At 45.1% G+C, this 72,089-nt stretch overlaps 2 protein-coding genes across 3 annotated transcripts in view; both read left to right on the top strand.

The window, feature by feature from the left end:
* The window catches only part of LOC132393577 (stomatin-like), a 53,867-nt gene extending 44,498 nt beyond the window's left edge, over positions 1–9,369 (top strand). For both annotated transcript variants that reach the window (XM_059969014.1, XM_059969013.1), the window contains exons 7-8: positions 1,173–1,307; positions 7,897–9,369. In XM_059969014.1, the coding sequence (XP_059824997.1) occupies positions 1,173–1,307; positions 7,897–8,085 (324 nt within the window). In that variant the 3' untranslated portion in view covers positions 8,086–9,369. The remainder of the gene's footprint in view (positions 1–1,172; positions 1,308–7,896) is intronic.
* An 8,447-nt stretch (positions 9,370–17,816) lies between these two features.
* LOC132393572 (lipase member H-like) lies at positions 17,817–51,393 on the top strand. Its single transcript, XM_059969006.1, has 10 exons — positions 17,817–17,975; positions 30,444–30,808; positions 33,230–33,338; positions 36,943–37,044; positions 38,367–38,456; positions 41,833–41,988; positions 43,800–43,892; positions 45,168–45,279; positions 46,077–46,250; positions 49,767–51,393. Exons 1-10 carry the CDS (start codon positions 17,927–17,929, stop codon positions 49,852–49,854), a joined length of 1,338 nt encoding a protein of 445 aa, XP_059824989.1. The 5' UTR covers positions 17,817–17,926; the 3' UTR covers positions 49,855–51,393.
* Positions 51,394–72,089: the final 20,696 nt, after the last annotated feature.

Here is a 72,089-nt window from a genome sequence, read left to right as displayed (position 1 = left end):
CTGACATAGTTAGTTGTTTGCCTGTTCTCCATCTCCCTCTGATGCTTCCCCCCCATTTTCTTTCTCCTGAGGCCTCCTGTCCCATGGTCCTTTCCCTTCTCCAGCTCTGTATCACTTTTGCCAATCACCTTTCCAGCTCTTAGCTTCATCCCACCCCCTCCGGTCTTCTCCTATCATTTTGCATTTCCCACTCCCCCCACTACTTTCAAATCTCTTACTATCTTTCCTTTTGGTTAGTCCTGATGAAGGGTCTCGGCCCAAAACATCGACCGTGCTTCTCCCTATAGATGCTGCCTGGCCTGCTGCGTTCCACCAGCATTTTGTGTGAGTTGTTGTAACCTGACTTTGTGTGTCTTTTTTTATAGGGCAGGACATCTCTGCAGCCCACACCTCCAATCTCAAAACCTGGCTCTAAATAGCTTTTGTAGAAGATATTACCCCAAAGGCTCACATACTTTTTTGAATCTGGACTGTGATTATTTAAGTGTACTCAGTAATGATGAGGAGAGGTAGAATTGTTTGAGTGTTATTAGTTCAGGCAGACTGTGTTTGTCTATTATTGTGAGTTAGATGACAATCAGACCACATTTTATGAGTAATTAATGCAGAAAACCAAGTCATTGCAAAGGGTTCACAAACATTTTTCTTGCAACAGTACCTCTATCAAATCTCCCCCCAGTCACCTATGATTCAGGGAATAAAGTCGTACTCTATTTCAATCTTTCCCAATAATGCAGGTCCAGAACTGCCACTCAATGGATGTATGTTTTGTTTCTCACACCATTCTCTGTAAACTCTAGAGACTGTTGTGTGTGAAAATCCCAGGAGATCAGCAGTTTCTGAGATACCCAAACCACGCCTTCTGGCACCAACAACCATTCCACGGTCAAAGTCACTTCGTTCACATTTCTTCTCCATTTTAATGTTTGGTCAGAACAATATCTGAACCTTTTGACCAGCTCTGCATGTTTTTGTACATTGAGTTGCCGCCACGTGATTGGCTGATTAGATATTTGCATAAATGAGCAGGTGTACAGGTGTACCTAATAAAGTGGCCATTGAGTGTAGTTCTCAATGTAACATCTCACCGTTGCTGTTGTCACTTGGGCCAATGGCTGGGGAGAACACATGGCTCCCCCGTCCCCGAAATGAATGCTTTGCCCTTACCTCAGGATCTCTTATTCGAAGCATCGAAGGAGTGGGGCATCAAGGTGGAGCGTGTGGAATTCAAGGACGTGAAGCTGCCGGTGGGACTGCAGAGAATGATGGCTGCAGAGGCTGAAGCTGTGAGGGATGCCAGGGCAAAGGTGAGTGTGCTCAGGCATTAGACCATAAGACTATAGGACATTGGAGCAGGATTAGTGTGAGTGTACTGGCAACAGGATGATTGGTCTCCGATGGGAGACTGTGTGTGTTGGAGTGAGTGACTCTCTTCCTGAAACCCCAATGCCTTTGAACCATAAATCAGCCAGAAGTCGAGTGTTATAGAGATCATAAGACCATAAGGTACAGGAATATAATTAGGCATTCAGCCCAATGAGTCGTGGCTGAATTACTATCCCTCCCAATCCCATTCTCCTGCTTTCTCCCAATGGCCCCTGATGCCCTTACTAATCAAGAACCTATCAACCTCCACTGTAAATCTACACAATGACTCAGCCTCCACAGACGTCTGTGGCAACAAATTCCACAGATTCACTACCCTCTGGCTAAAGAAATTACTCCTCATCTCTGTTCTAAAGGGATGTCCTTCGTCTCTGAGCTGTGCTCCCCACAGTAGGAAACATTCTCTCCATGTTCACTCAATGTAGGCCTTCCACTGTTCGATAGGTTTCAATGAGATCCCCCCTCATTCTTCTAAACTCCAGTGATGACAGCCCAGAGCCATCAAACGCTCCTCATATGTTAATCCTGGGCACATTATCCAATCCCTTCACTGGGCATGTCTGCCTGGGGTCTCATCACCAGACACTGTGCTGGCTTAATTGAAAGGGTTAGATAAGAAAGAGGAAGGAAAGTTGTTTGCACTAATAAGTGAGACTAGAACTCAGAACATAGAGCACAGAACATAGAACATTACAGCACAGTACAGGCCTTTTGGTCCACAATGTTATGCTGACCCTTTAACCTACTCATAGAATAATCTAGTCCTGCCCTCTCACACGTGTTTCTCCCGGCTGCTCCTGTTTCCTCCCTGTCCTAAGTATGAGTTGATAGATCGTCTGTGTGTAGATGGCAGGAGAACGAGTGCAGGGTTGTTGGGTGCATGAAGGAGAGTGAGTCACAGGGAGATTAGTCGGGCAAATGAGACTATCGGGAATCCACTGAGAACCAGCATTTACTCAATGGGCCGAATTGCCTCTTACATTGTGAAACAACGAGGCTTATGCAGATGTATGGAGATGGTTGCACAAGATCTTGATCAAATGCAATGTACTGTTGCTCCTGGTTCTGTTTCTTTATCTGCTTCTGATAAAGAAACATTTCATCACTGCACGGTAGTGTACATAATATTTCAATATTATAGAGCTGCAACATTACCTTAAGGCTCTTGAACTCAATCCCCTGACTAAAAGGCCAAGACACCACATGCCTTCTTAACCACTTTATCAACTTATTGATATGGTTCTAAAGTGGTCAAATGGAATTAGCATATATGAGCAAAAAGGTTGACATAGATGTGATGGGCAGAAGGGCCTGTTTCTCTGCTATACAGCTCCATTGCTCTATTCAAGCTGTGTGGGAGGGCAATGTTATGATAGTCATGGGAGATTTTATTCCCACTCACTGCCTCCTACCCATCAGTCAATGCTCTAACCAACTTAGTCACTTTCCTGTAATTCCATGGGCTCTTAACTTGGTAAGCAGCCTCATGTGTGGCACCTTGTCAAAGGCCTTCTGAAAGTCCAAGTACGAATACAACATCCACTGCAGCTCCTTTATCTATCCTACTTGTAATCTCCTCAAAGAATTCCAACAGGTGTGTCAGGCAGCATTTTTCCTGAAGGAAACCATGCTGACTTTATACTATCTTGTTCTGTGTCACCAAGTACTCCATCACCTCATTCTTATTAATTGACTTTGACATCTTCCCAACCACTGAGGGAACTGGTTAGGCTAACTGGTCTATAATTTCCTTTCTGCTGCCTTCCTCCTTTCTTAAAGAGTGGAGTGACATTTGTAATTTTTCAGTCCTCTGGCACCATGCCAGAGTCCAATGATTTTTGAAAGATCATTTCTAATGCCACCACAATCTCTAATGCTATCTCTTTCAGTCCATCTGGTCCAGGTGACTTATGTACTTTTAGGTCTTTCAGCTTTTTGAGCACCTTCTCTCTTGTAATAGTAACTGCACTCACTTCTCTTCGTTTACACACTACAACATCAGGCATCCTGCTAGGGTCTTCCACAGTGAAGACTGATGCAAAATACTTATTTAGTTCATCAGCCATCTCCTTGTGCCCCATTATTATTTCTCCAACCTCATTTTCTAGCAGTCCTATATCAACTCTCATTTTTCTTTTATTTTTAACTTACTTGAAAAAACTTTTACTATCTTCTTTGATATTATTTGCTAGCTTGCTTTCATTATTCATCTTTTCCCTTCTAATGATTTTTTAGTTGCTCTCTGTAGATTTTTAAAAACTTCCCAATCTCTATCTAATTTTAGCTTTGATATATGCCCTCTCTTTTGCTTTTACCATAGATGTGACTTCCCTTCTCAGCCATGGTTGTACTATTTTACCTTTGAGTATTTCTTCATTTTTGGAATACACATATCCTGCACCTTCCTCATTTTTCCCAGAAATGCACACCATTGCTGCTCTGCTGACTTCCCTGCCTGCAGCTCTTTAAGAAGTGAAGGTAGAAACAGGATGATTTGACAGATAAATGCGTGGCTGAGAAGCTGGTGCAGGGAGCAGGGCTTCAGGTTCTTGGATCATTGGGATCTCTTCTGGGGGAGGTATGACCTGTTCAAAAGGACTGGGTTGCATATTCTCACGGGCAGGTTTATTAGAGCTGCTGGGGAGGGTTTAAACTAATTTGGCAGGGACATGGGAACTGGAGTGAAGGGACTCAGGATAGGATGGATGGTAAAAAAGCAAAGATAGTGTGTAGTCAGCCTGTTAAGAATAGGTGGATGATAGGACAAAATTGCAGCCAGCGGGTTGAATATCAGTGCTTTAAAGATGCAGAATCAAAAAGCTTAACAAATAGAGTACTCACAGTGTTATATCTCAATGCATGGACTGTAAGAAATAAGGTGGATGATCTTGTTGTACTTTTACAGATTGTTGGGTATGATGTTGTGGCCATCACTGAATCATTGTGAAGGATGGTTGTAGCTGGGAGCTGAATGTCCAAGGTTACATGTTGAATTGTTGGGATAGGAAGGTAGACAGAGGGGGTGGTGTGGCTCTGCTGGTAAAGAATGGCATCAAATCAATAGAAAGATGTGACATAGGATCCGAAGATGCTGAATCCTTGTGGGTTGAGTGAAGAAATTGTAGGGGTAAAATAAACCCTCATGGCAGTCATATGCTGGCCTCCATACAATAGCTGGGATGTGGGTCCACAGATTACAACAGGGATTAGAAAAGGGTGTATCAAAAGGGCAATGTTATGATAGTCATGGGAAATTTTAAATTGCAGGTAGATTGGGAAATTCAGGTTGGTAACGGATCTTAAGAGAGTGAATTTGTTCGCCTACAAGATGGCTTTTTCAAGCAGTTTGTCATTGAGTCCACTTGGAGATCAGCTATTCTGGATTGAGTGTTATGTTATGAACTTGAGATGATGAGGGACCTTAAGGTAAAGGAACCTTCAGCAGAAAGTGATCATAATATGTTTGAGTTCAATTTGAAATTGGATAGTGCGAGAGTAAAGTCTGGTGTAGCAGTATTTCAGTGGAGTAAGGGTATGAGAGAGGAGTTGGCCAAAGTAAATTGGAAGGAGATGCTGGCCGGGATGACAGCAGACCAGCAATGGCTTGAGTTTCTGGGGAAAATGTGGAAGTGCAGGATAGATGTATTCCAAAAACACTCAAATGGCTGACAAGGGGAGTCAAATCTATTGTAAAAGCAAATGAGAGGGCATGGAACAAAGCAGAAATTAGTGGGATGATAGAGGATGAGGAAGCTTTTAAAAACCTACAGAGAGCAACCAAAAAATCATTCGGAGGGAAAAGATGAAATATGAAAGTAAGCTAGCAAATAATATCAAGGTGGATTTAAAAAAAAAAGCTTTTTAATGTATATCTTGTAGCCTGGGGAAAATACACACACAGGGCAACAATTACTTTTTGGGGTTTTTAATTTCTTTATCTATTTTAGATGTTTTAATGCAACAAGTAGGTATCAAAAGAAAAACAGCAAAATGAATTAAAAAACACAGTTCCTACTGTTACAATCTCAGATTAATTTTGGTCCACACCCTTGCTATGTATGCTAGATGAAAATAAATAAAACGAAATGTACAAGACCAATACAGTAGTGGCAATTCTGTAAAAAAACAATACGAACAACATTAGAATCCCACCAACGCGGTACCTCATACACCAAGCTATCCGGAGCGCCGATACTTGACTCACAAAAATCTTTCTTCACCAATCCTGGGAAAAGTACTTGAACATCATTCTCTTTAGAACATAGTCACTCTTCTTTGTACTCCACTCATGCAAAGTGACATCACCTTTTTCTTTTAATGGCATAGGCAGTCATTTTAGTATTATCTAATCATGCACTTTAACAGTAACAAATGATATTCAACAGCGGTCACCTGATTACATATACAAAAAAATAAAAGAGAAATGAGAGTGGATATAGGACCACTAGAAATTACTTCGTGGGACAAGGAGATGGCAGATGGTAGATGAACTAAATTAATATTTTGCATCAATCTTCAGTGTGGAAGACACTAGCATTGTGTTGGATATTGAAGGGTGTGAGGGAAGAGAAGTGGGTGCAGTTACTATTACAAGGGAGAAGGTGCTCAAAAAGCTGAAAGATCTAAGGGTACATAAGTCACCTGGACCAGGTAAACAGTAATGTAGACTTCTGAAAGAGGTAGCAGTAGAGATTGTGGAGGCATTAGTAATGATCTTGCAAAAATCATTGGATTCTGGCATGATTCTGGAGGACTGGAAAATTGCAAATGTCACTCCACTCTTTAAGAAAGGATGGAGGCAACAGAAAGGAAATTATCGACTTGTTAGCCTGACCTCAGTGGTAGGGAAGATGTTGGAGTTGATTGTTAAGGATGATGTTATGGAGTACTTGGTGACACAGGACAAGATAGGACAAAGTCAGCATGGTTTCCTTAAGGGAAAACCTTGCCTGACGAATCTGTTGGAATTCTTTGAGGAGATTACAAATAGGTAAGATAAAAGGGATGCAGTGGATGTTGTATATTTAGATTTTCAAAAAGCCTTTGACAAGCTGCCACACATGATGCTGCTTACTATGTTAAGAGCCCATGGTATTACAGGAAAATTACTAGCATCGTTGGTGCATTATTTGATTGATAGGAAGCAGCGAGTGGGAATAAAAGGATCCTTTTGTGATTGGCTGCCAGTGAGTAGTGGTGTTCCACAGAGGTTGTTGTTGGGACCGCTTCTTTTATGCTGTAAATAAATGATTTAGATGATGGAATAAGCGGCTTGTTTGCCAAGTTTGCAGATGATATGAAGATTGGTGGAGGGACAGGTAGTGTTGAGGAAACAGGTAGGATGCAGAAGGACTTTGACAGATTAGGAGAATGGGCAAGAAAGTGGCAAATGAAATATAATGTTGGAAAATGCATGGTCATGCACCTTGGTAGAGGAAATAAATGTACAGACTATTTTCTAAGTAGGGAGAAAATCCAAAAATCTGAGATGCAAAGGGACTTGGGAGTCTTTATGCAGAGCACTCTAAAGGTTAACTTGCAGTTTGAGTTGGTGGTGAGGAAGGCAAATGCAATGTTAGCGTTCATTTCAAGAGGTCTAGAATACAGGAGCAGGGATGTGATGCTGAGGCTTTATAAGGCATTGGTGAGGCCTCACCTTGAGTACTGAGAGTAGTTTTGGGCTCCTCGTCTCAGAAGAGATGTGCTGGCATCGGAGAGGATCCAGGGGAGGTTCACAAGGATGATTCCAGGAATGAAAGGGTTATCATACAAGGAACTTTTTGATGGTTCTGGGTCTGTACTCGCTGGAATTTAGAAGGATGAGGAGGGGATCTCATCGAAACCTTTCGAATGTTGAAAAGCCTAGACAGAGTAGATGTGGAAAGGATGTTTCCCATGCTGGGGGTCTAGGGCAAGAGGGCACAGCCTCAGGATAAAGGAGTGTCCATTTGAAACAGAGATGCGGAGAAATTTCTTTAGCAGGGGGGGATGAATTTGAGAAATATAATACCACAGGCAACTGTGGAGTCCAGGTCATTGGGTGTATTTAAGGAAGAGTTTGATAGGTTCTTGATTGGACATGACATCCAGGGTTATAGGGAGAAAGCTGTGGAGTGGGGCTGAGGAGGGGAGAAAGGGATCAGCCATGATGGAAAGGCGGAGTAGACTCAATGGACCAAATGGTCTAATTCTGCTCCCAAGTCTTATTGTCTGTTAAGCCCATCACCCCTACTGGGCGTATGCCACTGACATCTGCTGTCCTGGGCCAATAGAAGGTTGATCGGCTCCGTGGCTTTCACTTTCCCCACACAAATTCATTCATCTTCCAGGCTAAGATCCTTCTTCTCCCAGGAATGAGCTCTTTGAAGCTTCTGTTGGCATTTTTCTACCTCTGGGTTTTTACGGGATGGGGTTGCTAGTCCCGTGTCCAACCATTCTCCTTTCACAGCCGGACTTGGGGCCAGCCATGGCAGACTGTCTTGTTGTTAATGTGTCCATGTATTCCCTCAGGTAATTGCAGCTGAGGGAGAGGTGAAGGCCTCCCACTCCCTCAAGGATGCTGCCACCGTAATGTCAATGAACCCTGTAGCCTTGCAGCTCCGCTACTTCCAGACCCTGGCTGAGGTGGCATCAGAAAACAACTCCACCATCTTCTTCCCGGTGCCCATCGACCTCATGGCTGGCTTGCTGAAGAAATGAGTGGGGTGGCAGCTGGTGCTGAGGGAAGGCCGGGCAGATTTGTCAGGAGTTTTGTATGTGGTGTTGGCGGACTTTGCTTTGGAAGAGCATCAGCCATTTGGTTTGAAGAGTCTAACCACCCTTCAGCAAAAGCTGGATATGGAATTTTGCCAACTTGCATCCATCAATTGTCCCCACTGTTCTGCCGTTCATTAGCTGACTTCTGCTGCACATCCTGGGCACCTCCGCTTTTGAAAATAGCTGTGCTCTCTGTGCCCACTCTATACACATTGGTGTTTTCAAACCTTTTAGTTCAGTCTCCCAACCCTGGGTAACAGTCCTTCAGCCCATACAAGGAAGAAAGTGAGAGAAACCTGGTAACAGAGCACTGGTGAATAAGTGAGAGAGAGAAGGGGGGGGGGTGAAATCTCTCTCTCTCTTCTCACTCTTTCTCTCCCCTCTCTCCCTCCCTCCCTCTGTCCCCCCCTCTGTTTCCCCCTCTCTCCCACCCTCCTCCCCCCGCCGGCCATCATATCATGGCTCCACCCACAGGTCTCCGTTCAGCTGGGAATCTTAGTGATTCTCTCTGCTTCAGCAACACACACAAAATGCTGGAGGGACCCAGCACCTATGGAAGTGAAAAAGCAGTCCTCGGGTTCTCAGCCTGAACCATCGGCTGTTTACTCCCCTCCGTAAATGCTGCCTGACCTGCGGAGTTCCTCCAACATTTGGCATGTTGCTAGAATCTAGAATCTGCAGAATCTCTGATTCTCACTGCTTGAATTTTTCCAAGGATGCTCACTTTCCCCTGCAGTGAATGAGGGATGTGTACTGAGTGAGGTTTCAGTGTCCTGAAGGCTGACTCCTCTCTTCACCAGGCCTCCAGCTCCCAACCGGCAGCAGTGTGTCCAATGCTTCTCCATACCATAACTGTGTTGTGCACTGATCCAGCCCTTAGGACTGTCAACAAACAGTATTTGGTGTATGAAGAGAGCAATTGAATATCCCAGCCTCTCCCACACCAGCACAGTTTATATGCCTCGAACCCAGTCATCTACCTAAAGCTGAGTGCTGAAATTGTCGGTTGTCTATGGAGAACTGAGTGACTATGACAATTGTTAAGGAGGAAGAACACATGTGGCTTGTAAAATCGTTCTCAGTTTTTGCCATGTCTCTGTAACCACCGCAGCCTCTACTTAAGCCCTGACAATCTGTTTTGTGGAATTTACTGTTCCGAGGTGTGTCTTGTGCTGTGTTCTTATACATTAAATTTTCTGCTTTCTTTAAAGGTTGTTTAATACTGTGTTTTTTTAAAACGACAATTAAAAAGTTCCAAACATTTTTTTGAAAAGCTCTTTATTCTTCCACCTGCAGCTCCATCAATCTTTCATTCCCCTTTCCAAAAGTTTGGAAGACATACAAGTAGAATTGGGCCATTCAGCCCATTGATTCTACTCTGCCATTCCATCATGCCTGATTCTTTTTCAACCCTGTTTTCCCACCTTCTGCCCATAATCCTGAACCTCCTTACCAATCAAGAATCTATCAACCTCTGCTTTAAATATACCCAACAACTTGGCTGGTACAGATGTTCATGGCAATGAATCCCACAGATTTACCACCTTCCGGCTGACCTACCTCCCTCACCTTTGTTCTAAAGGGATGTACTTTATACTGAGGCTATGTCTTCTGGTCCTAGACTCCCCAGCTAATTGAAACATCTCTCCACTCTATAAAGGCCTCCCGGAATCCAAGGTCAAAGTTCCAGATACGTTTATTATCTAAGTATGTATACAACTTTGAGATTCATCTCCTTACAGGCAGTCACAAAACAAGAAACCCAAAACAACCCATAAAAAAAACAACAAACACCCAATGTACAGAGTGAAAAGATATCACAAATCCTGCGAAAAATAAAAGCAAGCAACAGTACTCAGAACAAAAATGAGTCCATAGACACGAAGCCCTGAGCAGTTGAAGCAGGCCAACAGCCTTGGCTCAGTTCATCACACAGCGGAGCAATGTTGTGGAGCCCGTGGATACATATTGCAGGCTCATAGACTCAGCCTTAGTGAAATGAAGGGTGGAGAAAATGTGGAACAGTGAGGAGAGCCGGACCAACCCTTGCCTCTGGTCCCGACACTCTGCCTTTTTCAATCCATTCAGCCTGGCATTTAAATCATCCAAACATTGGGTTGTTTTTCACTCAACGACCCAGGTTCCAAATTGGCTCAGTGCTTAGATCAATCAAACCTTGCTCTTGGTTTAGATGTATAGGCTCTAAAACTTTTCTCCACTTCACACGCCCTGACTCGATCTCGAACATGCCTTGATCTCACTCTGACCACTTCTCCTCAAATATGCCTCGCTCTTGCTCACACACTCAACTCCGACTCCCCCTTGCTCGCCTCTTCATTGTTTGTGGTGATCCTTTGAAAATTGTCAGTAAAATGTTGCTCATCCTTAGTAACCCGAAGTTTAAGATTTCAATAAGATCCAATGAGCTTTTCCCCTCATCCTTCTAAACTCCAGTGAACATAGGGCTAAAGACATCAAACTCTCCTCGTCCTGGTACCTTGTGTATCTCCTCTGGACCCTCTCCAATCTCAGCACATCCTTTCTTACATACAGGGCCCAAAATTGTTCACAACATTCAAAATGTGGTCCAATCAATAACTAATATAGCCACAACAGGAGGAGCAAACTGGAGGTCCGTAAGCAAATCAGGGTGGTAAATCTCCAGGGCCTGACAAGATGTTCCCTTGGACCCTGTGGGAGGCAAGTTCTGGGGCCCAAGCAGAGAAACTTATATCATCCTTAGTGACAGGGGAGGCACCAGAGGATTGGAGAATAGCCAATGTTGTTCTGCTGTTTAAAAAAGATTCTAATTTTAAACCAGGAAATTATAGGCCGGTGAATCTGAATTCAGGTGTGGGAAAGTTATTGGAAAGTACTCTATGGGACTGGTTATTTAAGTATTTTGATAGACATGGACATTAAGGATAGTCAGCATGGCTTCGTGCATGGTAGGTCATGTCTAATCAATCTTATAGGGTTTTTTTGAGGAAGTTACCAGGAAAGTGGATGCAGGTAAAGCAGTAGATGCTGTCTAGGTGGACTTTAGTAAGGCAGTTGACAAGGTCCCCCATGGGAGTCTGGTCATGGAGATTCAGTTTGACATTCAGGATGAGGTAGTAAACGAGATTAGGCAGTGGCTTTGTGGGAGTGGTAGTAGAGGGTTATGTCTCGGACTGGAGGCCTGTGACTCTTGGAGTGCCACAGGGATTGTTGTTGGGTCCTTTGTTGTTTGTCATCTGTATCAAAGAGCTGGATGATAATGCGGTTAACTGGATCGGCAAATTTGCAGATGACACCAAGATTGGGGGTATAGTGGACAGTGAGGAAGGCCATCATGGCTTGCAGAGGGATCTGAACCATCTGGAAAAATGGGCTGAAAAATGGCAGATGGAGTTTAATGTAGACAAGTGTGAGGTATTGCACTTTAGTAGGACCAGCCAGAGAGGTCTTAAAAAGTGAATGAGCAGGCACTGAGGAGAGTGCGGTAGAACAGAGGGATCTGGGAATACAGGTCCATAAATAATCGAAAGTGGCTTCACAGGTAGATAGGGTCATAAAGAAACTTCCATAAATGTAAGTATTAAGTCCAGGAGATGAGATGTTATGTTGAAGTTGTATAAGATGTTTGTGAGGCCTAATTTGGAATATTGTGTGCAGTTTTGGTCATCTATCTGCAGGAAAGATGTAAACAAGGTTGAAAGAGTGCAGAGAAAATGAACAAGGATATTGCTGGCTCTGGAGGATCTGAGGTCTCCATCTGTATTTACTGAGGAGATGGACACAGTATCTAGAGGAGTAAGGCAAAGGTGCATCAACTTCACGTACCCTGTACAGATTACAGGGGAGGTGTTTGCTGCACTGAAGCATATTGGGTGGATAAATCTCCAGGGCCTGACTAGGTATTCCCTTGGATCCTGTGGGAGGCAAGTGCAGAAATTGCCGGGACTCGAGCCCCCCCCCCCCCACCCCAGTGGACTCATAAGGAAACCTGGCTCGTTGCCTGCCACACTAACAGCCATGGGACTCAACGGTGAGAAGGCCACCTTTCATAAACAAGACACATCTAGGGCTGGTATGATTTGGGGTTCAACCAAACAGGAACATCGTGACGTTCTGATTAAAGAAACCTCGATTTGAGTGAATGCTGTGTAAATACTGCCCAGACACATATTTCAGTCAGCAAGAAATAACAGATCGTATCCTGCATTAAATTATAAAGAAAGTAAATTTACTAATTTCAGATTTATAGAACAGTTTGTAGGAAAAGAAAAGTAAAAAAAAAATAAAAGAGCCCATTACAGCTAACATGGTCCAAATGTGCAGATAAAGTTGGAGCTCATGTTGAAGTTGTCTTTTCCCACACGTGCTGGGCCCACAGTCTGCATGGAAACACACGCCATGTTCCCAACTGGCACTCAGCTCTCAGCACGAGCATTGGCCTTTTCTCCTTGTGCCATTCATCTGTTTTGTAGCCTGAGGAAAGCTACACACACATGACAACAAATACACATTCAGGGCTTTAATTCCTTTATCTGTTTTAGATGTTTTAATGCAGAAAGAGGGTATTGAAATAATTATAAAAACACATATGCAGTATGAAAATAAATAAACCAAAATATAAATATAAATATAAATACGGCAGTGGCAATTCTAAATAAAATACGAACAACATTAGAATCCCACCAACCCTCCTCATACACAACATCAAAAATATGAATAAATACATCTAATCTTAACTAAGGGATATACTCACTTTGACACTCACATACTTAACTTCCAAACACATACAGGCTGGACCCTGAAACGAATTCACCTGGCTCACGCTACGTGAACAGAGATGAACACATTCTCATTACTGTACTCTGTTATATTAACATTCGGTCATGAAACAATAAAGGAAGATAAATAAACTTTTACAATATATCGCCTAGGAGTTTAAATTACAAAAGACTAACCTACCAGGATGATAAGAAACTTTGCATAACCACACTATCCAGCGCTGATAACTTTACTCACGAAAATTTAAAGCACCAACGTGTAAAACATGTCAAGTTACTGATATTCAAGATTTACAAACAAGTAAACTATAGAAGGGGTGCAGAGGAGATTTACAAAGATGTTGCCCAGGATTGGGGAGTATGCCTCATTAGAATAGGTTGAGTGAATTTGGCCTTGTCTCCTTGGAGTGCCGGAGGATGAGAGGTGACCTGACAGAAGTATATAAGATGATGAGAGGCATTGATGGTGTGGATAGTCAGAGGCTTTTTCCCAGGGCTAAAATGGCTAGCATGCGAGGGCACAGTTTTAAGGTGCTTGGAAGTAAGTACCGAGGAGATGTCAGGGGTAAGTATTTTACGCAGAGAGTGGTGAGTGCATGGAATGGACTTCGGGCAATGGTGGTGGAGGCAGATACAATAGGGTCTTTTAAGAGACTCCTGGATAGGTACATGGAGCTTAGAAAAATAGAGGGCTGTGGGTAACTCTAGGTAATTTCCAAAGTAAGTACATGTTCAGTACAACATTGATGGCCGAAGGGCTTGTATTGTGCTGTAGGTTTTCTATGTTTCTAAGTATAAACAAATTTACATGGATATTATCAAATATTATTCACCTTATAATGAGGTGATCTTATTATATGGAGATCGTAAAGAAACATAAAATTATGAAAGTGATAGATGATTGAGGCAGGAAAATTGTTTCCACTGGTAGGTGAGACCAGACCTAGGGACATAGCCTCAAGATTCAGGGGAATAGATTTAGGACGGAGAAGAGGAGAAACTGCTTTTCCTAGAGAGTGGTTAATCTGTGGAATTCTCTGCCCAAAGAGGCGGTGGAGGCTACCTCAGTAGATATATTTAAGTCAAGGTTGGATAGATTTTGCATAGTAGGGCAATTAAGGGTTATGGGGAAAAGGCAGGCAGGTGGAGTTGAGTCCATGGACAAATCAGCCATGATCTTATTGAATGCTGGAGCAGGCTTGACAAGCTGGATGGCCAACTCCTGCTCCTATTTCTTATGTTCATATTTTCTTTCATCACCATAAAACTAGCATTTGACTTCCTTTCGAGAACCTTGCAACTCTTCTTTCTACTCCACACGTGCATAATAACATCACCATTTTCTCTTAAAGGCACAGGCAGCTATTTTAGCATTGCCAGGGTAAATACATAAGTACACTCCAACAATAAGCAATTATATTCAACAGTCACCTGGTCACGTCTGCACAATGCACTATGTGCAAAATGGACGCTCCTTCCCACAGCTTACTCAACCATCTACCACCCTCTCCTCTCTGCAGCTCCTGCCAAAAAACCCGCAAACCACAACGTCCATCACAAATCTCTCTCCACCCCACTCTCTCAGACTTACTCCCGATTGGCTGATACAACATTCCTAAGTTGAACATCATAGCTCCTTATTTCTAGACGAAACCAAACATTCTAAAAGTAGAACACACTGCTTTTACAGAACTGCTAAAATGAAATAAGTAGAACATAGCAGTAAAAATTCTCCACCAGGGGATTACAGAAGGGAAGATTGAATAAGTTAGAACTATATTCTTTGGAACATAGAAGACTGACAAGAGATTTGAAGGAGGTATACAAAATTATGAGGGGCATAGATAGGGTAAATGCAAGCAGACTTTTTCCTCTGAGTTGACTACAACTAGAGGTCATGGGTTAAAGGTGAAAGGTGAGACATTTAAAGGGAACATGTGGGGAAACCTCTTCCCTCAGAGGGTCATGAGAGTGTAGAATGAGCTGCCAGCACAAATGGTACATGCAAGCTCTATTTTAACATTTAAGGGAAGCTTGGATAGCTACATGGACGATAGGGGTATGGAAGGCTATGGTACTGGTGCAGGTCTTTGGGAGTAAGAAGTTTAAGTGGTTTTGGCATGAACTAGATGGGCCAAAGGTCCTGTTTCTGTGGCATACTTCTCTATGACTCTATATCATTTACTCCTATCTCTTTCCAAGGCTATGGTAAAGGTTAGTGAGTTACGGCCACTGTCCCCAAAATGCTTATCCACTGAGAGATCTGACCTCTAACCAGGTTTATTGCTCAGCACCAGATCCAGTCTGGAAGAAGAAGAAGAGTAGCCCTTAACTCAGCAGTATTATCGGGGCACCACATGATGGTGTTTCTGTAGCAAGCTATTCATGTTTTTACAAGGCTGAGTTGCTAGCTTGACGCTCAACCCAACTTGGATTCGAACTCGGGAACCTTTGCTCTGGAGTCCGGTGCTGACATTATTGCGCCACCAAGCGGGACAGATCAAATCTGGTCTCTCCTCTATTTGCCTCTCTGAAGACTGTGTCTGGAATCCTTCCTGAAGACACCTAACAAAGTGCCCCATCTAAACCCTTTACACTATGGGGTACCAATCAATGTTAGGAAAGTAACTGATGCACCATCCATAACTCTCAGAGACGTGAGGCGAGATATAGGCTTTTATTGGCTGGAAGAAAGAACAAGCAGCACTTGACCGCCACACTGCATCCTGGAGACTGAGGCCGGGTGGTGTCCCCAATCGCCTTTATACCGGGGTCCGTGGGAGGAGCCACGGTCCGTGGGAGGAGCCACAGGAGCAGTCAGCAGGGGGGGGGGGGGGGGGGCGTGTCCAGACAGGTATATGTAGTTCATCACAGTAACCCAGTTATTTTTGCAGCATTCCAAAATCTGCCTCTGAATCTGTTCCTCAGTGTCTCTGTTGCTACTTGAGGGGTGGGGGCAAGGTGTCTATTGAATACTCCAAACAGAGTGATTATTCCCTTTCTGTTTCTGACTTTTTTGGGGAGGTTACCAGGAAAGGCAAACATAGTTAAAAAGTAGAATAAGTGGAATTACAAAACTAAACAAAGTCAGAGATTCCTAGAGTAATACAACACAGAAACAGGCCCTTTGGCCCAACTTGTCCATGCTGACCACAGCATCCTCTTTGCTAGTCCCAGATGCCTACAATCAGACCATAGCCCTCCAAACCTTTGCCTTCAATGTACTCTATCTACAAATGCCTCTTAAATGTTGTAATTGGACCCACTTTCCAGATACTTACTGCCCCCATGTGAAAAGAAGTTACTTTTCAGGTTTCTTTGAAGTATCTCCCCTTCTGTATCTGTATTACTAAAAATACTGTGTGTTCACGGACTGCTCAGAATGGCTTAGGCTTTAAGTTGTTCCTGAATCGTTGTGTGTGTGCCTCCACCCTGATGGTAGCAACGAGAAGAGGGCTTGTTTCAGATGCTGCCTTCCTGTTGCACCAGTTCTAGTGATCTGATAGCTTTGTGGGTTTGAAGGTATGTCTCCACTCTATCACACCAAACATTTTCAAGTTCAAGTTCAGTTTATCATCATTGAACACGACACATGTATACCACTAAATGAAACTATGTTCCTTTGGACCAAAGTACACAACTCACTACATATAACGAACAAGAGAAAATCTTCAGATGCTGGAAATCCCAGCAACACACACAGATTGCTGGAGGAACTCAGCAGGCCAGACAGCATCTATGGAAAAAAGCACAGTTGACATTTTCAGCCAAAACCCTTCTGAAACGTCAACTGGGATTTTTTCCACTTGCTTGCTGAGTTCCTCCAGCATTTTGTGTGTGTTGCACAGTACATATAACTCATACCCACAACACATAAGGAAATATTACCATAAAAAATGAGCTAATAGTCAGGTGCGTTTACACTACAGGTTAAAAAGTGAACAGTGTAACACTACCGGTGTTTCATACGTGATGAGACCTGGGTAATGGCAGGCAGTTCAGTCATCTCACAGCCTGGGGGAAGAAGCTGTTTCTCACCATAACAGTCCTTGTCCTAATGCTATGGTACCTCCTGCCGGATGATAGGCAGTCAAAGAGACTGCTGGATGGATGGGAGGCATCATTGACAATGGTGAGAGCCCTTCATACGCAGCACTCCTGTAAATATCTGTGATGGGTGCAGGAGAGACCCCAATGATGATGATCGGTAGTACTGTCACACCACCAAGTTACACACTGCATCTGAAATCAGCGTTACGGCAGGCAGTGGAGTGTTTTTTGTGAACATAGACCATAAAACAGTACAGCACATTACAGATCCTTCAGCCCATAATGTGCCGACCCTTCATCCACTCTAAGATCAGTCTAGCCTCTCCCTCCTACATGGGGCCACACGGTAACACAGCGGTCAGCGTAACAATATTACACCCCCAGTGACCACCATTCTTTGTAAGGAGATAGTACATTTTCTCTGTGACTGCTTTGGTTTCCTCCCACAGTCCAAAGATGTACGGGTTCACAGCTGAATTGGTCACAGGGTTGTAATAAGGTGGTGTAGGTTCACTGGACTGGATGACCCTGTTACTGTGTGGTATCTTTAAGATAAAAAATCAGTAACAAAACATAACCCTCTAATATTCTATCATCCATGTTTCTTAAATGGCCCTAATGGACCTGTATTTACCACCCCTCCTGGCAGAGCACCCCGTGCATAAAAAACCTACCCCTGACCTCCTCTTCTATACTTTCCTCCAATCACCTTTAAATTACAGCCCCTGGTGTTAGCCATTTCTACCCTGGGAAAAAGTGTGATTGGCCAGGAATATGAGCTGAATGCCCTGTCTTTTCTTAATCCTGTCTCTATGGTAACCCTGGTTGATATTTGACTGTCTATTGATCCTGTTTGAAGTTAATCAGCAAGGGGACATTGCCCTGAACACATGGCTGAATGTTTCCTCCCCAAGCCTGACTGACTTGTTTTTTAACTTCTCGACGATCCAAGGGCTATGCTTCAATGGTTAACCCTGTTCTTGTGTGCCGTCGTTACCGTATCAGGTAATTGTTTTTTCAGGTGACTGATTGTGGTTTGTTTCATGGGTTTGCATGAAACTGAAGTTGTTGCGTAGGTGATGGGAATGCAGGCAGGAAAATTCCTGGTTTTGTCCCACACAGGTGCCTCTGACTCTTCTGAGCTGGATGGTTATCAACGTTCCAGGCACCTGGTGCTACAGGCATGATGAAAGGGGAGAAGCAGATGGTGGGATGTGTGTGTGTGTGTGTGTGTGTGTGTGTGTGTGTGTGAGTGTGTGAGTGTGTGTGTGTGTGTGTGTGTGTGTGTGTGTGTGTGAGTGTGTGTGTGTGTGTGTGTGTGTGTGTGTGAGTGTGTGTGTGTGTGTGAGTGTGTGTGTGTGTGAGTGTGTGTGTGTGAGTGTGTGTGTGTGTGTGTGTGTGTGTGTGTGTGTGTGTGTGTGTGTGAGTGTGTGTGTGTGTGTGTGTGTGTGTGTCCCTTTCCCCAGTGAGAGTCAGTTTGTGTGTGTGTGTGTGTGTGTGTGTGTGTGTGTGTGTGTGTGTGTGTGTGTGTGTGTGTGTGTGTGTGTGTGTGTATGAGAGAGTGAGAGGCTATGGCACCATAAGACATAGGTAAAGAATTAGGCCACTCAGCCCATCAAGTATGCTCCATCATTCCATCATGACTGATTTATTATCCCTCTCAACGCCATTCTCATGCCGTCTCCCTGTAACCTTTGACTCCCTGATTAATCAAGAACCTATCAACCCTGGTTTAAATATACCCAATGACTTGGCCTGCACAGCCGTCTGTGGCAATGAATTCCACAGATTCATCGCCATCTAGCTAAAGGAATTCCTCCTCAACACAAGGAAATCCGCAGATGCTGGAAATTCAAACAACGACACACACAAAATGCTGGTGGAACACAGCAGGCGAGGCAGCATCTATAGGGAGAAGTACTGTTGACGTTTCAGGCTGAGACCCTTCGTCAGGACTAACTGAAAGGAGAGATACTAAGAGATTTGAAAATAGTGGGGCGAGGGGGAAATGTGAAATGATAGGAGAAGACCGGAGGGGGTGGGGTGAAGCTAAGAGCTGGAAAGGTGATTGGCGAATGTGATACAGAGCTAGAGAAGGAAAAGGATCATGGGACGGGAGGCCTCTGGAGAAAGAAAGGGGGGAGGGGAGCACCAGAAGGAGATGGAGAACAGGCAGAGTGATGGGCAGAGAGAGAGAAAAAAAACAAACAACTAAATATGTTAGGGATTGGGTAAGAAGGGGAGGAGGGGCATTAACGGAAGTTAGAGAAGTCGGTGTTCATGCCATCAGGTTGGAGGCTACCCAGCCAGTATATAAGGTGTTGTTCCTCCAACCTGAGTGTGGATTCATCTTGACAGTAGAGGAGGCCATGGATAGACATATCAGAATGGGAATGGGACGTGGAATTAAAATGTGTGGCAACTGGGAGATCCTGCTTTTTCTGGCAGACTGAGCGTAGGTGTTCAGCGAAACGATCTCCCAGTCTGCGTCGGGTCTCACCAATATATAAAAGGCCACACCAGGAGCACCGGACGCAGTATACCACACCAGCCGACTCACAGGTGAAGTGTCGCCTCACCTGGAAGGACTGTCTGGGGGCCCTGAATGGTGGTGAGGGAGGAAGTGTAAGGGCAGGTGTAGCACTTGTTCCGCTTACAGGGTTAAGTGCCAGGAGGGAGATCGGTAGGAAGGGATGGGGGGGAAGAGTGGACAAGGGAGTCGCGTAGGGAGTGATCCCTGCGAAAAGCAGAAAGAGGGGTGGAGGGAAAGATGTGCTTGGTAGTGGGATTCAGTTGGAGGTGGTGGAAGTTACAGAGAATTATATGTTGGACCTGGAGGCTGGTGGGGTGGTAGGTGAGGACAAGGGGAACCCTATCCCGAGTGGGGTGGCGGGTGGATGGGGTGAGGGCAGATGTGTGGGAAATGGGAGAGATGCGTTTGAGAGCAGAGTTGATGGTGGACGAAGGGAAGCCCCTTTGTTTAAAAAAGGAAGACATCTCCTTCGTCCTGGAATGCAAAGCCTCATCCTGAGAGCAGATGCGGTGGAGACGGAGGAATTGTGAGAAGGGGATAGCCTTTTTGCAAGAGACAGGGTGGGAAGAGGAATAGTCCGGGTAGCTGTGAGAGTCTGTATCTTATAGTAGATATCAGTAGATAAGCCGTCTCCACAGATGCAGACAGAAAGATTAAGAAAGGGGAGGGAGGTGTCGGAAATGGACCAGCTAAATTTGAGGTCAGGGTGAAAGTTGGAGGCAAAGTTAATGAAGACAACGAGCTCAGCATGCGTGCAGGAGGCAGCGCCAATGCAGTCGTCGATGCAGCGAAGGAAAAGAGGGGGACGTATACCCATATAGAGTTGGAACATGGACCGTTCCACAAAGCCAACAAAAAGGCAGGCATAACTGGGATCCATACGGGTGCCCATGGCTCCACCCTTGGTTTGGAGGAAGTGGGAGGAGCCAAAGGAGAAATTATTGAGAGTAAGAACTAATTCTGCTAGACGGAGGAGAGTGGTGGTAGAGGGCAATTGGTTAGGTCTGGAATCCAAAAAGAAGCGAAGAGCTTTGAGACTGTCCGGGTGGGGGATGGAGGTATATAGGGACTGGAAGTCCATGGTGAAACTAAGGCGGTGGGGGCCAGGGAACTTAAAATCATTGAAAAAATTCAAAGCGTGAGAAGTGTCACAAACATAGGTGGGAAGGGATTGAACAAGGGGAGATAAAACAGTATCAAGTTATGCAGAAATGAGTTTGGTGGGGCAGGAGCAAGCTGAGACAATAGGTCTATGTGGACAGGCAGGTTTGTGGATCTTGGGTAGGAGGTAGAAACGGGAAGTGCGGGGTGTGGGAACTATGAGGTTGGTGGCAGTGGATGGGAGATCCCCAGAGCTGATAAGGTTGGTGATGGTATAGGAGACAATGGCCTGGTGCTCCTTAGTGGGGTCATGATCAAGGGGTAAATAAGAGGAGGTATCAGAGAGTTGTCGCTGTGCCTCGGCCAGGTAGAGGTCAGTACGCCAGACAACAACAGCTCCCCCCTTATCAGCAGGGTTTATAGGAGGTTGGGATTGATGCGGAGGGAGTGGAGAGCACAGCGTTCGGAAGGAGTGAGGTTGGAATTGGAACAGGGTGTGGTGAAGTCAAGACGGTTGATGTCCCGTCGGCAATTAGCAATAAAGAGATCCAGAGCAGACAGAAGACCAGAGTGGGGTGTCCATGAAGAGGAGGAGGGTTGAAGACGGGAGAAGGGGTCATCGGTGGGGGTAGGAGCGTCCTTGTCAAAGAAGTAGGCTCGGAGACGGAGCCGGCGGATGAAGAGTTCAGCGTCATGGCGTATGCGGGACTCACTGAGGTGTGGGCGAAGGGGGACAAAGCTGAGGCCCTTACTGAGGACAGAGCGCTCTGCCTCAGAGAGTTGAAGGTCGGAGGGAATGGTAAAGACCCGGCACGGATGAGAGATGGGATCAGAGGGGGGAGGGAGGCTGGTAGTGTCAGTGGAGAGGGAAGGGTCGGGGTGAGAGGAAGATGGAGCCTCAGAGGGCCCAGGAGCTGACGTAGGGATCTGAGGGAGAGGAGATTGCAGAGTGGTGGTGTGGGAAGGGTAGACGGGAGACACAATCGCAGCATGTGAAGACCCGGCCTGGAGTTCAAGGCTGGAGTCACAGACGGTGGTTGCACAATCGCTTTGAATCTGTCCATGGTCGTTGGCACGCGTGTTGATGGTGCTGGAGTCCAGTTATTGAATATGCCCTGGGTTGCTGGGGCAGACGAGATCAACAGCTAAGGCCAATCCATAGTCCATGGAGTCTGTATCTGACCCGATGGGGAGTCTGTATCTGACCAGATGGGGTGTCTGTATCTGACCCAATGGGGTGTCTGTATCTGACCCGATGGGGTGTCTGTATCTGACCCGATGGGGTGTCTGTATCTGACCCGATGGAGAGTCTGTATCTGACCCGATGGAGAGTCTGTATCTGACCCACTGGAGAGTCTGTACCTGACCCGATGGGGTGTCTGTATCTGACCAGATGGGGTGTCTGTATCTGACCCGATGGGGAGTCTGTATCTGACCAGATGGGGTGTCTGTATCTGACCCAATGGGGTGTCTGTATCTGACCCGATGGGGTGTCTGTATCTGACCAGATGGGGTGTCTGTATCTGACCCGATGGGGAGTCTGTATCTGACCAGATGGGGTGTCTTTATCCGACCAGATGGGGTGTCTGTATCTGACCAGATGGGGTGTCTGTATTTGACCCGATGGGGTGACTGTATCTGACCTGAAGGAGAGACTGTATCTGACCTGATGTAGAGTCTGTATCTGACCCGATGGAGAGTCTGTTTCTAACCTAATGGGGATTCTGTATCTGACCCGATGGGGTGTCTGTATCTGACCAGATGGGGTGTCTGTATCTGAACCGATGGGGAGTCTGTATTTGACCAGAGGGGGTGTCTGTATCTGACCCGATGGGTGTTTGTATCTGACCCAAAGGGGAGCCTGTATCAGACCCAATGGGGAGTTTGTATCCGACCCGATGGAGAGTCTGTATCTGACCCGATGGAGAGTCTGTATCTGACCCGATGGAGAGTCATTATCTGACCTGATGGAGAGTCTGTATCTGACCCGATGGTGTGTCTGTATCGGACCCTATGGGGAGTCTGTATCTGACCCAATGGAGAGTCTGTATCTGACCCGATGGGGATTCTGTATCCGACCCGATGGGGATTCTGTATCTGACCCGATGGGGAGTCTGTATCTGACCCGATGGGGTGTCTGTATCTGACCCAATGGGGAGCCTGTATCGGACCTGATGGAGAATCTGTATCTGACCTGATGGAGAGTCTGTATCTGACCCGATGGAGAGTCTGTATCTGACCCAATGAAGAGTCTGTATCTGACCCAATGGAGAGTCTGTATCTGACCCGATGGGGTGTCTGTATCTGACCCGATGGGGTGTCTGTATCTGACCAGATGGGGTGTCTGTATCTGACCAGATGGGGTGTCTGTATCTGACCCGATGGAGAGTCTGTATCTGACCCAATGGAGAGTCTGTATCTGACCTGATGGAGAATCTGTATCTGACCCGATGGAGAGTCTCTATCTGACCCGATGGGGTGTCTGTATCTGACCAGATGGGGTGTCTGTATCTGAACCGATGGGGAGTCTGTATTTGACCAGAGGGGGTGTCTGTATCTGACCCGATGGGTGTCTGTATCTGACCCGATGGGGAGTCTGTATTGACCCGATGGGGTGTCTGTATCTGACCAGTTGGGGTGTCTGTATCTGACCCGATGGGGAGTCTGTATCCGACCCGATGGAGAGTCTGTATCTGACCTGATGGAGAGTCTGTATCTGACCTGATGGAGAGTCTGTATCTGACACGATGGAGAGTCTGTATCTGACCTGATGGAGAGTCTGTATCCGACCCGATGGAGAGTCTGTATCTGACCTGATGGAGAGTCTGTATCTGACCTGATGGAGAGTCTGTATCTGACCCGATGGAGAGTCTGTATCTGACCTGATGGAGAGTCTGTATCTGACCAGATGGGGTGTCTGTATCTGACCCAATGGGGAGTTTGTATCTGACCCGATGGAGAGTCTGTATCTGACCCAATGGGGAGTCTGTATCTGACCCAATGGGGAGTTTGTATCTGACCCGATGGGGTGTCTGTATCTGACCCGATGGGGAGTCTGTATCTGACCCGATGGGGTGACTGTATCTGACCCGATGGAGTGTCTGTATCTGACCCAATGGAGAGTCTGTATCTGACCTGATGGGGTGTCTGTATCTGACCCGATGGAGAGTCTGTATCTGACCCGATGGAGAGTCTGTATCTGACCCGATGGAGAGTCTGTATCTGACCCGATGGAGTGTCTGTATCTGACCCGATGGAGAGTCTGTATCTGACCCGATTGAGAGTTGTATCCGACCCGATGGAGAGTCTGTATCTGACCCAATGGAGAGTCTGTAGCTGACCCGATGGGGAGTCTGTATCTGACCCGATGGGGTGTCTGTATCTGACCCAATGGGGAGCCTGTATCGGACCTGATGGAGAATCTGTATCTGACCTGATGGAGAGTCTGTATCTGACCCGATGGAGAGTCTGTATCTGACCCAATGAAGAGTTTGTATCTGACCCAATGGAGAGTCTGTATCTGACCCGATGGGGTGTCTGTATCTGACCAGATGGGGTGTCTGTATCTGACCAGATGTGGTGTCTGTATCTGACCCGATGGAGAGTCTGTATCTGACCCAATGGAGAGTCTGTATCTGACCTGATGGAGAATCTGTATCTGACCCGATGGAGAGTCTCTATCTGACCAGATGGGGTGTCTGTATCTGACCAGATGGGGTGTCTGTATCTGAACCGATGGGGAGTCTGTATTTGACCAGAGGGGGTGTCTGTATCTGACCCGATGGGTGTCTGTATCTGACCCGATGGGGAGTCTGTATTGACCCAATGGGGTGTCTGTATCTGACCAGTTGGGGTGTCTGTATCTGACCCGATGGGGAGTCTGTATCCGACCCGATGGAGAGTCTGTATCTGACCTGATGGAGAGTCTGTATCTGACCTGATGGAGAGTCTGTATCTGACACGATGGAGAGTCTGTATCTGACCCGATGGGTGTCTGTATCTGACCCGATGGGGAGTCTGTATTGACCCAATGGGGTGTCTGTATCTGACCAGTTGGGGTGTCTGTATCTGACCCGATGGAGAGTCTGTATCCGACCCGATGGAGAGTCTGTATCTGACCTGATGGAGAGTCTGTATCCGACCCGATGGAGAGTCTGTATCTGACCCAATGGGGAGTCTGTATCTGACCCAATGGGGAGTTTGTATCTGACCCGATGGGGTGTCTGTATCTGACCCGATGGGGAGTCTGTATCTGACCCGATGGGGTGACTGTATCTGACCCGATGGAGTGTCTGTATCTGACCCAATGGAGAGTCTGTATCTGACCTGATGGGGTGTCTGTATCTGACCCGATGGAGAGTCTGTATCTGACCTGATGGAGAGTCTGTATCTGACCAGATGGAGAGTCTGTATCTGACCCGATGGAGAGTCTGTATCTGACCCGATGGAGTGTCTGTATCTGACCCGATGGAGAGTCTGTATCTGACCCGATTGAGAGTTGTATCCGACCCGATGGAGAGTCTGTATCTGACCCGATGGAGAGTCTGTAGCTGACCCGATGGGGTGTCTGTATTTGACCCGATGGAGAGTCTGTATCTGACCCAATGGGGTGTCTGTATTTGACCCGATGGAGAGTCTGTATCTGACCTGATGGAGAGTCTGTATCCGACCCGATGGGGTGTCTGTATCTGACTCAATGGAGAGTCTGTATCCGACCCGATGGGGTGTCTGTATTGACCCGATGGGGAGTCTCTATCTGACCGAATGGAGAGTCTGTATCTGACCTGATGGAGATTCTGTATCTGACCCAATGGAGAGTCTGTATCGACCCGATGGGGTGTCTGTATCTGACCCGATGGGGTGTCTGTATCTGACCAGATGGGGTGTCTGTATCTGACCCGATGGGGAGTCTGTATCCGACCCGATGGAGAGTCTGTATCTGACCTAATGGAGAGTCTGTATCTTACCCGATGGGGAGTCTGTATCTGACCTGATGGGGAGTCTGTATCCGACCCGATGGAGAGTCTGTATCTTACCCGATGGGGTGACTGTATCTGACTCGATGGAGTGTCTGTATCTGACCCGATGGAGAGTCTGTATCTGACCAGATGGGGTGTCTGTATCTGACCCGATGGAGAGTCTGTATCTGACCCGATGGAGAGTCTGTATCTGACCCGATTGAGAGTCTGTATCCGACCCGATGGAGAGTCTGTATCTGACCTGATGGAGAGTCTGTAGCTGACCCGATGGAGAGTCTGTATCTGACCTGATGGAGAGTCTGTATCTGACCCGATGGAGAGTCTGTATCTGACCTGATGGAGAGTCTGTATCTGACCCGATGGGGAGTTTGTATCTGACCTGATGGAGAGTCTGTATCTGACCCGATGGAGAGTCTGTATCTGACCCGATGGGGTGTCTTTATCTGACCAGATGGAGAGTCTGTATCTGACCCGATGGGGTGTCTGTATCGGACCCTATGGGGAGTCTGTATCTGACCTGATGGAGAGTCTGTATCTGACCCGATGGGGTGTCTGTATCGGACCCTATGGGGAGTCTGTATCTGACCTGATGGAGAGTCTGTATCTTACCCGATGGGGAGTCTGTATCTGACCTGATGGGGAGTCTGTATCCGACCCGATGGAGAGTCTGTATCTTACCCGATGGAGAGTCTGTATCTGACCTGATGGGGAGTCTGTATCCGACCCTATGGGGAATCTGTATCTGACCCAATGGAGAGTCTGTATCGACCCGATGGGGTGTCTGTATCTGACCCGATGGGGTGTCTGTATCTGACCAGATGGGGTGTCTGTATCTGACCCGATGGGGAGTCTGTATCCGACCCGATGGAGAGTCTGTATCTGACCTAATGGAGAGTCTGTATCTTACCCGATGGGGAGTCTGTATCTGACCTGATGGGGAGTCTGTATCCGACCCTATGGGGAATCTGTATCTGACCCAATGGAGAGTCTGTATCGACCCGATGGGGTGTCTGTATCTGACCCGATGGGGTGTCTGTATCTGACCAGATGGGGTGTCTGTATCTGACCCGATGGGGAGTCTGTATCCGACCCGATGGAGAGTCTGTATCTGACCTAATGGAGAGTCTGTATCTTACCCGATGGGGAGTCTGTATCTGACCTGATGGGGAGTCTGTATCCGACCCGATGGAGAGTCTGTATCTTACCCGATGGGGAGTCTGTATCTGACCTGATGGGGAGTCTGTATCCGACCCGATGGGGAATCTGTATCTGACCAGATGGGGTGTCTGTATCTGACCCGATGGGGAGTCTGTATCTGACCTGATGGAGAGTCTGTATCTGACCCGATGGGGTGTCTGTATCGGACCCTATGGGGAGTCTGTATCTGACCTGATGGAGAGTCTGTATCTGACCCGATGGGGTGTCTGTATCGGACCCTATGGAGAGTCTGTATCTGACCCGATGGAGAGTCTGTATCCTACCCGATGGAGAGTCTGTATCTGACCCAATGGAGAGTCTGTATCCGACCCGATGGGGTGTCTGTATTTGACCCGATGGAGAGTCTGTATCTGACCTGATGGAGAGTCTGTATCCGACCCGATGGGGTGTCTGTATCCTACCCAATGGGGAGTCTGTATCTGACCCAATGGAGAGTCTGTATCCGACCCGATGGGGTGTCTGTATTGACCCGATGGGGAGTCTCTATCTGACCGAATGGAGAGTCTGTATCTGACCTGATGGAGAATCTGTATCTGACCCAATGGAGATTCTGTATCTGACCCAATGGAGAGTCTGTATGTGACCTGATGGGGTGTCTGTATCCGACCCAATGGGGAGTCTGTATCTGACCCAATGGAGAGTCTGTATCTGACCCGATGGAGAGTCTGTATCTGACCCGATGGAGAGTCTGTATCTGACCTGATGGGGTGTCTGTATCTGACCTGATGGGGAGTCTGTATCTGACCCGATGGGGAGTCTGTATGTGACTCAATGGAGAGTCTGTATCGTCCCGATGGGGTGTCTGTATATGACCCGATGGGGTGTCTGTATCTGACCAGATGGGGTGTCTGTATCTGACCCGATGGGGAGTCTGTATCTGACCCGATGGGGAGTCTTTATCTGACTCAATGGAGAGTCTGTATCGACCCGATGGGGTGTCTGTATCTGACCCGATGGGGAGTCTGTATTGACCCGATGGGGTGTCTTTAACCGACCAGATGGGGTGTCTGTATCTGACCAGATGGGGTGTCTGTAATTGACCCGATGGGTTGTCTGTATCCGACCCGATGGAGAGTCTGTATCTGACCTGATGGAGAGTCTGTATCTGACACGATGGAGAGTCTGTATCTGCCCCGATGGGGAGTCTGTATCTGACCCGATGGGGAGTCTGTATCTGACCTGATGGGGAGTCTGTATCCGACCCGATGGGGAATCTGTATCTGACCAGATGGGGTGTCTGTATCTGACCCGATGGGGAGTTTGTATCTGACCCGATGGGGAGTCTGTATTGACCCGATGGGGAGTCTGTATCTGACCCAATGGGGAGTCTGTAACTGACCCGATGGGGTGTCTGTATCTGACCCGATGGGGAGTCTGTATCTGACCCGATGGGGTGTCTGTATCTGACCCGATGGAGAGTCTGTATCTGACCCGATGGAGAGTCTGTATCTGACCTGATGGGGTGTCTGTATCTGACCCGATGGGGAGTCTGTATCTGACCCGATGGGGTGTCTGTATCTGACCCGATGTAGAGTCTGTATCTGACCCGATGTGGAGTCTGTATCTGACTCAATGGAGAGTCTGTATTGTCCCGATGGGGTGTCTGTATATGACCCGATGTGGTGTCTGTATCTGACCAGATGGGGTGTCTGTATCTGACCCGATGGGGAGTCTGTATTGACCCGATGGGGAGTCTGTATCTGACCCGATGGGGAGTCTTTATCTGACTCAATGGAGAGTCTGTATCGACCCGATGGGGTGTCTGTATCTGACCCGATGGGGAGTCTGTATTGACCCGATGGGGAGTCTGTATTTACCCGATGGGGAGTCTGTATCTGAGCCGATGGGGAGTCTGTATCTGACCCAATGGGGAGTCTGTATTGTCCCGATGGGGAGTCTGTATCTGACCCGATGGGGAGTGTGTATCTGACCCGATGGGGAGTGTGTATCTGACCCGATGGGGAGTCTGTATCTGAAATTGGAGAGGGTTCAAAGGAGGTTCAGAAAAATGATTCCAGGGTTGAATGTCTTGTCATACGAAGAGTGTTTGATGGCTTTGTGCCTGTATTCACTGGAATTTAGAAGAATGAGGGGTGACCTCATTGAAACCTATTGAACAGTGAAAGGTCTTGATAGAAAGGACCTGGAGAGGACGTTTCTTATCGTGGAAGTGTCTCACACCAGATGACACACCCTCAAAATAGAGGGGTGTCCTTTTAGAATGGAGGTGAGGAGTTAGTTCTTTAGCCAGAGAGTGGTAAATCTGTAGAATTCTTTGCCATAAGCAGCTGTGGAGGCCAAGTCTTTATGTATGTTTAATGCAGAGGTTGACAGATTCTTTTGTTTTTACAATATTTTTATTCAGAAGGGAAAAAAACAAGATTTACAGAGTGCAACACATAGATACATCTCAACATAACTTGTGTACATTCATATATTGTAATAAAATTGATCAAAATGTTATAGCATAACACATAAAGGTATACCACTCTGTAATCAAAAATTTAAAGATAAGTCATACATCATATAACAAATTTTTTTTATATAAAAAAAGTCAACCCCCTACCAACTACCAAAGAAAAAAGCTGATGGATGACAATGGATAATTAGAAACAAAAATATTCACTTAAGAAGAGAAGATAAAAATATACATAAAAGTCTGTGCACCGTTAAACTTTATAAATTGGAAAAGTAATTTAGGAGAGGTCCCCAAATATCATAAAAAGATTGTTTTGAATTTAAGACTGAGCAGCGGATCTTTTCTAAATTTAAATGAGACATAATATCACGTAGCCATTGAAGATGTGTAGGAGGGGTAGACTCCTTCCATTTAAGCAAGATTGCTCTTCTTGCTAAAAGAGAGGTAAAAACTAAAACCTGTAGGTTAGGAGTATTTAAAGTTATATCTTCATTTGCAATAATACCAAACAAGGCAGTAAGGGGATTTGGGTCAAATTGGACCCTAAGAAGTTGAGAGAAGTTATGAAATACTTCCCGCCAAATCTTTTCAATTGTTGGGCAAAACCAAAACATATGAATTAAAGAGGCATCAGCAGAGTTGCATTTATTACAAAGTGGAGAAACTTTCGGGTAAAAACTGGAGAGCTTCTGTTTAGAAATGTAAGCTCTATGAAATTGCAGAAGAGAATGACGAGCACAGAAAGATGATTTATTAACCCGTTTAAAAATTTTATTCCATCTGTCATCAGAAATCTGACAATTTAGGTCATCCTCCCAAGCTTTTATTATTTTATGTAAAAAGTCTTGTCTAGAATCAATCAACAAGTTATAGATACCAGTAATAGAAACATTAACAAAAGGTTTTAAATTTTAAAGATTGTCCAGTAAATTTTTATCAGGACCTATAGGAAAAGTAGCTAATTGGAAACGTAGAAAATCTCTAATTTGAAGGTTTCTGTAAAAATGTGTTTTAGGGAGAGCAAATTTATTTGACAATTGGTCAAATGAAGCAAGCGATCATGAGATAAACAGGTCCCAAAAACACTTAATACCTAGTTCATCACAATCTGGTAACCAGGAATGGATTATGGAAGATATCGGCTGGGTGAGGGAAAATATTTTTCCCACTATGAGAGCTTTCTTTTCTTTTATCTTCTCACATTCTCCTGTTTTTCCATTTAGAGGCCCCAGAATGCCACTATTTCACTAAACTTCCAATTACTGACACCTTCATTGGAACCGATGTGGATGTGAGGTTACTCCTGTATACGAACAGGAATTCAGAATGTGCCAGCCTGATCAATGCCACACATATCAGCCCGCTGGATGTCAAGAAGAAGACAACCTTCTTAATCCATGGCTACCGGCCATTTGGATCCCCCCCAAACTGGTTGAAGAATTTGACAAAGACCCTGCTGAACGTGGATGACATCAACCTCATCATCGTTGATTGGAACAGAGGAGCAACAACCATCAATTATTCAACTGCTGTCACCAACACCAAGACGGTTGCTGAAATTTTGAAACCTGTGATTGACAGCATACTAGTAAGGATTCCTTTTTCATTTCCTTTCTATTCTGTTTCCTTTGTACAGGGGCGTCATCTGTGTTCTCATTAAGCTGATGTTTGTGTGACCATAGGAGTAGAATCACGCCATTTGGCTGTTTATGTCTGCTCCACCATTCCATCCATGGGTGATTTATTATCCCTCTCAATCCTATTTCTCCTGCCTTCTCCCTTAACCTTTGACACTCTGACTAATCATGAATCTATCAACCTCCACTTTAAGTGTACCCAATGACTTGCGCTCCACAGCTGTCTGTGGTAATAAATTCAGTACTCTCTGGATAACGAAATTCCTCCTCATCTCTGTTCTAAAAGGACACCTCTATTCTGAGGCTGTGGAAACATCCACACTACCTCAGCCTTTCAGTATTTGACAGCTTTCAATGAGATCCCCCTCATTCTTCTAAACTCCAGTGAATACAGGCCCCGGGACACCAAATGTTCCTCATATGTTAACCCTTTCATTCTTGGGATCTTTCTCATGAATCTTGTCTCGTCCCTCTCCTGTGCCAGTATATCTTTTCTTAGATAAGGAGCCCAAAATTGCTCACAATACTCCAAGTGTGGTCTGACTAATGAATTGTGGGCACTATACTTGATCGGCGATGGATGTTAGTCTTGGACACAATTTGCACAGTAATTCTACAGCAATAATCTTCTAATTAAAATGTTACCTTTAAAGAAGAAAGAAAAATATCATTCACAGAACAGTTTTTACATCTTTGTGTGTGTGTGGGAGAGGGGGGTGGTGGGAGGTTGGGAAAGGGGTTTGTTTTGCTGTTGTTGCCTGGTCCTGTATCATATACAAAATGCTGGAGGAACTCAGCAGGTCAGGCAGCATCGATAGAGGGGAATTAGTTGATGTTTTGGGCCAAGACCCTTCATAAGGACTGGAAAAGAGGGAGGCAGAAACCAGGATAAGAAGGTGGGGTGGGGGGGAAGATGTATACGCTGGCAGGTGAAAGGTGAGACCAGGTGAGGGGGAAGGTGTGTGGAGATGAAGTAAGAAGCTGGGAGGTGATAGGTGGGAAAGATAAAGAGCTGAAGAATAAGAGGAGAGTGGACCATAGGAGGAAGGGAAGGAAGAGGGGAACCAGAGGGTGGTGATGGGCAGGTGAGGAGATGAGAAAGAGTGAGAGAGTAACCAATTGGGGATTGGACAAAGAAAGAAAGGGGAGGTGGGAGAAATTACCAGGTTTGAGAAATCAATGTTCATGCCATCAGGGTGAGAACGCAGGGTGACTTGGACAGGTTGGGCGAGTGGGCAGATGCATGGCAGATGCAGATTAATGTGGATAAATGTGAGGTTACCCACTTTGGTGGCAAGAAAAGAAAGGCAGATTACTATCTGAATGATGTCAAGTTAGGAAAAGGGGAAGCACAATGAGATCCAGGTGTTCTTGTACATCAGTCACTGAAAGTAAGCGTACTGGTACAGCTAGTAGTGAAGAAAGCTAATGGCATTTTGGCCTTCATAACAAGGGGAGTTGAGTATGGGAGCAAAGAGGTCCTTCTGCAGTTGTACAGGGCCCTGGTGAGACCACACCTGGAGTATTGTGTGCAGTTTTGATCTCTAAGTTTGAGGAAGGACACTCTTGCTCTTGAGGGAGTGCAGTGTAGGTTCACAAGGTTAATTCCTGGGATGGCGGGACTGTCATATGTTGAAAGATTGGAGTGACTGGGCTTGAATACATGGAATTTAGAAGGATGAGAGGGTATCTGATTGAAACATAAGATTATTAAGGGATTGGACACACTAGAGGCAGGAAACATGTTCCCAATGTTGGGGAAGTCCAGAACCAGAGGCCACAGTTTAAGAATAAGGGGTAGGCCACTTAGAACGGAGTTGAGGAAAATCTTTTTCACCTAGAGAGTTGTGGATCTGTGGAATGTTCTGCCTCAGAAGGCATTGAAGGCCATCTCTCTGGATGCTTTCAAGAAAGAGTTAGATAGAGCTCTTAAAGATAGCAGTGTCAAGGGTTATGGGGAGAAGACAGGAACGGGGTACTGATTGTGGAAGATCAGCCATGATCACAGTAAATGGTGGTGCTGGCTCGAAGGCCCAAATGGCCTTCTCCTGCACCTATTGTCTATTGTCATTTGTCTAACCTGAGGGAGGCCTTAACGTGTCAGTGGAGGAGGCCATGGACTGATGTGTTGGATGGGAATGGATAAATTGAATTGAAATTGTGGCCACTGGGAAATTCCATTATTTGTTGCAGACGGAGTGAAAGTGGTGGTCTCTGTCCAAAACGTTGACTGTTTATTCCTCTCCATAGATGTTACCTGGATTGTCATTGGATGCAAAACACTTTCACAGTCTCAAATACAACGCAATCTTTTCTTTATCTCTGGTTTATGACGTTGGTTCATTGTTCATTTGCAAGTTTTATTTTTCTAGAATAACGGAGGCTCCTTCGATTCGATTCATCTGATTGGCGTGAGTCTGGGTGCTCACATATCAGGCTTCGTTGGAAACATGTTTGACGGAAAGATTGGTCGGATTACTGGTGAGGAATAGTAACGCCATCCTTTGTGAAAATACCGGGCCCTTAGATATACAACGCAAAGAGAATCACTAGAAACACTCAGCAGGTCAGGTCAGAGAGAATCGGGAAAGTGATATTTCATCAAAAGCTGGAAGACTTTGAGATCAAACAGGTTTTTAACAAACACTTCCTCCTTTCCCATTCCAGTGACAAATCAGTTTTATGTATTTTGTTTTCTTTATTAACTAGAGAAACAACTCGGAACAGGCTCTACTGGCCCAATGAGCCTGCACCACCCAGTTACTCCCAAGTGACTAATTAACCAATTAACCGTATGTCTTCAGAATGTGGGAACACCAAGAGGAAATACAGTCACAGGGAGATGTAGACAGCAATACAGACAGCAATAGAACTGAAGAGATGAGGAATCTCTTTAGTTAGAGGGTGGGGAATCTGTGGAATTCATTGCCACAGACGGCTGTGGAGGCCGAGTCATTGGGCGTATTTAAAGTAGACATTCACAGGTTTTGATTAGTCAGGGTGTCAAAGGTTACTGGGAGAAGGCAGGGGAATGGGGTTGAGAGGGATAATAAATCAGCCGTGATGGAATGGTGGAACAGACTCAATGGGCTGAATGGCCTAATTCTGCTCCTATAACTTATGGTCCTATTATATGCAGATCCACTGAAATGATAACACCGAGGAATTGTTAACTCTTTCCACCTCTGATTCCCTGATGAGGATTGGCAGATGAACCTTTGATTTCCTCTTCCTTAAGTCAATAATCAGCTCTTTGGTTTGCTAACATTGAGTGAGAGGTTGTTGTAGCACCACTCAGCCAGATTTTCAATCTCCCTACTAAATGTTGATTCTTCAGTTGATATGTGCAGTTTTTGATTGATTCTATTGTATTTATTTGTTTAGCTGAGAATGCCTGCAAGAAAATGCATCTCAGAGTAGTACGTTCATATTTTGACAATAATTTATTTGAACTTTCAACTTTGTTCAGTTGTTTGAACTTTCAGTCATTTGTTCAGTTTTTTAGGGAGGATATGGTGGCTTTGGAGAGGGTGCAGAGGAGGTTTAGAAGGAGAATGTCCTCTTTCAAGTTCAAGTTCAATTGTTATATGACCATATATGAATATCCATGAATACAGCCAAACAGGGCCAAGGTGTAAAACACAGTACTGTAGCAACAGTCACACACAGCACAAAGCACATATAGTACCTACGAAACAGCAAGCACATATAATATATCAGTAAAATACAGTTCCACAAAATAAATATTGTCCAAGTCCCTGAGCCTGTGAACGCTGCTGCGGTCTACGGTCACACAATATGACTTGTTTTCTGCCACGTGAACAGAGGGGGCAGCACCGTCTGCAGCACGGACACCGTACCACAGCGCCTCTGATGGAGCGCACTGACTCTGATGCCTCTCTCCTGGGCTGTAACCAGGTGGCACCACGGCTTGAGGCCTCGTCCTCACTACCACTGAGGCTACTCAGCTCCCCCGCGTCCACCCCCGTCATCTGCCAATAACTCATTGAATCGTATTCCACATTAACTGTGTCCAAACGGGGTCTTGCAATCACAAGAAGATCGACAAAGACCATCACTCACTGTAAGACTGCACATGTCCTTTGCACACTGACACCTTTGAGGCAGGCAGCAGCACGATTTGCACCTTCCAGCTCTATTTCAGTTTCTCCACCAATGAGCAACTCGCTGATGGTGTAGGCAGGCAGTACATTAAGTTCTTAATGTCCATCAGGGTCTTGTAATCATAAAAATGTATTTGTAAAGGACAGTAACACCTTTGGTTGGCTCCGTAGAAACCGCTGCAACCAAGCACACTGTCATCTTATGGGAAGACATGCTATGAGGGAATAAAAATAGCAAAAGTGAGTGGGAAGTTGAATGATTGGGAAGCTTTTAAAATCCAACAAAAGGCAACTAAAAAAGCTATAAGAAAGGAAAAGATAAAATATGAGAGCAAACTAGTCAATAATATAAAGCAGGATACTAAAGTTTTCCAGTTATATAAGGAATAAAAGGGAGTGACAGTTGATATTGGACTACTGGAAAATGATGCTGGTGAGGTAGTAATGGGGATAAAGAAATGGCAGATGAACTTAATGGGTACTTTGCATCTGTCTTCATTGTGGAGGACACTAATAGTGTGCCAGAGGGAGCAGGAGTGAGTGCCATTGCTATTATGAAGGAACAAGTGCTAGGTAACCTCAAAGGTCTTAAGGTGGATAAGTCAGCTGGACTGGATGGACTGCATGCCAGGGTCCTGAGAGTGGTTGCTGAAGAAATAATGGATGCATCGGTCATGATCTTTCAAGAATCACTTGATCCTGGCAGGATCCCAGAGGACTGGAAGACCACACATGAGGCTGCTTAACAAGATAAAATCCTATGGCATTACAGGAAAGATACTAACATGGAGATAGGAATGCCTGACAGGCAGGAGGTAACGACTGAGAATAAAAGGGGCCTTTTCTGGTTGACTGCCATTGACTAGTGGTGTTCCTCAGGAGTCAGTATTGGGACCGTTACTTTTCACATTGTTTGTCAACGATTTAGATACTGGAATTGATGGCTTTGTGGCAAAGTTTGTGGATGATATGAAGATAGGTGGAGGGGTAGGTAGTGCTGAGGAAGCAATGCGACTGCAGCAGGACTTGAACAAATTGGAAGAATGGGCAAAAAAGTGTCAGATGGAAGACAGTGTTGGGAAATGTACAATAATGCATTTTGGTAAAAGGAACAATAGTGCAGACTATTATCTAAATGGGGAGAAGGTTCAAACATCAGAGGTGCAGAGGGACTTAGGAGTCCTCATGCAAGACTCCCATAAGGTTAATTTACAGGCTGAGTCTCTGGTAAAGAAGGCAAATGGAACGTTGGCCTCATATCTCAGAAAGAATGTGTTGACACTGGACAGAGTCCAGAGAAGGTTCATGAGGATGATTCTGGGAATGAAGGGGTTAACATATGAGGAGCGTTTGGCAGCTTTGGGCCTGTACTCACTGGAATTTAGAAGAATGCAGGAGTGATCTCAAAGAAATCTACCAAATGTAAATACTAGATAAGGTGGATGTGGAGAGGATGTTTCCTGTGGTGAGGGCATCCAGAATTAGGGTGCACAGCCTCAAAATTGAGATGTGACTTTCTAGGATAGAGGTAAGGAGGGATATTTTTAGCCTGAAGTAGTAAATCTGTGGAATGCTCTGCCACAAACTGTGGCTGAGGCCAAGTCCATGGGTATATTTAAGGCAGAGATTGACATCTTCCTGATTGGTCAGGGCATCAGAGGATATGGTGAGAAGGCAGGTATATGGGATTGAGTGGGATCCAGGATCAGCCATGATGGAATGGTGGAGCAAACTTGATGGGCTGAATGGCCTAATTCTGCTCCTATGTCTTATGAGAAGAGGCTGGAGAAACTGAGGCTGCTTTCTCCAGATCAGTGGAGGCTGAAGGGAGATTTGTTAGAAATAATAATATTATTATTTGAGGAGTTGACTGAGACTAAATGGCATATACACACATTGATAATTATTTGACTTTAACTTGTTGTGGAACTTGTTTGCCAGTTTCCTGGTTTTGTTGACAGGTCTTGATCCAGCTGGTCCTCTGTTTAGAGGGAAAGGAAAGGATGACAGGTTGGATCCCTCTGATGCTATGTTGGTCGATGTCCTACACACAGATCTTGACGGTACTCCAGCCGACTTCACTCTTTCCACACTGGGGCGGGGGAATGCTCCTGTCGATGTCACCATTTACACATGGACACACTGGGGTTTATGTAAAGATGGGGCGGGGGAATACGCCTGTCGATGTCACCATTTACACATGGACACACTGGAGTTTATGTAAAGATGGGGCGGGGGAATACTCCTGTCGATGTCACCATTTACACATGGACACACTGGGGTTTATGTAAAGATGGGGCGGGGGAATACGCCTGTCGATGTCACCATTTACACATGGACACACTGGAGTTTATGTAAAGATGGGGTGGGGAATACTCCTGTCGATGTCACCATTTACACATGGACACACTGGGGTTTATGTAAAGATGGGGCGGGGGAATACTCCTGTCGATGTCACCAATTACACATGGACACACTGGGGTTTATGTAAAGATGGGGCGGGGAATACTCCTGTCAATGTCACCATTTACACATGGACACACTGGGGTTTATGTAAAGATGGGGCGGGGGAATACTCCTGTCGATGTCACCAATTACACATGGACACACTGGAGTTTATGTAAAGATGGGGCGGGGGAATAAGCCTGCTGACTTCATCCTTTACACGTGAACACACAGATGTGTGGGAGGGGAGGGGTGTGGGGGGTGCATTCTGACAATAATTTTGGCCGGTTATGAAAAGCTGTGGAACCCTAAATGTTATATTAAGATTCAAGATCCAAGATTGTTTAATGTCATTTCCAGTACAGAAGTATAAAGGAGAACAAAATAATTGTTACTCCAGATCTGTTGCAGATCAAAAGAAAAATGATCAGATAAAGAACAAACTAATAATAAAAGCACAATAAACGTAAGATAGCTAAATACATCAGAAGATGGTGAGAATTGGGATGGAGCTGCCAGCACAGGTGGTGCATGCAAGCTTGATTTCACTGTTTAAGGGAAGATTGCATAAGGAATGGGTGGTAGCAGTATGGAGGGCTGTGGTGAGGCTGCAGGTCATTGGGTAGAGGTAATTTAAATGGTCTGGCATAGACTAGATGGGCTGAAGGGTCTCTTTCAATGCTGTTCTTTGCTATGGCTCTGTGACAGTTACAGTATATACTGTACCTGTCCAAACGTGATGCCAGGCACAGGAGTGTCTGGACGTACGGTGACTCTGACAGGAAATTATTAAATAGTGGTGGTTGGGTGTGCGGAGGGATGGGTTACTGGGTGAAGGTATAGCCCCCATCCCTCAGTTCCATATTTGAAGATTGTCTCGTTACCATGTCGATAGCAAATAGATTATAAAATGACTTTTAAGACGTATTTCTGCCTGCAGCTCTTGGCTACCGAGACTTTTTGGGGCACATAGATTATTACGCTAATGGAGGGACTGACCAGCCAGGCTGTCCTGCGACCATCCTCAGCGGTTTGTATTGGCTTCAGCTTCATTCTTATTACCGTCTACTTATTGCAACCTTGACGATAACTCGTCGCTCCTCGTAGGATTTCTGTGACGTCACCCCTCATTCTCCTGCAGTCCAGGGTGCAAAGATCCCGCACGGCCCATCTCTCCCTGGAACTCAGGTCCTTGTGGGATGTTACGTTAGCGTTTTACAGCATCAGTGACCTGGGTTCAATTCCCGCCGCCGTCTCCCCGAGACCTCGTGGGTTTCTGTTGGGTGCTCTGGTTTCCTCCTGCATTCCAAAGACGTACAGGTTAGATGGTTAAGTGGTCACATAACAGGCCAGTTACCGCGCTGTACGCCTGTATTAAAATTGCAGAGCAGGCAGCATCCCTGTAAATCTCTTCTGCACCCTCACCAGTACATCTACAACAGAGGGGAGGAGAGGAGAGGGGAGGGTAGGGGAGGAGCGGACAAAGGAGGGGAGGAGAGAGGAGAGGGGATTGCTTGACCATGCTTTTTCTATAACAGGGTGACTAGAACCATTCACACTACTCCAAGTGAGGCCTTATGAGCAACATAACATCAACATAATGCCCCTACTCTAAGCCCCATGCTCTGACTGATGAAGACAGCTTCTGCCCCACCCAGACTACCTGAGCGGCTATTTTCAGTGAACTGCACCTGTACTTCCATGTGGCTCTGTTCCACAGCACTCCTCAGTGCCTGGCCATTCATGATACTATGTCAAAAATATGTCCTCCCTCTGGGGTGTGTGGGTTTTCTCCAGGTCCCAGGTCCCCCGGTTTCCTTTCACAGACCAAAGATGTACCGGATAGTAGGTTAATTGCTCATTGTAAATTGTCCCGTGATTAGGTTAGGTTAGGGTTAGGACTGGACCCAGGGTTGAGATTTTTGATTGGAGAAAGGCTAACTTTGAGGGGATGCGAAAGAATTTAGAAGGAGTGGATTGGGACAATTTGTTTTATGGGAAGGATGTAATAGAGAAATGGCGGTCATTTAAAGGTGAAATTTTGAGGGTACAGAATCTTCATGTTCCTGTTAGGTTGAAAGGGAAGGTTAAAAGTTTGAGAGAGCCGTGGTTTTCAAAGGATATTGGAAACTTGGTAAGGAAAAAGAGATATCTACAATAAATATAGGCAGCATGGAGTAAATGAGGTGCTTGAAGAATATAAAGAATGTAAGAAGAATCTTAAGAAAGAAATTAGAAAAGCTAAAAGAAGATACGAGGTTGCTTTGGCAAGTAAGGTGAAAATAAATCCAATGGGTTTCTACAGTTATATTAATAGCAAAAGGATAGTGAGGGATAAAATTGGTCCCTTAGAGAATCAGAGTGGAGAGCTATGTGTGGAGCCGAAAGAGATGGGGGAGATTTTGAACAATTTCTTTTCTTTGGTATTCACTAAGGAGAAGGATATTGAGTTGTGTAATGTAAGGGAAACAAGTAGGGAAGTTATGGAAACTATGACGATTAAAGAGGAGGAAGTACTGGCGCTTTTAATGAATAAGAAGTGGATAAATCTCTGGATCCTGACAGGATGTTCCCTAGGACCTTGAGGCAGGTTAGTGTAGAAATAGCAGGGGCTCTGACAGAAATATTTCAAATGTCATTAGAAACGGGGATGGTGCCGGAGGATTGGCATATAGCTCATGTGGTTCCATTGTTTAAAAAGGGTTCTAAGAGTAAACCTAGCAATTATAGGCCTGTCAGTTTGACATCAGTGGTGGGTAAATTAATGGAAAGTATTCTTAGAGATAGTATATATAATTATCTAGATAGATGGGGTCTGATTAGGAACAGTCAACATGGATTTGTATGTGGAAGGTCATGTTTGACAAATCTTATTGAATTTTTTGAAGAGGTTATGAGGAAAGTTGACGAGGGTAAAGCAGTGGATGTTGTCTATATGGACTTCAGTAAGGCCTTTGACAAAGTTCTGCACGGAAGGTTAGTTAGGAAAGTTCAATCGTCAGCTATTAATATTGAAGTAGTAAAATGGATTCAACAGTGGCTGGATGGGAGATGCCAGAGAGTAGTGGTGGATAACTGTTTGTCAGGTTGGAGGCTGGTGACTAGTGGTGTGCCTCAGGGATCTGTACTGGGTCCAGTGTTGTTTGTCATATACATTAATGATCTGGATGATGGGGTGGTAAATTGGATTAGTAAATATGCAGATGATACTAAGGTAGGTGGCGTTGTGGATAATGAAGTAGGTTTTCAAAGTTTGCAGAGAGATTTAGGCCAGTTAGAAGAGTGGGCAGAATGATGGCAGATGGAGTTTAATGTTGATAAGTGTGAGGTGCTACATTTTGGTAGGAATAATCCAAATAGGACATACATGGTAAATGGTAGGGCATTGAAGAATGCAGTAGAACAGAGTGATCTAGGAATAATGGTGCATAGTTCCCTGAAGGTGGAATCTCATGTGGATAGGGTGGTGAAGAAAGCTTTTGGTATGCTGGCCTTTATAAATCAGAGCATTCAATATAGGAATTGGGATGTAATGTTAAAATTGTACAAGGCATTGGTAAGGCTGAATTTGGAGTATTGTGTACAGTTCTGGTCACTGAATTATAGGAAAGATGTCAACAAAATACAAAGAATACAGAGAAGATTTACTAGAATGTTACCTGGGTTTCAGCACCTAAGTTACAGGGAAAGATCGAAAAAGTTAGGTCTTTATTCTTTGGAGCGTAGAAAGTTGAGGGGGAACTTGATAGAGGTATTTAAAATAATGAGGGGGATAGATCGAGTTGATGTGGAAGGGCTTTTTCCATTGAGAGTAGGGAGATTCAAACAAGAGGACATGAGTTGAGAGTTAGGGGGCAAAAGTTTAGAGGTAACATGAGGGGGAATTTCTTTACTCTGAGAGTGGTAGCTGTGTGGAACAAGCTTCCAGAAGAAGTGATAGAGGCAGGTTTGATATTGTCATTTAAAGTAAAATTGGATAGGTATATGGACAGGAAAGGAATGGAGGGTTATGGGCTGAGTGAAGATAGGTGGGACTAGGTGAGAGTAAGCGTTCAGTACAGACTAGAAGGGCCAAGATGGCCTGTTTCCTTGCTGTAATTGTTATATGGATATATAAATCAGAGTTGTCAGGGGTTGCTGGGGGGTGTAGCTTGAAAGGTCAGAAGGGCCTGCTCCCCACTCTATCTCCAAAGAGCCCAAACTGATCTAGATTCTTTATTCTAAACTGTTTCACCATCAACAAGCCTGGCTAATTTATTATCATCAGCAAACTTGATAATTTCATCACGTAGGTTCAGATAAATGATGAATAACAGAGGTCCCTACACTTGCCCCTGGGGCAACCCACTAGTCACGGGCCTCAGAAGTCAGGTTTGGAGTAACCATGTGTCCTTTGGCTGTCTCAGGAAAGAAATATATGGTGTGTGACCATCAGAGGTCAGTCTATCTGTACATAAGTTCCATGAACTCGTCATGCAACATCACCAACTTTCCTTGTGGATCGTACGCAGAATTCCTGGATGGTCGTTGCACGCAGCGCGACGGCACCTATCCAATATTCGGTAAGGAATGTCTTTCCAGTGCTTCTTGTCAGTAGCCACTTCACCACATCTGACGACACAGATGCCTGTCGAGGGATGTATTCACTGTGCCAATAAGGTAGCCATCTCCCTCTCGTTCCCTCTTTTTCCTTCTCTGACTTCCATACCTCCCCCTCCCCACGTGTTGTAGATACACTGGTGAGCTTTCTTGACCGTGTAGGTGCACCCCTAGCACTTTTAAACTGTTGCATTTGCACTGCTGTGCCACAGATGTAAACAGGCGTGTGAGTGATGCGAGCTCTCCTGAAGTCAATAACCATCTCCTTTGACTTGTTGGCATGAAGGAAGACGATGCCTGGCACTTGGCCTCATCTGCTTCCACCTCCTCTCTGTCGGCCGTCTCATCGTCGTTGGTGATGAGCCCCACCACTGTCGTGTCATTGGCAAACTTGACAATGGGAATACTTGGGTGTTTGGCCACGGCGTTGTGCGTGAGCAGAGGGCTCAGTACTCCCATGCTGAGGGTGATGGGTGTGGGGGTGAGGAGGGGTGGTTGTGCTCTCTATCTGAGGTCTGTTTATTACAACGTCCGACACCCAGTTGCACAGAGGTGTATCTAGAGTGGGGAATGTGAGATTGTTCACCAGTAGTGTTGAATGCCCAACTGAAATCCAGAAAGAGCATTCTGACATAAGTGTCCTTGTTTTCTGTGTGTCTGGGCCAGGGGCATGGTAGACGTTATGGCATCTGTTGTAGAGTGGTTCCATCAGTAAGAATTTTGGTGCGTGTCCAGTGTGTTAGGAATGGAGCTTTTGATTTGTGTTACTATCAAAGCACTTCATAACGATTGGCATCAGTGCCACTGGGTGGTAACCATTGAGTTCTGAAGGTGTAGAGTTCGTTGCTACAGGGATGAAGATGGCTGATTTGAAGCATGTGTGGACAGCAGTCTGGATGAGTAGAGTGTTGAAGATGTTCATAAAGATATCGATCAGCTTGTGCACACACTCCCTGAGAACTCGGCCTAGCCCTGCCACCTTACAGTTGACTCTGTAGAGTCCTTCTGACATCTGCCGCTGTTACAGACAGTGGCTGCTTACCTGGGCGGTGCAGTAACGTTCATGGCTGGTCTTGTGGTGCATAGAAGTTGTTTAGAGTGTCAGGGAGGGAGGTGGCTGGTGTCACTGGCACAGTTGACAGGGTTTTTCCTGGTTTCTCCCTCCCTCCCTGCACCTTCCTTCAGCATTCACTAGTTTGAGATGCTGAGGACTTTTCCCGGAACGTAGAAGATAGAGGGGAGATTTGATAGAGGAATACAAAATTATGGAGAGTATAGGCAGAGTAATTGAAAGCAAACTTTTTTCACTGAGGTTGGGTGAGACTGCAGCTAGAGGTCATGGGTTAAGGGTAAAAGGTGAACTGTTTAAGGGGAACATGAGGGGGAATTTCTTCACTCAGAGTGGTGAGAGTGTGGACCGAGCTGCCTGTGTAAGTGGTGGATACAAGTTCGATTTCAACATTTAAGAGAATTTTGGATAGGTACGTGGATGGGAGGGGTGTGGTCCAGGTGCATGTTGACGGGTCTAGGCAGATTAATGGTTGGCACAGACTAGATGGGCTGAAGGGCCTGTTTCTGTGCTGTAGTGTTCTATGACTGTATGTCCCGAGGTCAAGGACAGACTGGTAGAGTGAAACACTCTACATTGGTCAGGAGTAGTTACTCACATGGCTGTCTGGGGCCTCTGCCCTGCATGGTTCCTTCTGCTGACTGTGGCATCATAGTCCTGTTGTTCACTAATCCTCACTGTTAACTTGTCTGCTTTGGACTGCAGGCTATCATCTCGTCAAGTGGGCGAACAGCAGCAGTGTCATGAGGTTTCCGAATAAAGTTTTCTTTCAAACTTCCTCTGAGGATCCGTTCTGTAGTAAGTAGTTACCTGCTGCAGCTACCGCTGGTCCCCCACCCCACCCTGGAACTTTGTCTCCTGTTCTGTCTCACCATCCTCTCTAATTTTAAGTTTATTGTCGTTCAACCATACACTTGGATACTGCCAAATGAAATAACATTTCCCCCGAAACAGATTGCACAACGCACTACGTATAACTCATAAAGTTACATTACCACTAGCTAATTCACAAGTAATAAGGTGAAAAAGGATCTAGTGCTTTCCTGGTGTATATGATATCTAAACTCTTCTCGGGTTTCCAGCTGGGTACATCAATGAAGATAGCAGAGTTTGTCATTGAAATGATGGTTAAAATTGGTACCTGAGAAGCCCAAGAAGAGTTTATAAATAATGAAGTGTATTTGCAACACAGGTTAAAAAGTAAACAGTATAATGAGACTTGTGCTTCATGCGTCGTGAGACCTGGGTAGTGGCAGGGAGTTTAGTATCTTTATGGCCTGGGGGAAAAAGCTGCTTCCCACCCTAACAGTTCTTGTCGTAATGCTGCGGTACCTCCTACCTAATGGTAGGGGGTCAAAAGGATTGTTGGATGACGGGAAGGATCCTTGATAATGTGTTCAGTGTTCCTGATGGGTGGAAGAGAGAGCTCAATAATCCTCTCAGCAATCCTTTGTAGGGACTGCAGTCAGTTGCCTTACAACTCCCGTTCCAACTGAACAGGACACTCTTGATGGTGCTCCTGTAAAAATTGGTTAGAAAGGGGTGGTGGGGAGGGGGAGGAGACTCACTCATCTCAATCTGCTCTTGACCAAAAAGTCAACCCTAAAACTACCTCCTGCCTAAAAGCCTCAGCACAAGCAACGTTAGCTTCTCATCCCTCACCCTTTGCGACGCACCTCCCTGGGTACATGAATTACAAAACCAGCCCAGTGTTCCGAGTCCTGTCATTGGCAAGTTGAGAGTTTGAGGCCCGGACTTTAGGTCCTCATCTAGCATCTAGTTGTCACTGGCGTATCTTGGGGTTGATCCAGGGTCAATGTTTGGCTGTTGTTGTCCTGTTGCTCCTGTGTTCTGTGCTGTTCTGCTGAGCATTGTGGGCACACTACGTCAATGCTGGAGTGTGTGTTGACACTTGTGGACTGCCCCCAGCACATCCTTGGTTGAGTTGGTTGTTAATGCAATTGACACATTTCACCATGTGTTTTGATGTATATGTGATAAATATATGATTCTGAATCTAATGAGGAGACTGGGCACATTTGTAACCATATCCCTTGTATTTGTGTTACACAGTGTATTATTACCTCTTGGACATCATCCCTTGGAACAAAAATGCTCGAAAAGGCTACATTACGATTGAACTAGAAGATGGAAATGGACACAAGGTCAAATCCAAAGACAATCAGTGAGTATACATTTTCCACAGAAATCTCTGGTTGCTTATTCCATCCAGGGTCTATGTTTCAATTCTTCCCGGTTTTACTTCCTTCCTTGCTCCTGTATCAACCAGGCTTAAGAACAGCTTCTATCCCACTGTTATTAGACTATGGGATGGGACCCTAGTACGACAAGATGGACTTTTGACCTCAGCACAGCTTACCATCTTACTGTCCGTAGGAGCGCCCAGTGGCCAACCAGTTCAATTCCTATCCCCATTCCCATTCTGGCATGTTGGTCCCTGGTCTCCTCTTCTGCCATGATGAGGCCACTCTCAGGTTGCAGGAGCAACACCTCATATTTCATCTGGGTAGCCTCCAAACAGATGGCACGAATATCAATTTCTCTAATTTTTGGTAATTTTCCCCTCTCCCTTCCTTCTTCTTCAATTCCCTGCTCTGGCCTCTTACCTCTTTTCACCTACCTATCATCTACCCCTGGTGCCCCTTCTCCTTCCCTTTCTCCCATGGTCCTATCAGCTATCCTATCAGATCCCTCTCCAGCCCTTTATCTTCTCCACCTATCACCTCGCAGCTTCTGACTGCATCCCCCTCCTCCACCCACTTGGCTTCACCTATCACCTCCCATCTTCTTACTTCATTCCCCTCCCCCAGCCACCTGGCTTCTAGCTTGTCCAACATGGCTGGTCGAATGTCCTGTGCTGTACTGTTCTATGTTTGATGTTCTAAAAATGGTTGACTATGGGGATCTCGCAGATGGAGCAATGGTGCTTGATGCCTTCTGATTCCTGCTTTGTTTCTACAGCTCTGCAAAAACCTTTGAACGGTTCAGGAAAGTGACTCTCCTTGTAAGTGTGGACCGAGACCTGAAGAACATTACTAGAATCTCGCTCAAATACAGCTCAGCACATGTGGTGGAGCACAAGCTGACACTGGGAATCCTCCGCCTCAAGCTGAGGTCACTGAGTCATCCCGACAGGTCAGGCATTCTGAGGATCCTCATTAGCTCTGGGAAGAACGGGGGCTTGGGTCTGGGACAGCAGGTAGAATCTGGTAGAAAGGGCCAGAGAACAAGGAGAGAGAGACGGAGAGAGTGAAGGAGGATGGAGAGCAAACAGGGGAACAGAGAGCGAGAGAAGAGAGAGAAAGAGGGACAATGAGAAAGGGGAAAGAACTCGATTGCAACATTGAAGAGAAATTTAGATAGGTGCATGGATGGGAGGGCAATGGAAGGCTATAATCCAGGTGTAGGCCTTTGGAATAAGGCAGAAAAATAGTATGGCAGGGACTAGATGGGTAGAACAGCCTGTTTCTGTGCTGTAGTTCTCCATGATTCTGTGGTAGATGAGGGGCATCAATAGGGTGAATGCATATGGTCTTTTATCCGGAGAGAATGAACCAAAATCCAGAAGGGCCAGGTTCAAGTTGAGAGGGGAAAATTTAAGAGGGATCTGAGGGACAACTTAATCAAAAAGATTGTCAGAGTTGTGGTCAGTGTAGCAGATTGCCAAAGGATACAGTTGTGAGGTGTTGCACTTTGAGAAATGAAACGTAAAGGCACAGTACGCAGTTAATGACAGGACCCTTCACGTATAGGAGGATCTTCTGGTCCAAGTCCACAGCTCCTTGAAAGTGGCTGCATGCTTGACAGGAGGTGGTGAAGAAGGTTTATGGCATGCTAGCCTTTCTTAGTAAAGTCACTGAGCTCAAGAGTTGGGAAAATTACGTTGCAGCTTTAGAAAACTGGTTAGGCCACGGCTGGAGTATTGCACCCAGTTCTAGTTGCCCAGTTGTGGGAAGAATATGGAGGCTTTCGATAGGATGCAGTTTCTTTTTAAAGATTATCTCTTTTTTTTTTAAAAGGATACTGCCTGAGTTAGAGGGCATGTTCTTTTAGAAGAGTTTGGATAACTGGGTTGTTTTGTCTGGAGTGGCAGAAACTGAGGGGAGATCTGATACAAGTTTACAGGATTATGAAAGGCAAAGGTAGGGCAGACTGTATCTTTTACCCCAGGTCTAATGTCTAGTATTAGAGGGTGTGCATTTATGGTGAAGGGGGTAATTTCAAAGGAGGTGTGAAGGGCAAGTATTTTTACACAGTGGTCGGTGCCTGGAATATGCTGCCGGAGTGGTGGGGACAGCAACTGTGTTAGGGGGTTTTGGATAAGCACGTGGCTGTGTAGATAAGAGGGATATGGACGTGTTGAAAGGACTGGTTTGGTTAGGTGTTTAATTATTAGTTCAACTGATTCAGCATCTTGATGCCATTTTATTGGTATCACAGCATTTTGTATGGAGGGGTTTAACATATTGAGTTATGATGGAGTTGTAGAGTGGTGCATCGCAGAAACAGGCCCTTCGACCCATCGCACCCCTGCCAACCTTTTCACCCATCTTGTATATATATAGTATAATATCTATTATTTAATATATATTATCTAATATTATATATATAGAGCTAGGATCCCTAAGGCTTTTGCACAGTGCTGTATTGATTTTACATATTGTATTGAACTGCTGCTACAATAAAAAAGCAAATTTCACAACGTATGTGAGTGATGACAAACCTGATCCTGATACGGGTCTCTATTGTGGACTGAGAGTGGGAAAGAGGTAGGGAGAAGCCAGACATGGTTGGGAGCAGGGGAAGGGGGAGGGGAGGGAGCAGGAAACGCCAGAGATACATTCTGTAATGATCAATAAACCCATTGTTTGGAATCAAATGACCTTTGCCTGGTGTCTCGGGCTGGGTGCGTCTGCTCCCACTCCATCGTCCTGACCCTGGCACTCCTTCTCTGCCATCTGTCCCACACCTTCCACCCTTGTCATTCCCAATATCCTTTGCTCCCTCCAGATTTACAAACTGCTCTCCTCCAGGTTGACAAATATAGCAGTGTGCAAAAGTCTTAGGCATCTGATATATACACCCAAGGCCTTTGCACAGTACTGTATACTAGACCCATTCCCCACTCTGGGACTGTTTCCTTCTATGTTTAGATATGATTGCCTAAATGTCTCGTAAATGTAGTGACTCTATCTGATTCCATCGCCTCCTTGGCAGCAAGTACAAATATCTCCTTAATTCTGTGAAAATAAAATCCCTTCAGATCTCCTTTAAATTTCTTCCCTCTCACTATAAACAGACACCCTCTTGTTTTTTAATACCCTCTACCCTTGGGAAAAGATTCTGATAATCCATTCCTTTAAAAATTTTATATGTCTCCCACCAGCACATTGTGGGCTGAACTGTAGTTTTAAAAAACAGGGTGAACTGACTTCAGCATTCTCTTTATTGGAACTAAAGTCAGTTCAAAAGAGACAAATTTTGGACCCATACCAAGCTTTAGCCTTGATACCAGATGAGAGAAGTCTTTAAACTGGACAAGGCGCAAAAAAGATTTGAGGCTGTTCCTGAGATAGAGAGCTTCGGTAACGAGGAGAGAGCAGATCGCTGAGGCGGTTTTCCCGGGAGTAAAGGTGGCCGAAGGGAGTTCTGATAGAGGTTTATAAGATTATGAGAGGCATAGATAGACGAGACAGGCAGTATCTTTTCCCCAGGGTTGAAATGTCTAATAGCAGAGGGGGTATTAGAGGTGAGGGGGGTAATTTTAAAGGAGATGTGAAGGCTCAGTTTTATTTTACACAGTGTGGTGGGTGCTTGGAATAAGCTGCCTGGGGTGGTGGTGGAGGCAGATACGTTAGAGACCTTAAAGAGATGTTTAGAAAGGCACATGAATGTGAGGAAAATAGGATATGGGCATTTGGTGTAGGCAGAAGGGATTAGTTTAGTTGGCCATTTGATTACTAATTTAATTGGATGAGCAAAGTATTGTGGGCCGAAGGGCTTTTTCCTGTGTGTACAGTTCTATATTCCTCATCCCAGGGTACCTACTTACTAAAGCTTGTCATCTCCGCTGGGACGGAGGTTCCTGCCAGCTGCTCACCAGAGTCCCCTGTCCTGGGCCGGTCTTTCAATTTGCTCCCAGGTGTAGCCCACCTTCTTGTGTATCCTTTCTATCCCAGGAATGAGATCTGCTGGCGTTTACGTAGCTCTGAGTTTTTATGGGATGGTGTCGTTAACCCCATGCCCAATCCTTCTCTTTTTGCACCCGGGCTTGGGACTGTCCATGATGGAGTTATTCCAGGGTAGCAAGTCTAACACTAGAAAGCATGGGTTTAAGTTGAGAAGAGAAAACTTTGAAAGGGGCCGAGGGACAGGTTTTCCACACAGAGGGTGGTGAGTATATGGAAGGAGCTACCAGAGAAGTGGTAGAGTTGGGTACAATACCATTTAGAAGTCATTAGGTCCAATACATGGATTGGAATGGTTCAGAGGGATAACAGTCAAACGCAGGCAGATGGGACGAGCTCAGACACATCTCCATCAGCATGGATGAACTGGGCCAAAGGGCCTATTTCCATGTTGGAAAAATTAAAGCAAGGATCAAAAGTATCCAAATAAAGAATTTGCTGTCTTGATCTCTCTTACTTGCAGGCCTCACCTGTGCAGGTATGATGTCGCTCTTGAGCGGGACGAGGAAGTGAAGGTCCAGCCTTTCGAATGCGGGGTGCAGGAGATGTAGGGAAAAACTCCTTCTTCACCACCTGAGTGCTCAGAATGCCTTCTTCTCTTCTTAAGCCCATCACCCCTACTGGAGCATAGGCTGCAAGAGTCCTCTGCCTGGGCCAGTCTTTCAAGCTGTCTGCAGGTGTAGCCCATCTTCTTGGTGTATTCTTCCTCTCCCAGGGTGAGATCTTTGGAGCTTCTGTTGCCAGTTCAGTAACTCTGACTTTTTATGGGATGAGGTTGCTAGCCCCATGCCCAACTCTCCTGCTTTTGCAGCCAAGCTTGGACCATCTTTGGTGGAGTTGTGCTGAGAATGTATCTGACACATAAAACTTGCAATTTTACAAAATTCGACTGCACTGTCTTCATTCGTTGTGTGTAGAGCGCAGAACACAGGGCGTAGAACACAGGGTGCAGAACACAGGGCGTAGAACACAGGGTGTAGAACACAGAGCATTACTGCAAATTTCCTCCAGCATTTTGTGTGCTTTGCTCAAGGTTTTCACTACCTGCAGAGTCTCTGGGATGGAGACTGCGGCTGTACTGGAAGGTCTCACCACCAACCAACTGGGGTCTCAGTCCTGTTAGAACTCTGGTATATCCTGTGGTTGACCAGCAAGGGCACACGTGGTTCCCTGAGGACTTTTTCAGACTGATTGGACTCTCTTGTTATTGATCATTGACTGCACATGTTCCCAATTAACATAGAAACATGGAGAACCGACAGCACAATACAGGCCCTTTGGCCCACAAAGTTGTGCCGAACCTGTTCCTACCTCAGAAATTACTAGGCTTACCCATAGCCCTCTATTTTACTAAGCTCCATGTACCTATCTAAAAGCCTCTAAAAAGACCCTATCATATCCGCCTCCTCCACCGTTGCCGGCAGCCCATTCCACGCACTTACCACTCTCTGAGTAAAAAACCTACCCCTGACATCTCCTCTATACCTATTCCCCAGCACCTTAAACCTGTGTCCTCTTGTGGCAACCATTTCAGCCCTGGGAAAAAGCCTCTGAATATCCACACGATCAATGCCTCTTATCATCTTATACACCTCTATCAGGTCACCTCTCATCCTCCGCTGCTCCAAAGAGAAAAGGCTGAGTTCACTCAACCTGTTCTCATAAGGCATGCTCCCCATCCAGGCAACATCCTTGTAAATCTCCTCTGCACCCTTTCTATGGCTTCCACATCCTTCCTGTAGTGAGGCGACCAGAAATGAGCACAGTACTGCAAGTGGGGTCTGACCAGGGTCCTATATAGCTGCAACATTACCTCTCGGCTCCTAAATTCAATCTCACGGTTGATGAAGGCCAATACACTGTATGCCTTCTAACCACAGAATCAACCTGCGCAGCTGCTTTGAGCATCCTATGGACTCAGACCCCAAGATCCCTCTGATCCTCCACACTGCCAAGAATCTTACCATTAATACTATATTCTGCCATCATATTTGACCAACCAAAATGAACCACCTCACATTTGCAAGTTGCGTATTTAAACCCTGCTTCATGTACCTTACTTTGCTCTGTATTAAAGCGTGATCTTGTAAGTAGTAAGAGCCACTTTTTTTTCTTGTGTGTTTTTTTTAATTTCTGCTTCTTGCCTGCCATTTCTGGATCTTATTTGTGCATCCAGTTCTTGGATTACTGAATTTGCCTTTGGATTACTGCATTTTTGAGTTGGACTGGTTGCCTGTTTTTGCCCATCTTGGCCAAAAAAGTCAAATTTGCTTTTGAACCTACATATTAACTCCTGTCAGCATCATGGTTTCTGCTACTGAGTTCACTCACAGTCTTCAATATTACAGTGGTCGAGTCACCTGAGTTCCATTCCTGGTCAGGCCACTTCCCTAACAATATGTGTTTGACAGTTCTGGCGATGAGGCACTCTATTTTACCAAATGTTTCTGACACATCAGAAATGCAAACTATCCAACACATTCTACCGTGACCTTCTGTCACAGTGATCCAGAACATTCCAAGTTACATCCTGATGGACTCCTGGTCAAACTTGTCTACGAAAAAGCAATGCAAGGCAGCAAGGCTGGGTTCGTTTTTCACAAAGTTGGGGACAGCTCGAGCCTCAGTACTCGGTGATTGTATACAAGGTTCTGCACACTGCCGCACACAACGGTGGCCATCATGAGGGCTACACTGGGTACACTTTGCTCCCTCCATTTCCCTGGACATGTACGTCACGTGTTGAAGGGTGCTTAGTGTAACACCATGCAGCACCAGTATGTTAAGCCTGCTCCTGGCTCCTCCTCTTCCCAGCCTTTCCTCTGGGTGCTCTGGTTCCCTCCCACATTTCAAAGATGTACGGATTGGGGTAAATGTGTTGTAGGTACACTTTTTTGGCACCGGATGTGTGGCATCGTTTGCAGGTTGCCCTCAGCACGTTCTCATGCTGTGTTGGTCGATGAGGCAGTGATGCATCTCACTATTTTTTGGATGTTCCAATGTATGTGTGACAAATACAGCTGGATCTGTAATGGAATGCAGGGTGAAGCTGAGGCTAGGACCACATTGTTCACACCAAGAGCATCTCAAGGCTGATGATCAGTTCTTCCCGAATATAGAGGGAGCACTGTTCTCAGATTGCCAACTCCTGCTTCATTTTGGGCCTTCCAAATCTTCCCAGCCCGCAGTTCAATTCTGGCTGTAAGGAGATTGTCCTTCCTCCCTATGAAAGTGTGTCCCACGTCCCAAAGAAATATGTGTTAGGGTTAGTGAGGTCATGTTATGTGGGCACTGGAAGTGAGGCGACACTTGTCAGCTGCCCCCAGCACATCCTTGGACTGTTTTGGTCGTTGATACAAATGGCACAAACAACTATATGTTTCAAAGTACATGTGACAAATAAAGCTAATCTGGAAATCTTTAGGACTGAGTAAAAATCTTTCCTCTGGGAAAAAGACTGACCACTCAGCTTATCTCTGACCATCAGAAATTTATAATCTCTTTTGCTCCAGGGAGAGCAACCCCAGCCTATCCAGTCATTTCTTATAAACGTGCTCCAATCCCGTAACATCCCTGTGAAATTTCCCCGCCCTTCTCCAGTTTAGACACGACCGGTCGTGGAGAAGCGAAGGCTTCTGCTGTGAAGGATGTTGCCACTGGAGGGCAGTGTCTGTGCACAACGGTTACCGGGTTAAACCGCACACTCACAAAATGCTAGAGGAACGCTGGAAATGAATAAACAGTCAACAGTTCGAGCCAAGATGCTTCATTAGAACTGCTGCAGTTATTATTTCCAATGGGAATGAACGAGCAGTGCTTCTGCTTTTTTAAGGTGTTTTCCTAGTCTCAGGACATCACTCAGCATGATCAGGCATTGGGACATGTTTGTTAATTTATTCATCTACCTGTTCATCCATCCGTACACTCACTCGTTTATTTATCGATCATCAATCTATCTATTTTACATAGCCATACAGTGCAGAGGAGATCCTTCTGGCCTTTGAGCTACACTGTCACAACAAGCCCTGACAACCCCAATTTAAACCTCACCAAGTTGTGGGACAAATTACAATGACCTGTTAACCTGGGTAGCATGTTTTTGGACTGTGGGAGAAAAGTAGAGTACCGGGGAAAACTCACGCATTCCACTGGAAGAGACACAGAACTCCAGTGCCCCAATCTGTAACTGCCTTACTCTAACCGTTACACTACTGTGACGCCAATCAATCTGCATCTCACTAACCGTTACACTACTGTGACACCAATCAATCTGCATCACTCTAACCGTTACACTACTGTGACGCCAATCAATCTGCATCTCACTAACCATTACACTACTAAGACACCAATCAATCTGCATCTCACTAACCGTTACACTACTGTGACGCCAATCAATCTGCATCTCACTAACCGTTACACTACTGTGACACCAATCAATCTGCATCTCACTAACCGTTACACTACTGTGACACCAATCAATCTGCATCACTCTAACCGTTACACTACTGTGACGCCAATCCATCTGCATCTCACTAACCGTTACACTACTATGACACCAATCAATCTGCATCACACTAACCGTTACACTACTGTGACACCAATCAATCTGCATCACACTAACCGTTACACTACTGTGACACCAATCAATCTGCATCTCACTAACCGTTACACTATTATGACACCAAGCAATCAATCTGCATCACACTAATCATTACACTACTGTGAAACCAATCAATCTACATCACACTAACTGTTACACTACTGTAACACCAATCAATCTATGTCACACCAACTGTTACACTATGGTGACACCAATCAATCTGCATCACTCTAACCGTTACACTACTGTGACACCAATCAGTTTATGTATCTGTTTAGAGATGCAGTACGGCAACAGGCCCGTCTGGCCCCATAAACTCGTGCCACCCAATTACATACAATTTGCCTACTAACCTCCTCAGTGTAAGAGGAAAACCTTCAGGGCTTTAAGCAACGATTTTGAAAGAATGTTTTTATAATTTGCTATTCATTTATTAATTACCCAGTGAACATGGGAAGTGTGTGAAGAAGCATCCAATTAGGGAAGGGAAAGTTGATATGCTTTCTGATTGATGTGAAACTGGGCAGAGTGAGGATAGATATGCCAGAAAGCCAATGGTGAATCTGCGGAGGTGGGACAAATGGTCATGTGATGAAACCTCCAGTAATGTGCCCTGAGAGAGTTGGCAGCCCCCCGTACATCGCCTGAGTCAGCAGGTTATAATGACCTGAATCAGTTGGGATGTGTAACAAGAGGGGGTATGGTAATGAAGTGAGTCATTTTTATTTCACACAGAGACTGGTTGGTATCTGCAATTCGCTGCCAGAGATGGTGGTAGAATTAGATAGAATCATCATGTTTAAAAAGCATTTAGACAGACACTAAGGATTCAAGATTTAAGTTTATTTCTCACATGTACATCAAAACATACAGTGAAATGTGTCATTTGTATTAACAACAAGTACACCTGAAGATGTGGCTGGGTGCAACCCGCAAGTGTTAACATAGAACATAGAATATAGAAGATCTACAGCACTTTACAGGCCCTTTGGCCCACAATGTTGTGCCGACCATGCACCCTACTCTAGCAACTGCCTAGAATTTCCCTAGTGCATAGCCCTCTATTTGTCTAAGCACCATGTACCTATCTAAGAGGCTCTTACAAGACCCTATTGTATACGCCTCCACCACCAGCGCCAGCAGTGCACTCCACATACTCACCAGTCACTGTGTGAAAAACTTACCCCTGACATCCCCTCGGTGGCTACTTCTAAGCAGCTTAAAACTATGACCCCTCATGTTAGCCATTTCAGCCCTGGCAAAAAGCCTCTGACTATCCACACGATCAATGACCCTCATCCTCTTACACACCTCTATCAGGTCACCTCTCATCCTCCGTCACTCCAAGCAGAAAAGGCCAAGTTCACTCAACCTATTCTCATAAGGTCCGCCCTCCAATCCAGGCACCATCCTTGCAGATCTCCTCTGCAATCTCTCTATAATATCCACATCCTTCCTGTAGTGAGGTGAGCAGAACTGAACACAGTACTCCAAGTAGGATCTGACTAAGGTCTTATTTTGCTGTAACATTACCTCACAGTTCTTGAACTCAATCCTATGGTTGATGAAGGCCAATACTCCATACGCCTTCTTAACAACACTGTCATCCTGTTCAGCAGCTTTGAGTGTCATATCGACATGGACCCCAGGATCTCTCTGATCCTCCACACTGCCAAGAGTCTTACCATTTATATTATATTCTGTCTTTAATTTTGACCTACCAAAATGAACCACTTCACACTTATCTGGGTTGAAGTGCATCTTCCACTTCTCAGCCCAGCTTTGCATTCTATCAATGTCCCGCTGTAACCTCTGACAGCCCTCCACACTATCCACAACAACCCCAACCTTTGTGTCATCAGCAAATCTTCTAACCCATTCCTCCACTTCTTCATCCAGGTCATTTATAAAAATCACAAAGAGTAGGGGTCCCAGGACAGATCCCTATGGAACACCACTGGTCACCGACCTCCATGCAGAATACGAGCCATCTACAACCACCCTTTTCCTTCTGTGGCCACGCCAATTCTGGATCCACAAAGCAAGGTCTCCTTGGATCCCATGCCTCCTTACTTTCTGAAGGAGCCTTGTTTGGGGAACCTTATCAAATACCTTACTGAAATCCATATACACTACATCTACTGCTCTCCCTTCATCTATGTGTTTTGTTAGATCCTCAAAGAATTCAGTCAGGCTCGTAAGGCACATCCTGCCCTTGACAAAGCCATGATGACTATCCTTAACCAGATTATATGTCTCCAAATGCTCATAATTCCTGCCTCTCAGGATGTTCTCCATCAACTTGCCAACCACTGAAGTCAGACTCACTGGTCTATAATTTCCTGGGTTATCTCTACTCCCTTTCTAGAACAAGGGAACAACATTTGCAATCACCCAATCCTCTGGTACTTCTCCCATCCCTATTGATGATGCAAAGATCATCATGAGGCTCAGCAATCTCCTCCCTCACCTTCAACAGTAGCCGAGGGTATATCTCATCTAATCTTGGTGACTTATCTAACTTAATGCTTTTCAAAAGCTCCAGCACATACTCTTTCTTAACATCTATATACTTAAGTGTTTCTGGCCACTGTAAGTCATCCCCACAATTGCCAAGGTCTTTTTCCCTGCTGAATACTGAAGCAAAGTATTCATTAAGTACCTCCGTTACCCCCTCTGACTCCTTGCACGCATTTCCACTATCGCACCTTATCAGTTCTATTCCCACATGACTCATCCTCTTGCCCTTCACATACTTGTAGAATGTTTTGGGGTTTTCCTTTGGGCTCACCGAGGCCTTCTCATGGCCCCTTCTGGCTCTCCTAATTCCATTCTTAAGCTCCTTCCTGGCAACCTTGTAATTTTCTAGAGATCTAACAGTACCTAGTTTGTTGAACCTTTCATAAGCTTTTCTTTTTTTCTTAACTAGATGTTCTACATCCTTCGTACACCATGGTTCTTTAACCCTACCATCCTTTCCCTGCCTCAGTGGAACATACCTATGCAGAACGCCATGCAAATATTCCCTGAACATTTCCACATTTCTGCTCTGCATTTCCCTGAGAACATCTTCTCCCAATTTATGTTCCCAAGTTCCTGCCTAATAGCATCATATTACCCCCTACCCCAATTAAATGTTTTCCCAACTTGTCTGCTCCTGTCCCTCTCCAGCACTATGGTGAAGGAGATGGAGTTGTGGTCACTACCTCCAAGATGCTCTCCCACCAAGAGATCTGACACCCGACCAGGTTCATTTCCCAATACCAGTTCAAGTACAGCTTCTTCTCTAGTTCAAGTACAGCTTCTTCTCTAGTTGGCTTATCTACATATTGCATCAGGAAACCTTCCTGAACTCTCCTAACAAACTCCACCCCATCTAAACCCCTTGCGCTAATAAGATGCCAGTCAATATTAGGAGAATTAAAATCTCCCATCACAACAACCCTATTATTATTGCACCATTCCAGAATCTGCCTCCCTATCTGCTCCTTGATATCTTTGTTACTATTTGGTGGTCTATAAAAACACCCAGTAGAGTTCTTGCCCCTTTCCTGTTTCTGACTTCCACCCACACTGACTCAGTAGACAATCCCTCCATGACTTCCGCCCTTTCTGAAGCCGTGACACTATCCCTAATTACCAATGCCACGCCCCCACCTCTTTTGCTTCACTCCCTGTTCTTTTTGAAAGATCTAAAGCCTGGCACACTCAGCAGCCATTCCTGCTCCTGAGACATCCAAGTCTCTGTAATGGCCACAACGTCACAGTTCCATATATTGATCCACACTCGAAGTTCATCCACCTTGTTTATGATACTCCTTCCATTAAAACAGACACATCTCAAACCATCAGGCTGAGTTTGTCTTTGCTCTAACATCTGCCTGTCCTTCCTCACAAACTCCCTACAAGCTGTCTCTACTTGTGCTTTAACCTCCCCATCCTCTGCCTCTTCATTTCAGTTCCCACCCCCCTGCAAATCTAGTTTAACCCTCCCCAAAAGCATTAGCAAACCTCCCCGCCAGGAGATTGGTTCCCCTTAGATTCAAGTGCAACCCGTCCTTTTTGTACAGGTCACACCTGCCCCAAAAGAGGTCCCAATGATCCAGAAATCTGTATCCCTGCCCCCTGCTCTAACCCCTCAGCCATGCATTTATCCTCCACCTCACTCTATTCCTATGCTCACTGTCACGTGGCACAGGCAGCAATTCCCAGATTACTACCCTTGAGGTCCTGCTTCTCAGCTTCCTTCCTAATTCCCTGTATTCTGCTTTCAAGATCTTCTCCCTTTTTCCCACCTATGTCATTGGTACCAATATGTACCACGACCTCTGGCTGTTCTTCCCACTTCAGGATATTGTGGACGCAATCTGAAACATCCCGGACCCTGGCACCTGGGAGGCAAACTGCCATCCGCGTTTCTTTTTCATGCCCCTGACTGACCCCCTAACTGTTGAGTCCCCTAACACTGCTGCCCTCTTCTTCCCTTCCCTACCTTTCTGAGCCACAGGGCCATACTCTGTGCCAGAGGCACGGCCACAGTTGCTTTCCCCATGTAGGTGATTCCCCCCAACAGCACTCAAAATGGAGTACTTGTTGTTAAGGGGGACAGCCACAGAGATGCCCTCCAATACCTTTCCTCCCCTGACAGCCACCCACTTATCTGTCTCCCCAGGCCCTGGTGTGACCACCTGCCTGTAGCTCCTGTCTATCACTTCCTCACTCTCCCTGAACAGATGAAGGTCATTGAGCTGCATCTCCAGTTCCCTAACGCGGTCTGTAAGAAGCTGCAGTTCGATGCATGTGGTGCAGATATGGCTGCCTGGGAGGCTGGGGGTCTCCTGGACACCCCACATCTGACACCCAGAACAGAAAACTGGTGTCGCAGTCATACCCACTACTTTTGTTAGAGGGGGAAGGAAGTAACCTACCTTGCCTACGTCCGACATCGAGGGCGTAAGTGTTGTTACGCATTTCAGTGTCAACGTTGCCTGCCCATCACGCTCAGCAGAACTAACCCGGGCCGTGCTGTCTTTCCTGCTGCCGTCAAGGGGAAGGTACAGGAGCCTCAGGACTCACCCCACCAGGTTCAGGAACAGTTATTACCCCTCACCCATAAAATAGAAATCACCCATATATAAAAGGGGTAACTTCACTCAACATCACTCACTCCAACACCAAACTGATTCCATAAACTATGGACTCGCTTTCAAAGTCTCTCTATTTGTGTTCTCGACAATTATTGCTTATTTATTATTATTATTTCTTTTTGTTACCTTTACAGGTTGTTGTCTTTTGCTCATTGGTTGTATATCCGTCCCATTGGCTATGGTTTTTCATTGATTCTATAGTGTTTCTTTGTACTTACTGTGAATGCCCACAAGAAAAATCTCAGGGCTGTCTAAATTTATTTGAAGTTTTGAACTTTGAACTTAGCAAGTATCACCACTCATTCTGGTGCCAACATAGTATGCCAACAGTGTTCACAGAACAACACAAGCAGCAATAGCAATACTCAACCCTTTCTTCCCACCACCAAACCCACCCCACCCCCAACCACACCCACAGACACACACAGGTAGCCATGGAGATCTGATAGAGGTGTGCAAAATTATGAGGGGTATAGCTAGGGTAAATGAAATCAGGGTTTTTCCACTGAAGTTAGGTGGGACTAGTACTAGAGGTCATGGGTTGAGGGTGAAAGGTGAAATATTTAAGGGGATCACTTCACTCAGAGAGTGGTGTGAGTGTGAAAGGAGCTGCCAGCACAAATGGTGGATGTGAGTCCAATTGCAGCATTTTGGGTAAGTACAGGGGAGGGAGGGGTGTGGTGTGGCTGTGGGTTGATAGTTTGGCATCACCTAATTTGGCTGAAAGGCCAGTGTTTGTGCTGTGGGGCTCTCTGACTCTAAGCTGCAAGGAATGATGGTGTTTGAATGAAGGTTATATTTGTAGTTTCATCCACATGGTAATGGAGAGAGGCTGCCTTCTCTGTCAGAACAGGCAAAGAGAGAAAACAGAGAGGGTGGGGAGAGAATGGGTGAGAGCAGGTGGGTTATTAGAGGTAGTTAGCAACACATTAAGCTTCTACCGCTATGTCATTAATATATAGAACAGTACAACAGTACAGGCCCTTCGGCCCATACTCTGTACTGAATATGATGCTGAATCACATTAAATCTCTTCTGCCTACACATGATCTGGATCCCTCCATTCCCTGTGCATTCATATTCCTAATAGTCTTGCAACCTCTGTTGTATCTGCTCTGTTGTTGTTCGTCCTTCGGAGTCGAAGACGACCACGACTTCTGTCAGGTGGAGGGTTTGTGACTATGGGTCCGGAGGTGACTGGTGAGGCCAATCTGGGCCCTGAAAGCTCGCCCACATGAGGGTAGGTGCTGCAGTGGAAGTGGAAGTAGCTCAACCCTTGCGCGCGGTGCGTTTCCTCTGCGCATGTTCCACGTGCTAAGGTTGAGCACCTTCATTTTCATCTTCTTTGTAGTTCGACGGCTGAGTGGGATCCCCGCCAGCCATGGTGTGCTGGAAAGGGTAAGATGAAGCAGGCGATGTTTGAGGCAACTTTTCTAGCCCCTTCCTCCATGGAAGTGAACAGAGCGATTCCTAAAGAGGACTGCTCAGACACCCAGGGGGCTGCCGAGCTCCACTGCTGCCTCATTCCAGCGGAGAACGACCCAGTGCCCTGGGCCGCCTGTGTGCAGGTTTGTGACTACAGCTTCCAGTGTATCCACACCTGCTGCTTCGCCGCTTGCCCATCGCCACAGGACTTGAAGTTTCTTTTTCTGCTCTACCACTACCCGTGGCAGCCTGTTCCTGGAACCCATCACCCCGTGTTAAAAACCTGCTCACACATCTCCTTTAAATGTTCTCCCTCTCACCTTCAATGCATGCCCATCAGGGTTTGACGTTTCTCCTCTTGGGAAGAGATTCTCACGGTTCACTCTGTCTGTGGGCAGCCAGGGCAGACACGGCAGCATAATTTGAAGGTCGGTGGAGGAACCTATTGGGGATATATCAGAGGAAAGGTTTTTACTCAGAAAGTCGTGGGTATTTGAAACGTCCTGTCAGGGATGGGAATAGAGGCAAGTATTCATTCTTCATTACTTGCTATGTCACATGACTTGGGTGATCATGATCTTTCCATCACCATGATTGTTCTTGGCAAATGTTTCTACAGAAGTGGTTTTCCATTGCCTTCTTCTGGGCAGTGTCTTTACAAGACGGGTGAGCTCAGCCATTGTTATTCTTTTCAGAGATTGTCTGCCTGTCATCAGTGGTCACATGACCAGGACATGATATGCACCAGCTGCTCATATAACCATCCATCACCTTTTCCCATGGCTTGCATGACCCTGATCGGGGGCTAAGCAGGTGCTACACCTTGCCCAAGGATGACCTAAGGACTAGCAGAGGGAAGGAGAGCCTTACATCTCCTTTGGTGGAGATGTATCTTCACCCCACCGCCCAATATACTCTGAGATAGGCTTATGGATGATAGAAAAATGGAGGATTTTGTAGGAAGGAAGGGTTAGGTGAATCTTAGAGTAGGTAAAAATGTGGGTAAAACATCAAGGGTTGAAGAGCCTATATCGTGCTGTAATGATCTATGTTAAACGCGGACAAGGTACAGGACAGGGCAGTTTTTCCAGGTGGTGGGAATAGTTGATAGCGCTTTGGTGAATGTGACAGGTTTATTTTTCATTCAGTTCTATTTTGAGTTGGCTTTTAACTGCTATTAACATTGCTTACTTTTATTGAGAGCTTAGTACATCTTAGAGGAAAAATAGAGATGTTTGAGTGAGTGTAAGAGGCTGTAATTTAATGATAAGGTTCGGATCACATCCATAAACCATTCCAGTTCAGCTCCTGTGGTCTGTGATGTCACCCAGGCAATCCCTAATAGAATTACAGGGTATTACTCAGGACCACAGCATCCATAACTCTCTATATATTGTTCAAAGACAATGATCTCACAGTAACTGCACCTTCACAATTCATAGAACTGGCAGAGACCACAAAGCTCAGTCTGTGGTCTGAGCCTGAAAACACAAATTGATGTTCAGGGACAGAAAGAAAGTCTTTGTGTCCAGAAAATCAACAGTGAATAAACATTCTCCAAGATTTATCCTTCAAGCTTCTGTCAGATATGGCTGTTTAATTCTTAGATTAGACTGTTTAATTATTTTCTTTGCAGTTTAATAATTAATTATGCGCTTGTATTTTAAGTAAGTTCTTACATATATACACGTAAGAGTTTAATATGCCTCTAGTGGCTATATTGGTATAATTCTGGAAGCTTCTTTTGGTACTGTAGTATTTTAATAATGCTTTCTCATTGGTTAATTATTACAGTGCCTATAAAGAGGATTCACCCCCATTTGAGGTTTACACATTTTATTGTCTTACGACATTGAATCACAGTGGATTTAATTTGGGTTTTTTGACACAGATCAACAGAAAAAGACTCTTTTGTACCGAAGTTTCCTGATTGGTCAGGGCATCAAAAGATATGGAGAGAAGAGAGGTGTATGGGGTTGAGTGGGATTTGGGATCAGCCATGATAGATTAATAGAGCCTAATTCTGCACCTATGTCTTGTATAGGGTGTTATGGTCTTAAAACAACAATATAAGTCACTAATTATAAACCAGATATTGGTTCGGATTCATGTTTGAGCTTCTCTGTGGTTAAAGGAGGATTAATGAGACGATGCCAAATCTGAACCCCTGCTCCCAAGTAACATTTAAGATGTGACAGGGTTCCAGAGGAAAGTAAAGAGACCTGATGAAGGGTCTCGGCCCAAAATGTCGACTCTTTATTCTTTTCCATAGATGCTGCCTGACCTGCTGAGCTCCTTCAGCATTTTGTGTGTGTTGCTCTGGATTTCCAAGGTTCTTTCAGAAGTCAGAAAAGAGGCTCAAAATTTGTTGCTTCATGATCATTTTATTAAATATTGATAGAACAAAGAAAAATTCAAACAGGCAATGACAAAGGTCTGCTGAACAAAGAGAGACAAAATGGAGGCTTAAATTAGCAACAGATGTTCTCAGGGAAAAGTACGGAAGAAATGTGGCAAACGTTCAGGGATATTTGTGTAGAGTTCTGTATAGCTATGTTCCAATGAGACAGGTAAGTTATGGTAGAGTACAGGAACCATGGTGTACAAAGGCTGTAATAAATCTAGTCAAGAAGAAAAGAAAGGCTTACAAAAGGTTCAGAAAGTAGGTAATGATAGAGATCTAGAAGACTATAAGGCTATCAGGAAAGAGCTTAAGAAGGAAATTAGGAGAGCCAGAAGGGGCCATGAGAAGGCCTTGGCGGGCAGAATTAAGGAAAACCCTAAGGCATTCTACAAGTATGTGAAGAGCAAGAGGATAAGACGTGAAAGAATAGGACCTATCAAGTGTGACAGTGGGAAAGTGTGTATAGAAATGAAGGAAATAGCAGAGGTACTTACTGAATACTTTACTTCAGTATTCACTATGTAAAAGGACCTTGGCGATTGTATGGATGACTTACAGTGGACTGAAAAGCTTGAGCATGAAGATATTAAGAAAGAGGATGTGCTGGAGCTTTTGGAAAGCATCAAGTTGGATAAGTCGCCAGGACTGGATGAGATGTATCCCAGGCTACTGTGGGAGCCGAGGGAGGAGATTGCTGAACCTCTGGCGATGATCTTTCCATCATCAATGGGAACGGGAGAGGTTCTGGAGTACTGGAGGGTTGTGGATGTTGTTCCTTTATTCAAGAAAGGGAGCAGAGATAGCCCAGGGAATTACAGACCAGTGAGTCTTACATGGAAGATCCTGAGAGGCAGGATTAATGAACATTTGTAGAGGTATAGAATGATTAGGAGTAGTCACCATGGCTTTGTAAAGGGCAGGTCGTGCCTTACAAGCTTGATTGAGTTTTTTGAGGATGTGACTAAACACATTGATGACGGAAGAGCAGTAGATATAGTGTATATGGATTTCAGCAAGGCATTTGATAAGGTATCCCATGCAAGGCTTATTGAGAAAGTAAGAAGGCATGGGATCCAAGGGGACATTGCTCTGTGGATCCCACTTGGAGTACTGTGCTCAGTTCTGGTCGCCTCACTACAGGAAGGATGTGGAAACCATAGAAAGGGTGCAGAGGAGATTTACAAGGATGTTGCCCAGATTAGGGAGCATGCCTTATGAGAATAGGTTGAGTGAACTCGGCCTTTTCTCCTTGGAGTGACAGAGGATGAGAGGTGACCTGATAAAGGTGTACAAGATAATGAGAGGCATTGATCGTGTGGATATTCAGAGGCTTTTTCCCAGGGCTGAAATAGTTGCCACAAGAGGGCACAGGTTTAAGGTGCTGGGGAGTAGGTACAGAGGAGATGTCAGGGGTAAGTTTTTTACTTAGAGAGTGGTGAGTGTGTGGAATGGGCTGCCGGTGATGGTGGTGGGGGCGGATACGATAGGCTCTTTTAAGAGACTTTCAGATAGATACATGGAGCTTAGTGAATTAGAGGGCTATGGGTAAGCTTAGTAATTTCTAAGGTAGGGACATGTTCGGCACAACTTTGTGGGCTGAAGGGCCTGTGTTGTGCTGTAGGTTTTCTATATTTCTATGATCAACTTCCACATTAAATATACAGTACCCATGGACTTGGCCTTCACCATAATCTGTGGCAGGACATTTCACAGATTCCCTACCCTCTGGGTAAAAAAATTCCTCCTTACCTCTGTTCCAAAAGGTCACTCCTCAATTTTGAGGCTGTGCACTCTAATTGTGGATACCCCCACCATCGGAAACATCCACTCCATATCCACCCTACCTCGTCCTTTCAGCATTCAGTAGATTACAGTGAGATCTCCCCACACTCTTCTAGATTCCGGTGAGTACAGGCCCACAGCTGCCAAATGCTCCTCATATCTTAACTCCTTCATTCCCAGAATCATCCTCTGGACTCTTTCTAATGATAACACATCTTTTGTGAAATGTGGGCTCAGAACTGTTGACAATCCTCCAAGTGTGCCTGACTAGTGTCTAATAAAGGCTCAGCATTATCTCCTTGCCTTTATATTCTATTCCCCTTGAGAAAAATGCCAACATTGCATTTGCCTTTGTTATCACAAACTCAACCTGTAAATTAACCTTCTGGGAGTCTTGCATGAGGACTCCTAAGTCTCTCTGCACCTCTCTCCATATTTCTCATCCACATTTAGACGGAAACGTAACGTAGATTCTTACTGTTCATGTATGTGAAGGATGTAAGAAATAAAGTCAATTCAATTCAATGATGTTTGAACCTTCTTCCTATTTAGATAATAGTCTGCACCTTTGTTCCTTTTGCCAAACTGCATTATCATACATTTCCCAACATTGTATTCCATCTGCCACTTTGTTGCCCATTCTTCCAATTTATCTAAATCCTGCTGCAATCACATTGCTTCCTCAGCACTACCTACCCCTCCACCTATCTTCATATCATCCGCAAACTTTGCCACAAAGCCATCAATTCAATTGACAAAGAATGTGAAAAGTAGCGATCCCAAAACTGACCCCTGAGGAACACCACTAGTCACTGGCAGCCAACCAGAAAAGGCCCCTTTATTCCTACTTGCTGTCTCCTGCCTGTCAGCTATTCCACTATCTGGACCAATATCTTTTCGGTAATGCCATAGGGTTTTATCTTATTAAGCAGCCTCATGTGTGATACTTTATCAAATGCCTTCTAAAAATCCAAACAAACCACATTCCCTGCTCCTCTTTTGTCCTCCCTGCTTGTCATTTCCTCAAAGAACAATAGATTTGTCAGGCTTGATTTCCCTTGACAGTAACAATACTGACTTTGATTTATTTTATCATTAGTCTCCAAGTACCTTCAAACCTCATCCTTGATAATGGACTCCAACACTTCTTAAAGAGTGGAGTGACATTTGCAATCTTCCAGTCCTCCAGGATGACGCCAGAGTCCAATGATTCTAGAAAGATCATGATCAATTTATCTCTTCAGCAACCTCTCTCAGGGCTCTGGGATGTAGTCTATCTGGCCCAGGTGACTTAACCACCTTAAGAACTTTGAGTTTGCCTAGCCCTTTTCCCTTTGTAGTAGCAATGGCACTCACTGCTGCTCCATGACACTCATGGACCTCTGGCACAGTGAAGACAGATGCAAAGTACCCATTACGTTCATCTGCCACTTCTTTGTCCCCCTTTACTACCTCACCAGCAGCATTTTCCAGAGGTCCAATATCCAATTTCAACTCTCACCTCCCTTTTACGTTTTATATAAGTGAGAAAATTTTTGGTATCCTGCTTTGTATTATTAACTAGTTTGGCCTCATATTTCATCCTTTCGCTTCTTATAGCTTTTAGTTGCCTTTTGTTGGACTTTAAAAGCTTCCCAATCATCCAATTTCCCACTCACTTTTGCTACCTAATATGGCCTTTCCTTGGCTTTTATGCAGTCCTTAACTTCCTTTGTCAACCACAGTTGCCTACATTTGCTGTTTGAGAACTTCTTCCTCTGTGGGACATAGCTATACTGTGCCTTGTGAACTATTCCCAGAAACTTCAGCTGTCTCTGCTCTGCTGTCCTCCCCACCAGTATCCTCCTCAAATCCACCTGGGCAAGCTCCTCTGTAGTTCCCTTTATTCCATTGTGATACTGATGCACGTGAGTTCTGCTTCTCTCTCTCTCAAACTGTAGTATGAATTCAATCATATTATGATCACTGTCTGCTAAGGGTTCCTTTTCATTAATAAGATCTGGATTATTAGACAGAAACCCAGTCTAATATAGCCTTTCCTGTAATAGGCTCAAGCAACATCTTGTAGACATTCAATAAATTCCTTCCCTTGCAATCTGACACCAACCTGATTTTCCCAATCCTCTTGCATATTGAAGTCCCCCCATTATAATTATGATATTACCCTTTTCCAGTTCTCATTGCAATCTCAACCCCACATCTTGGCTAGTATTTGGAGGGCTATATATAATCCCCATACTGTTTCTTTACCCTTGTAATTTCTGAATTCCACCCACAAAGGTTCAACGTTCTTTGACCCTATGTCACCTCTTTCTAATTATGTAATTCCAGCTCTTACCTTCCTGCCTGTCCTTTCAATACAAAGTATATCCTTTGACGTTAAGCTCGCAAATATGCCCTTCTTTCAGCTGCGATTCAATGATGCCCACAATGTCATACTAAACAATCTCTTATTGCACCATGAGTTTGTCCACCTTATTCCCAATGCTACACACATTTAAATACAGCACCTTCAGTCCTGCATACTTCACTCTTTTGAACTTTGCCTCTGTGGTACAAATTAACTCTTTGCTCTGTCTGGATTTGTACCCCATCATTGGCTTGTCCTTCCTTATTACACCCATCATCTACTGGAGATCTGCTGGCTCATCCTCAGCTCTATCATCCTGGTTCCCACCCCCTTGTCATATTAGTTTAAAACAGTAGCTCTGGTAAATCTGCTCCAGTAAATTTGTGGCAGCAGTACAGTGCAACAATATAAAAATAACTATAAATTATGAAATAAATATGTAAATAGTGCATAAAAATAGAGAAGTATTGTTCATGGATTCACATACAGATCTGGAGGGGAAGAAGCTGTTCCTAAAATGTTGATTTTATGTTTTCAGGCTCTGATGGTAGTAATGAGAGGAGGGCATTTCCTGGGTGATGGGTGTCCTTAATGTTGATTGCCTCCTTCCTGAAGCACAGCCCCTTGAAGATATCCTCGATGGTGGGAGTGTTGTGCCTACAATGGATCTGACTTACCTACAACACTCTGAAGCTTCTTGTGATTCTGTGCACTGAAGCCCCCATACCAGGCTGTAATGCAACCAATCAGAATGGTACTTCTGTACAAATTTGTAAGAATCTTTGGTGACTTTCAGAATCTCCTCAAACTCCTCATGAAGCTCCTGATACCCTGATCTGATCCTCGCCCCTAAATCTCCATTCTCTAAATTCTCACACTTGCCTTTCTCAATGTATGTCTGACTGACTTCAGGTTCCCTCTTACTTAAGTCTGGTGTTTCATGACATCCTAATTCTCCACTGCCTGCAAAGCTCAAATCGGCAGTGACTTCAGTAACCATTTAGCACAAAACAGTCTACCTTGTGGTCATCCTATGCCTACGTTATGGATTCTTCCACTCCACCAATGCCACTAAACTGAGTGGAAAAACATCGTGCGAAGGATGCTCAGATTGTGCAGAAAGATACACGGTGACCAATTTACACGTACATCTGTACACCTGCTCGTTAATGTAAATGTCTGATCAGCCACTCAATGCATTAGAGCACGCAGACGTGGTCAAAAGGTTCAGTTGGTGTTCAGACCAAACATCAGAATGGGGAAGAAATGTAAGTGTCTCAGAAACCGCTGATCTCCTGGGATTTTCAGGCACAACATGAGAATGGTGCAAAAATCAAAAAACATCCAGTGGGCAGCAGTTCTTGGGGAAAATTATCTTGTTAATGAGAGAGGTCAGAGGAGAATGGCCAGACTGGGTCAAGCTGACAGGAAGGTGACAGTAGCTCAAATAACCGCATGTTACAACAGGGATGTGCAGAAGAGCATCTCTGAATGCTCAACATGTCAACCCTCAAAGTGGATGAGCTGCAGCAGCAGAAGAGCACATACACACACTCAGAGGCCACTTCACTAGGGAGAGGAGGTACCTATAAAGGCCACTCTTCATCTTATTTTTACTATAGATGTCCAGTCCCTCTATGTCACCACCCCCCACCAGCAAGGCCTCAAAGCTCTCCGTTCTTTTCTGGACAGAAGACCCAAACAGTTCTTCTCCACCACCACTCTTCTCCATCGAGCGGAACTTGTTTTCACTCTTAATAACTTCTCCTTTGGCTCCTCCCACTTCCTTCAAACAAAGGGTGTAGCCATGAGCACTGGCATGGGTCCCAGCTATGCCTGTCTGTTTGTTAGCTACGTGGAACAGTCTATGTTCCAAGCCAACACTGGTGACCGTCCCACACTTTTCCTATGCTACATCGATAACTGCATCAGTGCTATTCCTGCACCCACGTGGAACAGTCTATGTTCCAAGCCAACACTGGTGACCGTCCCACACTTTTCCTATGCTACATCGATAACTGCATCAGTGCTATTCCTGCACCCACGTGGAACAGTCTATGTTCCAAGCCAACACTGGTGACCGTCCCACACTTTTCCTATGCTACATCGATAACTGCATCAGTGCTATTCCTGCACCCACGTGGAACTTGTCAGATTTGTCTACTTTGCCTCCAGCTTCCACCCTGCCGTCAAATTTACCTGGTCCGTTTCCGACACCTTCCTCCACTTTCCCGATCTCGCTGTCTCTATATCTGGAGACAGCTTATCCACTGGACTCTCACAGCTACCTGGACTATACCTTGTCCCAGCCTGTTACCATCACCTTCTGTCAATTCCTCTGTCTCTGCCACATCTGTTCTCAGGATGAGGCTTTTCAATCTTGAACGAAGGAGGTGTCCTCCTTTTTCAAAGAAAGGGACTTCCTTTCCTCTACCATCAGCGCTGTCCTCAACCACATCTCTTCCACTTCATGCATGTCTGCTCTTACCCCATCTTCCTGCCACCAGGGATAAGGTTCCTCTTATGCGCATCTATTCTCCAACTTCCTTCCTCTTTCCCTCCTGATGCTTACTTTATTATTGTTGCAAGTACGTTGGAACATACAGTGAAATGCCTCATTTGCATTAATGACCAACACTGTCTGAGGAATTGCTGGGGACAGCTTGCAAGTGTCACCATGCTTCCGGCATCAGCTTAGCACGTCCAGACCGTCTAACCCTAGTCGGTACATCTTTGGAATGTAGGAGGGAACCGGAGCAGCCAGAGGAAACTCATAGACAGATTACACTCCACAGCACCTTCCACAAAGAAGACTCTACACTCTATATTCTGACAAAATTAAGGAGATTTGGCATGTCAACAAATTCTACAGATGTACTGTTGGAAGTATCCTGACTAGTTGCATCTGGTATGGCAGTTCCAAACCACAGCAACCCAAGAGGTTGCAGAGAACAGTAGATATAGCATAAGGCACATCATAGGCACATCCAAACCCACCATTTTTAATATCTACAGGAGGCATCCACAATCAAAGATCTCCACCGTCTATACCATGTCATCTTCTTGCATTTGCCCATCGGGTAGGAGGTACAGAAGCCTGATGTTCCACAGCACCAGGTCACTAGGTTCAAGGACAGCTACTTCTCTTCAACCATTTGGTTCTTGCTGACGTTGAGTGCAAGGCCGTTGTTGCAACACTACTCAACCTGCTGATCTGCCTCACTCCTGTACACTTCATCACCGTCTGACATTTTGCCATCAGTGTTAGGTTGAGACCCTTCATCTGCAATATTTTTCTTTTGTTTTGGTTGTTTTTCACCTTCTCTATTGCTTAACCTAATCTTTTGAATTTCAGACCATCAGAAAGTTTGTTACAATTCCAACAAAAATAACTCGATTTTTGTGGAACTTGGTTCTTCCATCTTGTGCACCACAAGGCTGTGTGCTTAGCCCTCTGCTCTACTCTACTCACTTTACAATTATGACTGTGTGGTTAAGCACAGCTCCAAAGCCATTTTCAAGTTTTTTGCTGGCTCTACTGTTGTAGGCCGAATCCAAGGTGGTGATGAATCGGCATATAGGAGGGAAATTGAAATCTGACTGAGCGATGCCTGAGTAGAACAATTGTCACTCACTGTCAGCAAGTCAAAGGAGCTGATTATTGACTTCAGGAGAAGGAAACCAAAGGTCTTGAGCTAGTCTTCATCAGCAGATCAGAGGTGGAGAGGGTCAGCAACTTTAAATTCCTTGGTGTTATTATTTCGGAGGACCTGTCCTGGGCCCAGCACGTAAATGCAATTATGAAGAAAACATGGCAGCACTTCTACTTTCTTAGGAGTTTGCAAAGATTCAGCATGACATCTAAAACTTTGAAAATCTTCTATAGCAGTGTAATAGAGAGTATATCGACTGGTTGCATCACAGTCTGGTATGGAAATAACAATGCCCTTGAAAAGAAATTCCTACAAAAAGTAGTGGATACAGCCTATTTCATCATAGTTTGAGCACATCCAATGAAACTGTCAGTGAAATTCAGCATCCATCATCAAGGACCACCTATCACCCAAGACATGCTCTCTTCTCACTGCTGCTATCAGGAAGAAGGTACAGGCGCCTCAGAACTCACTCCACAGGTTCATGGACAGTTATTACCCCTCAACGCTCAGGCTTTTACCACAGGGGCTAACTTCACTCAACTTCACTTGCCTCATCATTGAAATGTTCCCAGGAACTCACTTTCAAGGACTTTTCATCTCATGTTCTCAATATTTATTGCTTATTTATTATTATTATTATTTCTTTCTGTTTGTATTTCATATTTTGTTGTTTTTTCCACACTGGTTGGATGCCCAATTTGGTGCAGTATTTCATTGATTCTATTATGGTTATTATTCTGTAGATTTATTGAGTATTGAGAAAATGAATCTCAGGGTTGTATGTGGTGACATATATGTACTTCGACAATAAATTTACTTTGACTCTGACTTTGAAGTGGTGTCTTGCACCTATCTGGCAGTTGTAGTACTTCACAGAAGACATTTGGTGGCAGTGTGCAGCCAACTTCCTGTTCTATTCAACGACCTGAAGATCCAGTGACCAACACGATGTCGGTCTGCGAAGTGTGAAGTTCTTTATGACCCATTAAAAGTTCTCCAGAAGAGCTTCAGAAGGTTTGAGTGCCAGAGTAAAGGTGCCTTACTGTAGTTGTATAGGGAGTGGGTATGTATTGCAATCAATTTTGATCTCCTTATCCAAAAAAGGATAAGCTCAACACAGGAAGTGCTGCAGAGATTCACCAGACTGAACATAGACAGGGTAGCAACGTACAGGTCTTTCTTCCCACAGTGTTGTGCTGACCTTTTGACCTACTCCAAGATCAATCTAACCCTTTCCTCCCACACTACCTTCCATTTCTCTATCATTTATGTGCCTATCTCAGGGTCTCTTAAACGTCCCTAATGTACTTGTTCTTTCATGAATGTGGCTCCTGGACAAACTCCATGCACCATCAACCTTCAGACCATGTCACTCGGGGAATTGGGCAAATGTTATTATTTTTTGTGACCGTATGTGCTATT

The sequence above is a fragment of the Hypanus sabinus genome, chromosome 4 (genome assembly GCF_030144855.1).
Source record: "Hypanus sabinus isolate sHypSab1 chromosome 4, sHypSab1.hap1, whole genome shotgun sequence".
NCBI classification, from domain to species: Eukaryota; Metazoa; Chordata; class Chondrichthyes; order Myliobatiformes; family Dasyatidae; genus Hypanus; species Hypanus sabinus.
This window is presented reverse-complemented; position numbering and strand designations above follow the sequence as displayed.

What these genes read in the sequence shown, in the direction of transcription:
- LOC132393572 (XM_059969006.1), top strand. Translation starts at nt 17,927, where the DNA reads ATGCTTCAATGGTTAACCCTGTTCTTGTGTGCCGTCGTTACCGTATCA. An exon ending in AAAGATTGGTCGGATTACTG is followed by an intron (nt 33,339 to 36,942) that starts GTGAGGAATAGT and finishes TTTTGTTGACAG; the next exon opens with GTCTTGATCCAGCTGGTCCT. An exon ending in GTCAAATCCAAAGACAATCA is followed by an intron (nt 45,280 to 46,076) that starts GTGAGTATACAT and finishes TTGTTTCTACAG; the next exon opens with CTCTGCAAAAACCTTTGAAC.